Raw genomic sequence first — 72,089 nt, forward strand, 5'->3', positions numbered from 1 at the left:
CATTATCTCTATAACTTCTTTTAACTTCCAAATGAATAAGAGGATGCCATGTGTCCTGCAATTATATAAATAATAAATAATAATAAAAATTACAGATTTATGGTGCTAACATTACCCCCCGCGGCCCTTAAAAATGATGTTTACTTGAATTTTTGAAGGGCCGAACCAAGCACATGACTAATCTAAGCAATAAAATGCTTCGAATAATATCAACAAAGTGCTTCGAATGATATAATAGCACCAATGAAGTGTTTCGAATGAGTATGAAATTATGACTAGATGTCTCGAATGCTAGCTATTACGGACTAGTAACAAGCTTCGAATGTGGTACAAATGACCAAAATCATCTTTCGAAGGTTGAAAGTGCTGACAAAGGACAAATTACATCCTTAGAAATACTCGGTAAAGTTTCGAAGGTTCACAACCACCATTATTGTTTCTTCGAAGCTGTTAATGCAAGATGGAGTGCTTCGGAGCTTACAAAATTATGGCAAAAGAGCCTTCGAAGCAGCTTTTGGCCAACATTGTAGTTATTCACATTTTGTATGTTCTGGTTCATACATAATTAATGAAAATATTAATTTTGTGCTTCGAACCAGTTATTAATTCTTCGAAGACACCAAAACTGTTGTTCTTCGAACCAAGTTATCATGCCAAAAACAGACATTATTCGACAACTAATTAATTGTCATTTTACATATATTTGAAGAGATGTACACATTCGAAAGTTTTCAAAGCTTTATACAGTTTCGAAGGTGAAGTAATCAACCTTCGAAACAACTCTTGATATTTCGAATGTATCTTCAAAGCTTTATACTGCTTCGAAGGTGAAGTAATCAACCTTCGAAACAACTCTTGATGCTTCGAATGTATCTTCGATGCTTTGATTGTGTACATACAAACAACTGGCCATCAATTTGAAAAGATAAGCCATTCTCAATCATTTATTTAAATGCACAGGCTTTTTCTGGCCAAATTCATGCATTTTAAATGGTCATCCCTTGTTCTTAGTGCTTCGAACTCATAAGAACAATTTGTTAATTTTATTAGCCACATCATCAAAATTATATTTTGATGTGAACCACAAATCCAAAAAGGATTTTGAACACCAAAAGTCATGGTATAGTGTGACCATGAAAATTCATACTTTTTGACATTTTGAAAAATGTCAAAAAATTTGAATTCATGAATAGTGGTTTGTTCATTATTCTTGACCATGTTTGTTTTTAAAACATGACTTTTGCCAAATAGGTTTTCATAATTATTTGACAAAGTGGGTTGTTTTTCCATGTTAGCTATTAATGGCTTATGAAAATCACCCATAGATATGTTATTTTCATGACTTGACTCTCTAAAATTTGATTTTTGGACCCCTCGAGTCATACATGGAACATCATTCTTAGCCAAATTTGGCTCAAGAACATACTCTTTCGTTGTGTTAATTTCATTATTTGGCTCTTTTAAAACGGACTCTTGAACCCCCCGAGCCTTTGATGAAATCAACTCTTTGCTTTTGCTATTTTTAACGATGGAAAAATTCTGAAAAAATTCACTAATTCCGGCCATTAAAGCCTCAGTTAAAGACTTGGTAGTGAGAGTTGATAACTCATCATTCCATTGGCGAATTTCCATATCAAGTTGATGAATTTCTCCAATTAAATGGTGTCTTTTTTCTTCCACCAAATAATATTGTAAGGGATGGAAGTTTAATTCATCAAGAAAATGGATCTCTTCTTGAAGATCCAAAATTTCTTTTTTACGCCAATATATTTCATACTGACAAGTTCGAATGGCGAAATCCAAATAGTTTGTCATTTCTTACACTTGGTTGTCCCACCGGGCGTGCCAAAAATTGTTAGCTTATTTTTCCTACGAAAAAAAATATCATAAATGCGAGCGTGCCAGTAAGGATTGAAAAATCCTTACAGATTAAATTCAAGCCAAGTATCAAGCGATTATGTTGACGGTTCTTTTGCCTCAACGAAGAGGACTTCAAAATTGCCAAGTGTAGCGAAAAGAAAAATTAAAAGAAGAATGAGGGAGACAGAGAAAGACGATTGAGTGAACAATCAAAGTAATAATTACTTGCCTCTACTCAAAATGCTTCGAAATGGAAATGTTGAAAATAAATGCTTCGAAATATAAATCTATGTTAAACTACTCCTAAGATAAGGAAAATGACAAGAAATATTAAAATCAATTGTCTTTGATTTAAGTTCTGGATCCCTTTACAATGTAGCCATTAATGGCTATTTATAGAAGAAAAAATACAGCAATAACTACTTAGTAACTATCCATTTCTTCCATCTTTATTCTTGTCTTGCCATGTGTCCTTCCACTCATCCACTTTGTCCCCCCACTCATCCACTTTGTCCTTCATATTCTCCATTATCTCTATAACTTCTTTTAACTTCCAAATGAATAAGAGGATGCCACGTGTCCTGCAATTATATAAATAATAAATAACAATAAAAATTACAGATTTATGGTGCTAACAGAATCGTTCGAATTATTAAAATGGGACCTAAAAATAGACTCATGAAACAGACTGAAAGATAAAATCTTGATCTCTAATTGGAGACAAGCTGAATCCATTGAGAAAATGTTGCTATGCTTCGTTGTTCCATCGTAGTGTAATGTAATCATTCACCCAAAAAATAATAAAAGAAAAGGAAAATGCAATGAATAGTCTTTTTGAACCCTGATTTTCAACCATCTGATGTAGTTGAGTTTGCCACTATGTATATTTTTATATGGGAGGTTAGAGAAGGTTAATCTTATAATAAAAATAATGACTTCTTTTGCATTATTAGGATTTTTATTGTAGGGCAAATTATACTAACAGCTTTTATAGTTTATGATTTGTGTTATTTTAATTTTTAATTTTTTAATTGTAATATATTTAATTTTAAAATTTGAATCTTATTCTAAATAAGGACAATGAAAGATACCATTACTTAATTTCAAAAGTAAAATCGTGAATTTGATAAAATATAAATTAATTTGACAAAAATAAATGTCAAAACAATATTTTTAAATTTTTTAAAATTATTTCTACCCACCAAAGATAAAATTATGTAAAATTGATAAATCTTTTAGATATTTATTTTTTTTTTACCAAATTAATTTTTATTATGTGTTTAGATGATGATTATGTAATGGGTAGTTGTTAGGATTTTAATGTGTAATCGATACATTTAATATATGAAATGTTTTTAGTTTTGAATTTTTTGATTTAATGGATATTGATTTAATAAGGATATTAAAATTGTCGCTATATTTGACTTTTGGAAAAAATAGAAAACTAATTTAATGAAAATAAAAACAACTACCCATTACATGATCATCATTTAAGCACATAATAAAAATTAATTTGGTAAAATAAATAAATAAATGTCTAAAAGATTTATCAATTTTACATAATTTTATCTTTAATGGGTAGAAATAATTTTTAAAAATTCAAAAACATATTTTTAACATTTATTTTTGTCAGATTAGTTTATATTTTATCAAATTAATGATTTGCCCTTGAAATTAAATAATGGTATCTTCAATTGTTTTTATTTGAAACAAGATTTAAAATTCAGGATTAAATGTGTCACAATTAAAAAATCAAAGACTAAAGTGACACAAACTCCAAACTATAGGGACCGTTAGTGTAATTGGCCCTTTATTGTATGTCATTAATTTTTTCTTATTATGAGGGTTTTTTTTTTTTCCCCCTTGTGATGGTTGTTAAATTTCTATGTATTGTTGGATCTAATTTCCTGTGTAGCATTAGATTCTTAGAAAAAGAGAGTAAAATTACATTTGTTGGAAAAATGATGAAATTCTTGTAATAACACAATCAACAAACAAAATGGTAAGTTAATTAGGCTTTTTTAAGTAGTTTTTTGACTTTTTAGTTAAAATGTAATATAAAAAAAAATAGTATGGCGGTGTTTGGGAAGGATTTTTTTTTTTTTTTGTTTTTTTTCACTAAGAGACAAATTGGTTACAAAATAGAAAAAAATATATCCAAACAAAATATCACATTAAACCCTATAATCATTTCATTTTTTGTCTCACAAACATCACATCCAACCATAAAAAAACATAACTATCTTCCCAAACACAAAAAAAAATTTCTCCAATAATATTCTACAACTAAAAAAACCTATAAAAAAATTCACTTCCCAAACACTCACTATGTTTGAGATGACTTTTTTGTTTTTTACGAAAATATGTTCAAAAAGTGGAGATAAAATGAAATCTTTGATTTTTTGGTATAAGTTGTTGGATTTTTAGTTTTTTTTAGTGATTTTTTTGCTTTTAGGCTAAAAATTGATGTTGCTAAACGAGTTAGTGTGTTTGGTTTCAATTTTTTAAATTCAATTTTTTTAAAATTGAGTTTTTTCTTTTTTTTTCTTTTTTTTTTAGTGAATATTTTTAAAATTTTAAACAATTTTTTTTTTCATCTTTTTAGATACACGTTACTTAGATGTATCTAAAAATTAAAATATTTATAAAAAAATATTTTAAAAAATCAATAAATACACAAGAATATAAAAAATATATTGAATTCTCATATTTTTTTTTAAAAAAATATATTTTTGGTATTTAGTGAGTTTTCTAGAGATTTTTTTTTTACAATTATTATATTTTTTAAGTGTATTTATATTAGGTGTATCTAAAAAAAATTTAAAAAAAAAATTACTTAGAATATTAAAAAAATCAGTAAAAATTTTAAAAAATAAAAATAAAAAAATTTAATTTTTAAAAAAATAAATCATGAAAATCTAAACAAAAACAAGTTGATCAGTACTTTGAGTCTTCCACCCAGATACTTATAATATTTAAAAATCAATAAATACACAAGAATACAATTGAGTCTTACACCCAGATACTCCACTCGTCATAGACCAAGGGTTTTTGTCGTACTTTTGTGTTTCAATCTTGTTATGATCTTTACCTTAACATTACATGTCAACGAAAAAACATAATTCAAATGGCCAAATTTAAAATTGAGATAAAATCACTATAAAATTACACAAATTTTTGCATCAACTTTAAAAAGAACAGGTGAGGATCCTGATTCCTCTGTGCCACCTTTCCCTTTTATTATGAAATTGTTTTAAAACCATTAAAAGATTATTTAAAAATTTATTAAAAAATAAAATATACATACTAGATTAATTTTAGGTATAATTTACATAACACTAAATTTAAATTTATATCATACACTTTATTTATGAGTAAATTTTTAAATAACAAACTATGCTACTTCAGACTGAGTAATGTTACACCTATCACATTTTTTTACTTCTTTTTTTTTTTTTTTTTTTTTTTTTTGTGAGTGCCAAGATTGTAAAATGTTAGTTTGTTAGCAAAATTATATTATAAGTAAATTTTTTGTCAAGATTATAGATATTAATTTGTTAATAAAGTTATATTACAATTAAAGGCGTCGCCGCTGCTCCATCAACTCGAATTCTTGACATTCTTCTCACCACACACTATGATATGAATACAAGACCACTGGGTTAAACCCCAAGGTCTTTTTCCTACTATATCTAGTTTACCATGTAATATGTTATTTTTGCATTAGAGCATCTCCAATCCAATATCTGATATTTCATCAAATTTGAATTTGATGAAAAACGCCTTATTTTGGCACTTCAACCATTTCACCATATTCATATCAAATAGAGAAAAAACTAAAAGTTTCATCAAATAAAGGGAGTCTTTCATCTTTCATCAAATTTAAATTGTTACTGTTAGGTTGGACATCTTCTCGGATGTCCACTCAAGAGCAACTTTGACAACTTTTTTATTCATTTCCATACGATTTTTAGGACATCCGCCTGGACATTCTCCCGGACAACCGGGGATGTCAAAAAATTTGATGAAAATTTTGTTTTAGCATTAAAGTAAACAGTATTAAATCAAATTTTTCATCAAATTTTAACTCAAATTTGATCAAATTTTTTATTCAACATTGAAGATAGTCTTAGCAGACATAATAAATCAAATTTAGCATTATTCCCTTCAAAGTCCCTTACTTTTTCTAAATTCTAATTAGAATAACAATACTATAAATTTAGAAAATTATTTACAAAAATAATCAGAAGTCTACCTTCATTGTTATTATAACTCATATCTCATTGATTTTAAATTTATCCCACACACTCACATTTGAAAGTTGATAACATTTTTGTTAGAATAATTCTAAATACATTAAATCCGATCACAAAATCTCACACAATGAATATTCGAAGATTGTATTAAATTTTGTGATTCTTTCTCGTAACAACGGTAACATTGTACCCTACAATGGCATCCCCAGAGATCGGGTCGAACCACTGGGTCTTCGCAACGGCGTACCCGCGAGCCAGCCCAGTACCTCCGACAACCGCCATTTCTCGGACCAAATGAAGAACACAGTTCAAGCCGACAATGCTAATAGAGCTTCCATTGTAAATCCCATCTACGAACCCATAATTCAAAGCCATTATTAACCCAAAGTCCGACTCTGTTTTCCCAGCCGACCCGTACAGTCCCTGGGCTCGGCCCACCAGTTTCAAAGACGGGTCGGGCGACTCGGTTAACGGGTCGTCGGCCATCGTCACGGCTCCGAAACGGGTCGGCGAGTTTTCAGTGTAGAAAGATTGAGCCACGCGCACTGCGCTTGGGGTCTTCCCACTGACTGTGTCGTGGAAATAGAAGTGGAGGTTGGTTACGATTTGCTTTTTGGATTTGAGTGTCTTGGCCCAACTAAGTTGGTTATTGGTTTGCTCGACTTGAAGGGTTTGAACCCATGGCATGGTTACAATGAGAGAGATCATGAGCATTACAACCACACCCATCTCTCTCTCTCTCTCTCTCTCTCTCGCGCGCGCGTTTTTTTAAAGGCAAGAAGGTGAGTGAATGAGATGTATTTTTATAGGAGAGCACGTCAAAAGTTCAAAAAAAAAACAATAATATTTTGTAGTTCGAAAAATATGGTTCGAAAGTGACTCGAATACTTAAAACGACGTCGTTTTGGATATTTTTTTTCTTTTTTCCTTCTTTTTCTTTCTTTCAAACACAGACAGAGGAAAGAGAAGAGGAGATAGACTGAGAGAAGAGAGAGAGAGAAGATAAGAGGAAGAGAGAAGAGGCGAGAGAGAAAAAGGAGAAAAGATGATCGACTATGATGGTGGCGGCGCCGGTGAGTATCGGCAATCTCCTTTTTCAGACTATGCTTTCTCTTTTTTTTTTTTCCTAGTAGATCTGGATCTGAAGATGAAGGAGGAAAAAAAAAATTTGTTGATGTTGATAATGTGTTGATGATGATGATGATGCTGTTAATGAAGATGTTATTGATGATGATGATGATGATGATGATGATGATGATGTTGCTGAAGATGTTGTCGATGAAGATGTTGATGAAGTTGTTGTTGATGACGATGATGTGTTGATGAAGATGTTGATGAAGTTGTTGTTGATGACGATGATGTGTTGATGAAGATGTTGTTGATGATGATGTGTATCTCTCTCTCTCTCTCTCTCTCTCTCTCTCTCTCTCTCTCTATGTGTTCTCCAACTCCCTCTTCTCTGTTTCTTGTCTCTTATTCTTCTTCTTCTTTTTTCTTCTTCACCTTTATGTTCTCTATCTTCAGAAAAACAAGAAAGAAAAAGAAAAAAAAATTCAAAATGTCGTCATTTTGGACTGGGCCATTCGAGCTTCATAATTTTTGAGCTACCAATCAGAACTAGAAGAAAAAAAAAAAAAAAAGAGTTGTTTTACTACAATATAAAAAGAGCGATGTTAGGAATTTTAAATAATCTATCAAATTTTTTGTGTGGGTTCCACACCCATGTAAAAGATTTGGTAAAAAATTTGATAGATTATTTGGAGTCCATAGCATTTTCCATATAAAAATGAGAAGATAATTCCATATAACTATGAGATTGTTTCAAGTGGTTAGTGGTTGTGCTTCCCATACAATTGTTCAGAGTTTGATTTTTAGAGTTAGGCGACGAAAAATAATTTCTTGTGAATTTTTTAATTTTGATGTGGATAATTTGTTTTTAATCGGATTAAAAAAAAAAATTAGTGAAAATGTGCATAAATTACTTCGGACATCCTTATTACTAAAAGAAATAGAAGAGAGAAGGTATTCGATGTGTGTGACATGTCCCAAACATTAATTGGTACTGCATTCATGACGTAGATGCAATGTCTACCAATAGGAGGAGGGGTCCCTGCTGTGGGCAACTCATAGCTGTGACTGCTGTGAGTTAAAACGGTGGCGTTTTAACTTATTTATTTATTTATTTATTTAATTAATGTGAGGGTTCATTAATTCTTCTTTCACTATAACAAACAAAACAATAAACCTAACAGGGACTCTGCCATCTTCTGGGTCCCGCAATCGTGTAAAGTTGAAAGGGTGTGTTTGTGTTAAAAAAAAATTATTTTATAAATAGAAAATATAATAAAATAAAAATAATTCATGGAACAAATCAATTTATGAAACTAAATTGTATTTTTTAAAATTAAAATTAAACAAACCATACATGTTTTGACTTTTTCAAAACTGGTTTAAATGCATCAAAAGTGAAATTGAAAGGGGGGAAAAATTGTATTTGAACAAATCAATTTATCAAACCATAAGCAAAAAAAATGTAGCTGCAAAAATAAAAAATAAAAAATAGTTGTATAAAAAAACAAAAAATAAAAAAATCCAACTTAAGGCCAAAATATATTCAATTCACATCCAACATCTATATAAAAAAATAAAACAAAATTCTGAGACATTTAAACTTCAAAATCTCCTACCAAATATCCGAAAATCTATCTCAACCATTCTAAATTATCCAAACAAAATTCTAAAAACCTTCAATTTCAATTCTCAAAATAAAAACTACAAAGTGGATCCCCATGTCAATTTTGTGGAGGCAGTTGGGAATAAATAGAAAAATCAAAAGAACTCTCATTTCTAAATTCGGTCTCCATTGAATTGTGCCCCACCAAATTAAGTGATATTCCCTAAAACAAAAAAAAAGAAAAGAAAAGAAAAGAAAATTCATTAGAACAAATTTTATGGATTAAATTACATTACAAACATATATATATATATATATATATATATTACTTACTTGAGAACTTTGTGGCCTATGTGATGCTTAGAAAGACAAAGGTTGTGATTGTGGATACCTTGGTGAGTATGAATTAGTATCACGTGTGAGAAGATTATACCCATAATTTATCAATTGTGGCCAATAGAGACTCCCAACATCCTATTCCATAAAACACCGTGAAAAGTAAATATACTAATACAATGTAGTCTAAAAAATAAACAAATAACATAAAATAAAAGCTAACCTGTGGTTGACTTGAAGATGAATTTTGAACATTTGTGATATTGCTTGATTGACCAATAGTCTAAATAAGTTGTTAAATTTATCAATACATTACACAATTTATTAAAAAAAATAATAATAATAAATAAATAACATAAAACAATAGCTAACCTGCGGTTGGCTTGATGATGAATTTTGAACATTTGTAATGTTGCTTGATTGACCAATAGTCTAAAGAAATTCAAAAAGTTATCAATACTTTACACAATTTATAAAAATAAATGCATGTCATTTGAAATTTCAAAAGTACGTAGGTAATACCTTACTAAGGCGGGTAGGTTGTGAAATAACTTTTGTCTTCTTATTCATCATCTCATGCCAAGGTTCTAATCTACCCCTCCCTTTGTGTCCAACATCTTTCTTCTTTATGCCCTTAACTTGTGCAAAGTTGGGGTCATCCACATCTAATTCATTGGTACCAAAATTTCCAACTCCCTTCATCATATTATTTACTTTTACACACAATTCCTTAATTCCCTCATCAACCAATTGATAGGTAGGTTTGTGCATAGATGCTTGAGTTGCTAGTTTCACCATTCTTGGACAAAGATCTCTATAACATACTAATATCAACAACTTCGGATCATCCTCATCCACTACAACATTTTTCTCTTCAACTTCACAATCTTTTGCATCCAATCTCCATCGGCCTAATAGATACCTTTTGGAAATTTTCATAACATTCATTCTATCAAGTGCTTTGATTGCATGACTACATAAAATTCCAAAGTTCTCAAATTTCTTACAAGTACAATGTATTTCTTGACAGCTTTTTTCACCTCTTAGCCCAGTAACTTCCACCCTACCCTCCACAATATACTCTTCACCATTACCATACAAGCCAATCACGCAATTAACTTCTCCTTCTAACTCATGGAATTACTTCACTTGACAACAAAGGGACGTATCCAACTCACAATGAAATAAATCAAAGATAGGAGGGGTGTACAAACTCACAACCTGGATTAAAATGGGAGACTTTTTCAATTTCATTCTTGGCAACTTTTGTCTAGAATCATATATTGCAGAAATTTCCTCATACCGCTTATCTACAACAATCCGATTGAAGTGAGTAAAGAATTGAACAATGTTATGATCACCTTTCAAATATCCCCTTAATGTTCCATTTAGACTTTCACTAAGTTGTGTGCTTCGCATTCCTCCAGTAAATACCCACTTCATATACACATGCGCCCACTGCTCTCTTTTTCTCCATGTTCTTTTCATCCACTCATTCTCTTGCAAGTTGTATTTATCAATCAAAGAATTCCAAGCTTCAATTAATTCATGCTCATTCTTGTAGTCATAAACGCAAGCTTTTAAATCGCTACTAAATTTTGAACCACTCTTGAACAAGTAACCTAAATGCTTCAAAGCACTTTGCATTAGGTGAAAAGTACACAACCCATGAAAAACCTTAGGCATGATTTGTGAAATTGCCTTAGCCATTGCTTGATCTTGATCTGTGAAAAAACTAACAGGCTTTTTTCCTAACATTGCATCCAAAAATGTTTCAAATAACCATTCAAATGGCTCTGCAGTTTCATCATACAATAATGCTGCACCAAAAATCACTGTCATTCTAAAGTGGTTAAAGCCAGAAATAAAGCAAGCGGACGGTACTCCTTATTTGTTCTAAAAGTTGTATCGAATGACACCGCATCACCGAAAAGCCCATAATCTGTTATCATCTGATGATCAGCCCCAAAAATATTAGTAATCATCTCATCTATATCCAACTGAATGGCATAGTAAAAATATGGATTTTCTGCCACTTGCTGCTGGAAATATCTTAACAAACTCCCTGCTTCACCATACTGCAAGTTTCACTGTCTTTTTGCATGTAAGTAGGTTTTCTAATCCTCCCACGTGAACCCTACAAATTCTTTCCCTCCTGCTATAGCACTAATAAGATCATGTGAAGCCTTAAGAGATATTCTAGTCTCATCAGCTATGTCAATAGTTATACCCTGAGCATCACATACCTTTCTCTGAGATGGCATCAAATGAGTACATTGAGGAAGATGCAAAGGGTGGTTGTGGTTGTTATCAAACTTCGACACAATCCACTTCGACAAGTCCCACTTAAAAGATATATGCATGAATGCTTTACAATTTGTTCTTGTCTCACTTCGAGGATTTTTTATCATCGTGTACCGTTTATCTTTTTCCCTCTCTCCCTCCTTACAACAAACAAACTTTCTACTAGTCATAACACCATCTTTCTTACTTTTGTTACAATAATCTTTTCTAATACTAAACCCCACAATTCTTCCGTATTCATTATAAAACTCATGTGCAACTTCTTCTGATGGAAACTCCATACCAAGATATGGTGATTTATCCTTGGCCAACTCTCTAATTTCTTCGATGCATCCCTCAAGTCCACTATCGTCCATTATACTATCCTCCATTTCAACACTAACAAATATGGGAAACAAAATATATATATATATATATATATATTAAACGAAACAAGAATCTGAGCAAAAAAGTTATTAATTAATTTTAAATGCTGAGTAATTAAACAATTCAATGAAATCTAATAAATTAATTAATAATGTAAATTAATTAAAAGGATAGGGGAGAGGGAAAAAAAGATGTGTAATTTGTACAGTAACATTGGAAATTTATTGTATCTTAGTAGATTATAATATACAATTGCAAAATTATATTAGAATTAGTATATTATATAATATAGGGAATCTTTTGGCAGACACTCTTAAAGATGTGAATCAGATGCCCTCTTATTATATAAATTTTTGATATATGTTTTGTATTTTTGTCACAAATGTTGTCATTTTTTATTGAGTTATAACAATTTATGATTAAAAAATTAAATTCGCATTTTATAGTAAGGTTATAGATTTTTTTATTGAAACTTTTTTTAGACCATAAAATGCATAACATTATTACAAAAATACATAAAATTGTTATAAAAATATGTAATATTTCCACAAAAGAGCAATGGTAGAGGGCCCAAATTCTGTGGCTCAAATGTGGCTCAAATGGCCAAAACGACGTCGTTTTGAGTACAAAACAACATCAAAATGGCCAAAACGACGTCGTTTTGGCCATTTGAGCCACATTTGAGCCACAGAATTAGGGCCCCCAAACATTTTTCTTCCACAAAAATACATAACATTGCTATAAAAAAAATTATGAATTACATATTATCGTAACTCCTTAAAAAAATTATATAATATTTATACAAAAATACATAATATATACAAAACAAATTACATAATAAAAAAAATTTCTTATAATATGCAATTATGTTTCTTAATCCATTCACAAAAAACAAACCAAACTATTATACTTGTTGAACCCACTAACATACTGTACAAAATAAAATACAAAACAAATATACATATATAATATATATATATATATATATAGATACACATACCAGTTTGTTGAACAATAATGGTTTGTAAATTCAGCAGAAGAACAGTGAAGCAAAGATAGAGAACACTGTTCAATCTGTTTGAGAGAAGACAAAAATGTTAAAAAATAAAAATAAAAAAAATGAAAGCTAACTTTTCACTCCATGTAAATAGAGACCTTTTGCTTACAGTGAAGATGGCGGCGTCCCTATTAGGTTTATTGTTTTGTTTGTTATAGTGAAAGAAGAATTAATGAACCCTCACATTAATTAAATAAATAAATAAAAAGTTAAAACGCCACCGTTTTAACTCACAGCAGTCACAACTGTGAGTTGTCTACAGCAGGGGCCCCTCCTCCCTAGCAATATCACATTGTAATAAATAATTTTTTCAAAAGGACAAAGGGTGCTATTTTTTTTTTAACCTACTTACATTGGTTGTACATTTATGATGTAGATGCATTTTGTTGTGTTTTGGAGATTGTACTCGCTTTTTCTTTTGAATAACGAGAAGTTTGAGGAATCAGTACAAAAGAGACTTAGACGGATCAGAAAACACAAGAGTATTATACACAAGGTGATGCTATATGGAAGCGCCTCCTTAAAACTTGAATTATAACTTAGATTTAGTCCCATCAAGGGCATAACGAAAAAGAGCTAATGAAGACTTAAGTTGCGGTTTGATTATTATTTTGGGTTAAAAAAACACAAAATGATAAAATAAATTAATAAGATAAAATATTACATTTAATTCATAATCATTAAATTTTTTTTTTCCACAAAAGTCAAAAAAGTTAAAAAAATCCAAATCAAACGAGATTAAAAAAGTCAGGTTAAAAAAGTCTTAATACAAAATAAATAAATAAATAAATAAATTAACTATATTTGCCAATGTCAAACGAAGGTGAAGCCTAATTGTCATCTTAGAGACATCTCCTCTAAATCAAGTCATAGGAGAGTAAGCCCCCAACCACTTGAAGCATCTTCAACAAGAAATATACTTAGAAATTTGTATGCCTTGGTCTTGTGTAAAATGAAGCTCCATCATAATAGCTAACACAGTAAATATGTTGCCCCATCTTGTCCTAATTAGCTACATGTAAAAATTTTTAAAAGTACAACAAATTAATTTTGACAATATGTTGAAAATGAATAAATAAAATATAATACACTAATGCTACAAATTCAGAAAAAAAAAATATCTAGGAAATTAAGCAAAAAAAGAGAATCAATGATTTACATCTATTATAAGTGTGATCTATATTTCACTAATTTTAAATATACAGTATACCCTCATTTTCGAAATAAGATTTAGAATAAATTTTTATGATATTGTTGGCTCTATAATTTATAAAAGCCAATCGCAGAGTGACACGTGGCACCTAAACAGAACTAAGGGGAATTAATGCAAGTCTCTAATCAAAGATGGACACGTGGTAGTTCGTATTAGTAGTATCGGATCTACATGGCATCGGAATAGTCAAGAGGCGCCAGATGACTTAGCCCGATGGTTACCTACAATTTCAAATTCAAATTCAAATTCAAAAGGGAAACTTAACTGCAAAAGAGGCGTAGTGGGAGTTAGTTGAGCAAAGCCATGACTAGAGATCGTGGAAGTGTATTTCGACGGTTAGAAGGCCACTTCAACGGTTACCACTAACGAGTATAAATAGCAGAGAAGGCTAAATAGAAAGACCTCTAGACTTAGTGTTAGAAATGGTTTTGGAAATTCTAAAAAAACAAATTTTTTCCTAAACTTTGGTCTAAATTTTAGGTGGGACCCATACGCTGAATTTCGCGGGTTAAAGTGGTAACGCGTTCTACGCCACGTTGTGATTCACTTGGTATATTTGGTTACTCAAAACTATTATCGGGTGAATGGGAAATTGAAGCCAAAGTGAGCTCCATGAAAATGGGGCTTTTGGTGAAAATTCCTTAAATGTTTGAATATTGGCTTGTCCCACATTGATTTGGTGGGAAAATTTGAGTTGGTTTATAAGGCATGGGATTGAAACTTGGGGTAGATCCAAGGGGAACCCAAGTTTTGTAGAGATGGAGGTTATGGACAAAATGGACTAGACCCATTGGACCCAAAAATTATCACAGGCTGGTTGGATTGACCTGGGCTTGGGTGCGGATGCGTGGTGTGAGGTTGGGTTGGGCTTGTTCGGCCCAATACTTTTTTTTTTTTTGGCCAAAAACATTTGAATTTAATTTTATTTTTGGTAAAATAAAATCTGTTTGAATTCAAATTAGTTTGCACCTCTTTAAATTATGTATAGTTTAATTCGAATATGTCCAGTTATTTTTTGTACAAATTTTATCTGTTCGAAACAAATTTAAATCTGTGCAACAGATTCAGTTATTTGTTCAAAATTCAAACCGAACAGGTTGAATCTGTTCAAACAGTGCCGAACAGGCACTGTATCTGTTCAAAACAGAGTTGTTACTTGTTGGATTCAAATTGAAAAGCCACCAAGTTATCTATAAATAGACTAGCCCTCATTTGGATTATCCATTCACAATTTTCGTACTTCTCCTCTGTAAATAATCTCTGCATTTTGTTGCATTAAATTTCTATGAGAAAGAGTGTATACACTTAGTGTGTTCATTGTACGAATAAATTGTAGTGCTGCATTTATTCGTTTTTGATCATTTTATCATGGGAGATAGACGTCCATATTCTAATAGCATCGTAGAGAGGACGAATTTGTCTTAAGGACACAGTGTCAAACACACGTTAACATTAAGCCCTTGTATATCAAGGCTTATTTCGATGTGATATAAATGAACAAGGTGTTAGTGGACAATGGGGCAGCAGTGAACTTGCTTCCAAAGTCCTCTTTAAAAAAATTGGAAAAAAGAAATCCCAGATTAATCTCAACCAGCACAACCATTACTGGTTTTACTGGTGATAAGCAGATGGCTCAGGGTATTCTGCTCATCAACCTGAGTGTGGGAACCATAAATAGCATGGCAACATTCTTTGTTATAGACAGTAATGCCAAGTATAATGCTTTGCTTGGCAGGGATTGGATCAACACCAACAAATGTGTGTCTTCCTTTCCACATCAGAAAATAATGATAACGGTATGTCATGAAGAGACAGAGGAGATCAACGTAGACCCTTAATCCTTTATCGTTTGTACTGATTTTGCAGAGGCCAAGTTATATACTAAAGGAGTTACACCACTCAGTATATTGAGAAAACTTGATGGAACAACCGAAGTGACGGTTGATGAGGAAGTAACACACCTAAAGCACTTAGTGCAAAAGAGTGCTGATGAAGAGTTCATCACCAAGGATAACAATGATGCCTAGTTATAGGCAAGAAGATGAGACCCAATAAGCCAGACCCTTGGCCTTAGTCAAGTTTTTAGCATTCGACATAAAGTCAATAGTCCAGAAGGTTCAGGCACAAGAGAGGGAAGCCATGATAGTTGGCTGTAATCAGAAGCAACAAAAGGTCAGGCCTTTGGCCCTTGATAAGTACTATGCATTGGACATCGAGACAAAAGTTCAGGAAATACAAGAAGAAGAAGCCTTATGGACAGATTTTGTCTATGAGGAAGAAGGTAAAGATGTTAAACTAGAGAAGATGGGAGCAGGACAAAATGAAGAAGTTGTTTCGAAGGCAGAAGAAGTCAAAGGAGAAGCATTAGTAAGTGCTCAAGTACAAGACCCCTTGGAAAAAGTAAATTTAGCGGAAGGTTCTGCATAACAACCCACTTATACCAGTGCTTGGTTAAGTCCTATTGACAGGAACCAATTGTCGGTAGTCCTAAAGCAATATAAGGATTGTTTTGCGTGGTCTTACAATGAACTGCTAGGATTGGATAAGTCATTAGTGGAATATAAGCTCCCTATGAAGCCTAACTTCAAACCACACAAGCAAAAACCAAGACGGATGAGCCCTGAAGTGGTTCAGAAAGTGAAGGAGGATTTGAATTTGGCAGACTTCATTAGAACAACCAGGTATATTGAATAGTTGTCTAACATTGTGCCTGTGGTTAAAAGGAATGGCAAGATAAGGGTATGCATCGATTTTAGAAATCTGAATTTGGCAACTCCAAAAATTGAATACCTCATGCCTATAGTAGATCTATTGGTAGACAGTTCAGCAGGGTACATGATTTTGTCTATGATGGATGGGCATTCTGGTTACAATAAGATCTGCATTGCAGAGGAGGATGTCCACAAGATAGTATTTAGGTGTCCTGGGAATATTGGCACCTTCGAATGGGTAAAAATGTCATTTGGTCTAAAGAATATTGGGACAATATATCAGAAGGCAATGAATACTATCTTTCATGATCTTATTGGAGGATACCTAGAGTGTTACATTGATGATATTATTGTAAAGTCTCAGTCTATTGAGGAACACTTGGTTCACTTAGTAGCAGCTTTCGAAAGAATGAGAAAGTTCAAGTTAAAACTTAATCCTCTCAAATGTGCTTTTGGTGTATCAGCTGGAAACTTTGTGGGGTATGTAGTGCACAAGAAGGGAATACAAATTGATTAGAATAAAGCCAAAGCCATTATTGAGGCCAAACCTCCATCAAGTAAGAAAGAAGTACTAAAGTTCCTTGGTCAGGTTAATTTTCTTCGAAGATTTATTTCTAATATTGCAGGGAAAACTAAAGTATTTTCTTTTTTGTTAAAATTAAAAGATAAAGAGGAGTTTGTGTGGACAGCAGAGCATCAAGCTACTTTCGAAAGAATTAAAGCCTACTTGGCCAAGCCTCCAATGTTGATGCCACCAAGAAGCGACAAGCCCTTGAAGTTATACATTGCTGCAGCAGAAGATTCATTGAGAGTTTTTTTAGCCCAGGACAATGAAGAAGGCATGGAGCAAACAGTTTATTACCTTAGTAGGTTTTTAAATTCTTGTGAATGTAAATACTCAGCTGTAGAAAAGTTGTGCCTTGCATTGTCCTTTGTAGCAATGAAATTAAGATATTATCTTTTGCCTATTGTTGTCTTAGTAATTGCAACCACGAACTTAATTAAGTACATGTTATCTAGACCTATGTTGAGAGAAAGAATTTACAAATGGATATTAGCTTTATCAGAATTTCATCTAGAATATGTCCCCCAAAAGGCAGTAAAAGAACAAGTTTTGGCTAACTTCTTGGCAGATCATCCATGTCAAACAGAAAGCTAGGAGATAATAGACCTTGGTGTGGTCAATGTTGAGCCATGGCAAATGTGGTTCGATGGATCAAAAGACAGTGGTTTGGTTGGAATTTGTGTTATAATTAAATCACCATAGAGGGTAGAAACCACACAAGGTTTCAAAGTGGATGAAACTACTTGTTCCAATAATCAAGCTGAATATGAAGCTTTAATAATTGGACTTGAGATACTTATTGGATTACAAGCTCATGCAGTTGATATATTTAGGGATTCCCAATTGGTAATCAACCAAGTAAAAAGAATCTTCAAGTGTCAAAGTACAAGCATGTTACCATATTATGTTGCTACACTGCATTTGCTTTCTCAGTTTCAGATAGCCAATGTGACTTATATCCCAAGATTCATAAACCATAAGGTCAATGATGTGGCCCAAAAGGCTTCGAATTTCAGAAGAAAGTGGAATACCTAAGTGGACATAAGTCAAGAAACATACCAGAAGTTAATACCACCTTTGGCTAAAAGGGATATCATGATAGAAGTTAACTAGAATAACTTAGAAGAGCATGATCGGAGACATCCGATCATTCAATATTTAACTGGCCCATCTTCGAAGGTCAGCAGGAAAATTAAACTACAGTCTATGTAATATATAGTGTATAACAATGCTCTTTACAAAATGAGAGCAGATGGGTTGCTGTTGGAATGCTTTGGGCCACAGAAAGCATTCACTTCTATGGCTGAGGTACATGAAGGTATTTGTGGTCCCATCAACCTGGTGTGAAGATGAGATGGTTACTTCGAAGGCATTCCTACTATTGGCCAACCATCCTAAATGATTGCATAGAGTATGCAAAAGGATGTCAGGCATACCAGAAGCATGGCATGATAAGGCATGTTCCGATAGCTGATTTGCATGTAGTAGTGAAGCCATGGCCATTTAGAGGATGGGCAATGGATATGATAGGAAAAATATATCTACCTTCTTCGAAGCAACATTGTTTTATTCTAGTGGCCACAAATTACTTCACTAAATGGGCCGAAGCTAAGCCTTATAAGGCTGTGGATCAGACTAAAGTTACTGGATTTATCAAGGAATTGATCCATTGGTTTGGCATCCCACAGACCATAACTGTAGATAATAGGACTATATTTGATAGAAAGATGGTAAAATCTTTCGCAGCAGAGTTTGGAATTAGCCTTGTTAATTCCACTCCTTATTATGCACAAGCAAATGGTCAGGTTGAATCATCTAATAAATCCTTGAAAAAAGGAATACAAAGAGTTGTGGAAGACAATCCTAGGGATTGGCATAACTTGTTGTTATATGTGTTATGGGCCCATAGAACTTCTCCAAGGTCAAGTACAGGAATCACTCCTTATGCCTTAGTATATGGACATGATGCAGTGTTGCCTGCGGAAATTAATATTAAATCCTTGAGGGTAAAATACTAGGACCAGTTAACTTCTGAGCAGTACCATCAAAGAATGTTCTTGGAATTAGAAAATGTGGATGAAGCTAGAATTTTGGCATTAAATAGTATTATTTTCCAAAAGAAGAAGGCAACCAAAAACTTTAATAAGAAAGTCAAACACATTAGCTTTGATAAAGGTGTTTTGGTATGGAAGACAATACTTCCAATAGGAATTAAAAGCCATAAGTTTGAAAAATGGTCACCTAATTGGGAAGGACCATATCAAATTCATAGAGTCTTGCCTAAGGGAGCATACCATTTGAGAAATCTAAATGGATATGTGCATCCTAAGAAAATTAATGACAGGTACTTGAAGCCTTATTATCTAACTGTGTGAGAGACACAAAGAGTGTAAAAAGTGCTAAATAATAAAATGATAGAGCATGATACACCCACATAGATAATAAAGGTTTTTCATTTTATAAAGAATTAAGTACATATAGCAGCAAATTGGCCCAGAAATCAGTACAGTGTTTCAATTGGTCCCTTACAATTGATTCTCTACTTCTAAGGGATGGGAACAACTAAATGGCTATAGCCATGTCTTGTTTTTTGTCAGCTAACCCTTGGTTAATAATTTGTAGCTTCTTGGCATTTTGATCCAAGGCTAGGTTGACTGCTGCTAGCTCCTCTTCCAGTTGAGCTTTCTTTTCCAACAGTTAGGATCGAAACTAGGATGCATAAGAGTATTGTCCTTTCAATTCAAACACTTCAGCATGTGTAACGCCCTCAAAATAATAACATTAAACCCATCAGATAAGACACGCATTTACATATAAACTAACCTCATTCCTTTCATTCATTAGAATTCCAAGACATAAGTATTACATGTTAACCTCATAACAAAATGCCCTACGGGCTTACAGCTTTCCAAGTTAACACTTGGTTACAACAAAGAGTTCTAACTCGTTACACATTAAGCCCTTGGCTTGAAATTACATATAATACATCAAAAGTAAAACGACAAAACTATGCCCGCTACTAGCCTCCCAGCTATGTCCTTGGAGGTGGCATGCTTCCTGTACCTGAAAATGATATTCCCATATAGGGTGAGCCACAGCCCAGTAGAAATACACTAAACCAACCATGGACAATGACTAAAACATTAGCAATTGATAGTTGGTCAACACTGATACAATCACATAAATTACATATTTATGTCAACGACTTACAAGTCCCAATTACTTTTCATTTTCCATTTTTCAACAGATAAGCATGCTAGCTCTATCATCATTTCCACAGATATGTATAAAAACTATATCTCACATTCAGATAAGCATAAAAGCTATATCCACAATCTCAACAGATATGTATATCAACAATATCCACAGATAAGCATACAAGCTGTATCTACACTCTACAACAGATATGTATATCAACAATATCCACAGATAAGCATACAAGCTGTATCCACACTTCACAAAGATAAGCATATGAGCTCTATCTTCACTTCTCTAGACAAGCATATGAGCTCTGTCTACGGAGTTCATCCCCTATCTCCTCCCAATACCTATCCGGTTTAGAGGTACATCCCCTATCTTCCCCTAAACCGCGGAGTACATCCCCTATCTCCTCCTCTACACATAACGTATATAAACACATTGGTTCTATATACAATCACACAATACACACAATTAATGTATTCTATCAACCGTCAAGTTCCATGACACATTCCATTGATTAGTTTCCGTTTACCTAATCATCATGCATTGTCTACAACAATCTCGACTATCCTCCACCGATAGCCCAAAGCAGTTATTTCTAAAACAGAAAATAAATGCACAAATGGATATTCAATCAACATTTCATTTCCTCATTTCTCACCAATTAATTATCCCAATTAATTAAACAATGTAATTAGGCCATTTTCCATAATTACCATTTCAACCCTTAGGTCCCATTTTCATCAATGATTCAACAATCATTCCATTTTTTCATGCCAAACATGCATCTAGGTTTATTATGAATAAAACCCCAACCTTTGTAAAATTACACAAAAGCCCCAAACTTTCACAAATTTACCAAACCAAGCCCAACATCTCAAAATACCAAAATTTAAAGACAAAACCCATAGAGAGGAGTAGGTTATCCCTACCTCAAATTCGGAGTCCCAAAGGAGAAGACGACAAAACCCAACGTGCTCCAAAACCCGAGATTTTCAGATTAAAATGAAGCCCTCGACGATCAACAACTTTTTTGTAAAGGCCAAAGGTGAGTAAATCACTCCTACTAGATCAAAACCTAGAGAGAAGGTAGTATCTAGAGAGAAAGACTCAACAATGGTGTTTTTGGAAAAGTAAGAGAGAGAAGAGAAAGTGAAAAAGTGATTTGAAAAGTCACAATTTCGGGACTTTAACCCAGGTCTCCGCTCGAGCGTAAAACACCCCGCTCGAGCGGCCACTCACAGACTCCCGCTCGAGCGGCCAACCTCCCGCTCGAGCGCAGAATGCACTCGCTCAGCACTTTTGCAGAACCAGGCCTCTGCTCGAGCTCCCAATCCCTACGCTCGAGCTCACAACACTGCACAACAAGATACTGGATGAATGTATTCCCCGCTCGAGCGCCAACACCTCCGCTCGAGCGGACAGGCCAAAAATCTAGGCAACTAGTTTTGGTTTCTAAACTCAACCAACCTGAAACAAACCTGCCCAACACATCCCATAACTCAAATACTAAGTAAAAAGGATGCAAACAAGATGATAGACAACTACCAACATCCACGGACACATGTCCGGATCACGGTATAACAAGGGTAAACCCGGGATCGCTATAACCTCCCCCCCTTAAAGAATTTCGCCCCCGAAATTAAACACAAGTTTTTCAAAAACAAGTTTTCCTCCATTTTAAACAATGTTACATTTTAACATTCAACAATTCGACCCATTACCGGTCATCCCATCCCTTTAACAAGAGACATATCACAATATGTAAACAACATATGTATTTTCAACATGCATCAACATTATGCACTATCCTTCCAATTTCAACAATATATTTAACACATATAATGTCACTTTCAACTTCCATATGAGGCAAGTTCCAAAACATACTTCCAATAACCAAAACATTTTCAATGTTTCACAACTTAAGACATATATCCAAGCTCTTAAGTTCAACAAAATGTAAAATTTAAACATAAGATTACATATCAACAAACAAGTCCGGATATTTCTCTCGGACTTCTAACTCACGTTCCCAAGTGGCTTCCTCCACTCCGTGATGTTTCCACAAGACTTTCACCAAAGGAATGGTCTTGCCACGCAGGACCTGATCCCGCCTATCCAAGACCCGAACCGGTCTCTCCTCATACGAGGCATCCTCATCTACCTCTAAATCGGTCCAATCTAGCACATGTGATGGATCTGGCTCATACTTCCGAAGCATACTCACATGAAACACGTCATGCACTCCGGACAACTGCGGCGGTAAGGCTAACCGATAAGCAACCTCACCTATCCTCTCAAGGATCTCAAAAGGACCTATAAACCGAGGGGATAACTTCCCACTCTTCCCAAACCTCATCAGGCCTCGTCTAGGTGATATCTTCAGAAAGACATGATCACCTACCTCAAACGCCAAAGGCCTCCTCCTACGGTCGGCATAACTCTTTTGTCGACTCTGGGCTGTAACAAGCCTCCTACGGATAAGCTCAACTTTCTCCGTCGTCTCCCTAACCAACTCCGGACCCAACAAAGGTGCATCACCCACCTCGGCCCAACAAACTGGAGACCTACACGGTCGGCCATACAAGGCCTCAAACGGTGCCATACCGATGCTAGACTGAAAACTGTTGTTGTAGGCAAACTCTACCAATGGCAAGTGCCTCTCCCACGTCCCGCTGAAGTCCAGGACACAACCCCGAAGCATATCCTCGAGGATCTGAATAGTACGCTCGGACTGCCCGTCAGTCTGAGGATGATAAGCCGTACTAAAGGTCAGCTCAGTGCCCAGTGCACTCTGCAAACTCTGCCACAACCTAGCAGTAAAACGAGGATCTCTATCTGAGACGATCGTCACTGGGACCCCGTGCAATCTCACTACATCCCGAATATACAAATCGGCAAGATGATCTACCGAATCTCTCACGCGCATAGAAATAAAGTGCGCCGACTTAGTCAACCGGTCTACAACCACCCAAATAGCATCACTACCCCGCTGAGTCCTCGGAAGACCTACAACGAAGTCCATAGTGACATGCTCCCACTTCCACTCGGCAATAGGCAAGGGTTGCAACAAACCCGCTGGCCTCTGATGCTCGGCCTTCACTTGCTAGCAAGTAAGGCACTTCGATACGAAAACAGCCACATCTCTTTTCATACCCCGCCACCAAAACTGGCGACCCAAATCCTGATACATCTTAGTACTTCCAGGATGCACCGCAAGGCGCGAATGGTGAAATTCTCGGAGTACTTCCTCTCGGCAAGACTCCGGTACAAACAAACGGTCTCGGTATCTCACACTCAGGTCGGGATACACCGTCAAACCCTTCTCAACTTTCCCACTGGAGATCTTCTCTCGGAGGGATTCTACCTCAAGGTCACCTCTCTGTGCCTCTAACACTCTAGTCACAAGTGTAGGCTGCGCAACAACAGAAAACAAGGCCGCAGCCTCAACAGATTCGCCCAGTAGCAAATCAAACTCGCCAAGTGCTCCCAACATCACCCATTCCCGGATGGCTATACAAGCTACATCACTAATGGTTTTCCTACTAAGGGCATCGGCCACAACATTGGCCTTTCCCGGATGATAATGTAACTCAAAATCATAGTCTTCGATGAACTCCATCCATCTCCTCTGCCTCAGATTCAAGTCTCTCTGTGTAAACAGATACTTCAAACTTTTTTGATCCGAGAATACCTCGAACCTCTCACCATAAAGGTAGTGCCTCCAGATTTTCAAGGCAAAAATCACTGCTGCTAACTCTAGGTCGTGTGTGGGGTAATTCTTCTCGTGTATTTTCAACTGACGTGAGCCATAAGCTACCACTTTCCCCTCTTGCATCAACACACAACCCAAACCCTCTCGTGAGGCATCACAATAAACCGCATAACCCAACCCTCTCTCCGGAATAATCAATACCGGAGCGGTGGTCAATCTAACTTTCAACTCTTGGAACGACTTTTCACAAGTCTCACTCCACACAAACTTGACTCCCTTCCGAGTCAGTCTAGTCAACGGTGACGCTAACCTGGAGAAATCTTTCACAAACCGACGGTAATACCCAGCTAATCCCAGAAAACTGCGGATCTCAAACACACTCTTAGGCTGTGCCCAATCTTGCACTGCCTCAACCTTGGATGTATCAACAGACACCCCTTCCCCGGATACCACGTGGCCTAAGAATTTGACTTCCCTCAGCCAGAACTCACACTTCCCAAACTTGGCATACAGCCTATGGGCTCTAAGTAACTCAAGCACCACTCTCAAGTGTGCCTCGTGCTCCTCCTCAGAAGACGAATAGATAAGGATGTCGTCCACGAAGACAACCACAAATCGGTCTAAGAACTCCCGGAAAATCCGGTTCATCAAGTCCATAAAGACTGCCGGTGCATTGGTAAGCCCGAATGGCATCACCAGAAACTCGTAATGGCCATACCGCGTACGGAATGCCGTCTTAGGAATATCTTCCTCCCTGACCCTCAACTGATGGTAACCCGATCTCAAGTCTATCTTAGAGAAACAACGGGAACCCTTCAACTGGTCAAACAAATCATCTATACGGGGCATAGGATACTTATTCTTAACCGTAGCCCGATTCAACTTCCGGTAGTCTATACACAATCTCAAGGCACCATCTTTCTTTTTAACAAAGAGGGCCGGTGCTCCCCACGGTGAAACACTAGGGCGAACAAAGCCCTTATTTAGCAATTCCTGGAGCTGAACTTTCAACTCAACCAACTCTGCTGGAGCAAAACGGTAAGGTGCCATAGAAATCGGCGCCGTACCAGGCACTAAATCAATAGAGAACTCTATCTCTCGGTGAGGTGGCAAACTAACAAGATCTTCGGGAAAAACATCCGAATACTCACAAACCACCCTCGGCAATACATGCTGGGTCTCACCACTCTCACCACTCTCAAAGCTAGCAAGTAGACTACTAAGCTCACTTCGCCCTCGCGAATCATACCCCGGTGGCAAAACACTACCAACCCGGTCTCCCAAGAAATGGAACCACTCCCCGCTCAAGGTACACAATGTAACCCTCTGGCGGTAGCAATCAATAACAGCCCGGTATGACGATAACCAGTCCATACCCAAAATAACATCAAAACCCTTCATAGGCATGACAACAAACGGAAAAGGAAGCCTATAGTCGGCGACCTCTATATCACATCCTCTAACACCCTGTTTCAGAATCAACTCACCACCCAAAGGCGATACCACACAAATAGGAGATGCTAACTGTGCTAACTCCAATTCCAAAACAGATGCAAATGCAGCAGATACAAAAGAATGAGATGCACCCGTGTCTATCAACACATTAGCAACTGAGTTGCAAAACAGAAAAGTACCTCTCACTACTGATGGAGCCGGTACTAAATCTTGCGCGGTAACAGCATACACGCGCCCCGTAGGCCCCTGGTCTACCTGCTCACCTCTCGGAGCAAAAGACTGCTGCACAGACTAGGATGACGAAGCTCCCGGATTGGCCCTCGAGGCCTGCACAGACTGAGCTGGCTGAAAACCCTGCGTCTGCCTAGAACCAGACGCTCCCGAAGTGGCACTCAACTGTGGGCAAAACCTTTTCATGTGCCCAGGTTGTCCACACTGATAACAAGTCAAGAGCTGCCCCCTGCCCAAACTCTGACTCTGCGGCCTAGCTGAAGAAGAAGCAGCTTTCTGACCCCCACCCTTCTGCGGGCAAACCGAAACCTTGTGACCCAACTGGCCACACTTGTAACAAGTGAATTCCCCCTGACTGCCTCTCCCCGAGCCTACACTCGGCACTGGAAAGGTCGATCTAGAGACTGCACCCTGAGACTGCTGAGGGTTATAACCCTTCTGTCTCCTGCCATCACTCTGACTATCCTGGCTCCTCTTGGAGCCTCTCTGGCCCTCATCCTCCTCCTGCATCATAAGGTCCATATGAGCTGCAGCGTCCACTAGGTGTCTATACTCTCGAATATAAGACCCACCAATTCTCAACTTGAGGCCCCGCCTCAACTTCCGCTCAAACTCATAGCAACGGCGTTCCTCAGACGCCACCAGTTCAGGTGCAAACCTGGACAGACTGGTAAAAGTAGCCTCAAACTCGGCCACTGACAAGCCCTGCTGATTAAGCCGGCTAAACTGATCCCTCAGCTTCTCCCTAGCTGCTGCAGATAAAAACCTCTCCTGAAAAGCATTCACAAACGCCTCCCAAGTACCACCAACACGAGCTTTCTCGTACTTCCACCATTGACCCGCATCTCCCTTCAGTTGAAAGGATGCCAAGGTCACTTTCAGTGCTCCGTCCTCGATGCCAAGCATCTCAAACGTCTTCGTTGTCTGTTCGAGCCATTCATCTGCCTTAAGCGGCTCTTTAGGATCCCCGATAAACTCGTCCGGATTACACCGGAAGAACTCCCTCTTCAAGAAGGAAGGTCCTGTCTCAGCTGCCTGATTCCCAGCTCTAAGAATACCCAAAGCTCCTGCTATCTCTCTGGCCAAGGCACCCATAGCCTGCTGACCCACTGGCTCGGCCACATTGGCCTGCCCAACTCCCTCCTGCACTGCCGGAATCTCACCCTGTAACGGTACTTCCTGCCTCGCAGGTCTACCACGCCTAGCACCTCTTCCTCGTCCTGACATCCTAATAAAGGTAACAGAGAACGTTAGCACATTCATAGGTGTGCCGAAACTGAACACTCACGTCCTAATGCATGGACAACTGTAATTCACTCCACATAAGCACATAAACACATAAGCACTTACGAATTTCATTTCCGGATAATGATAGTCCCGAGACGTTACTAGAGTTCCGGTTAGAAACAGCATTGATCAAGTGCTTTTCCAACAAGACTCCCAGAAACTCAAGGATCCAATCAACATCCTAGAAATTAAATCCCATACCCACATAGTCACATAAGCATGTTATCAAATAAACACATAGCATATGGTACTACATCTACGTCTCTATCAAGCGAGACAAACCCATTGTGATCCTAATCACTTCCCACGTACCCAAAGTATTCGAACCCGGTACGCTCTGATACCAAGTTGTAACGCCCTCAAAATAATAACATTAAACCCATCAGATAAGACACGCATTTACATATAAACTAACCTCATTCCTTTCATTCATTAGAATTCCAAGACATAAGTATTACATGTTAACCTCATAACAAAATGCCCTACGGGCTTACAGCTTTCCAAGTTAACACTTGGTTACAACAAAGAGTTCTAACTCGTTACACATTAAGCCCTTGGCTTGAAATTACATATAATACATCAAAAGTAAAACGACAAAACTATGCCCGCCACTAGCCTCCCAGCTATGTCCTTGGAGGTGGCATGCTTCCTGTACCTGAAAATGATATTCCCATATAGGGTGAGCCACAGCCCAGTAGAAATACACTAAACCAACCATGGACAATGACTAAAACATTAGCAATTGATAGTTGGTCAACACTGATACAATCACATAAATTACATATTTATGTCAACGACTTACAAGTCCCAATTACTTTTCATTTTCCCTTTTTCAACAGATAAGCATGCTAGCTCTATCATCATTTCCACAGATATGTATAAAAACTATATCTCACATTCAGATAAGCATAAAAGCTATATCCACAATCTCAACAGATATGTATATCAACAATATCCACAGATAAACATACAAGCTGTATCTACACTCTACAACAGATATGTATATCAACAATATCCACAGATAAGCATACAAGCTGTATCCACACTTCACAAAGATAAGCATATGAGCTCTATCTTCACTTCTCTAGACAAGCATATGAGCTCTGTCTACGGAGTTCATCCCCTATCTCCTCCCAATACCTATCCGGTTTAGAGGTACATCCCCTATCTTCCCCTAAACCGCGGAGTACATCCCCTATCTCCTCCTCTACACATAACGTATATAAACACATTGGTTCTATATACAATCACACAATACACACAATTAATGTATTCTATCAACCGTCAAGTTCCATGACACATTCCATTGATTAGTTTCCGTTTACCTAATCATCATGCATTGTCTACAACAATCTCGACTATCCTCCACCGATAGCCCAAAGCAGTTATTTCTAAAACAGAAAATAAATGCACAAATGGATATTCAATCAACATTTCATTTCCTCATTTCTCACCAATTAATTATCCCAATTAATTAAACAATGTAATTAGGCCATTTTCCATAATTACCATTTCAACCCTTAGGTCCCATTTTCATCAATGATTCAACAATCATTCCATTTTTTCATGCCAAACATGCATCTAGGTTTAATATGAATAAAACCCCAACCTTTGTAAAATTACACAAAAGCCCCAAACTTTCACAAATTTACCAAACCAAGCCCAACATCTCAAAATACCAAAATTTAAAGACAAAACCCATAGAGAGGAGTAGGTTATCCCTACCTCAAATTCGGAGTCCCAAAGGAGAAGACGACAAAACCCAACGTGCTCCAAAACCCGAGATTTTCAGATTAAAATGAAGCCCTCGACGATCAACAACTTTTTTGTAAAGGCCAAAGGTGAGTAAATCACTCCTACTAGATCAAAACCTAGAGAGAAGGTAGTATCTAGAGAGAAAGACTCAACAATGGTGTTTTTGGAAAAGTAAGAGAGAGAAGAGAAAGTGAAAAAGTGATTTGAAAAGTCACAATTTCGGGACTTTAACCCAGGTCTCCGCTCGAGCGTAAAACACCCCGCTCGAGCGGCCACTCACAGACTCCCGCTCGAGCGGCCAACCTCCCGCTCGAGCGCAGAATGCACTCGCTCAGCACTTTTGCAGAACCAGGCCTCCGCTCGAGCTCCCAATCCCTACGCTCGAGCTCACAACACTGCACAACAAGATACTGGATGAATGTATTCCCCGCTCGAGCGCCAACACCTCCGCTCGAGCGGACAGGCCAAAAATCTAGGCAACTAGTTTTGGTTTCTAAACTCAACCAACCTGAAACAAACCTGCCCAACACATCCCATAACTCAAATACTAAGTAAAAAGGATGCAAACAAGATGATAGACAACTACCAACATCCACGGACACATGTCCGGATCACGGTATAACAAGGGTAAACCCGGGATCGCTATAGCATGGATGTGGGATACAAACTCCTTATTCTTTAACAGTTTTTCTTCTGCAGCCTTAGCCATTTGGCATATATTGATGTAAAAGTCTATGGTAACTGTTACCTGAGATAGATGGCTTGAAAAGGCCAGATCTTGATTGCTCAAAGGCCTGGAAACATTTAAGGAAATCATCCTTGATGATAGGTCTCTGCAAAGCTTCAAATGGAATCCTCGAAAATGTTTGCAGTAAATCCAAGCAAGTGCCCAAGCCCGCTCGAGGTAAAGAGGCTTCAGCAGCAGTAGAGGAGCTCTTAAAAATCTCTAGCAAGGAATCGGCAAGGGCTAATGGCTCAGTCTCACTACTTGGTACCCGAACTGGTGAAGAGATGCCAAACAAGCTGGCTAGCTAAGCCTCGAAGATGTCTATCTCCTCCTCTGACATTATCAGTACAGAGAGATTAATGGTTGAAAGAAGAGATGGAAGCATGGGAATAGGTGAAGGGGTAAAAGTTCCCCTCGTAGAGTCAATAGTCTTGGCTACTAGCAAGTCTAAAGAAGAGAGACTGGAGCTGGATGGTTGAAAGGAAATTGGTGAGCCCCCAGTATTTTCCTTGCGAGTACCAGTTATCACTCATTACTTGGTACCCGAACTGGTGAAGAGATGCCAAACAAGCTGGCTAGCTAAGCCTCGAAGATGTCTATCTCCTCCTCTAACATTATCAGTACAGAGAGATTGCTAGTTGAAGGAAGAGATGGAAGCATGGGAATAGGTGAAGGGGTAAAAGTTCCCCTCGCAGAGTCAATAGTCTTGGCTACCAGCAAGTCTAAAGAAGAGAGACTGGAGCTGGATGGTTGGAAGGAAATTGGTGAGCTACTAGTATCTTCCTTGCGAGTACCAGTTATCACTAAAGATGAAGTGACCACTGAAATTCTCCCAAGTGATATAAGAACAGCCATGATTATAGGAGAAGCAAAATGAAAGGAGAGGAAAGATAGATGTGGCAAGTATGGTATTAAGTCTGGGCATAAAGAAAGTGGAATGCTTTACTTTAAAAAGGAAGGCGTGGAGGATATAGAGCTAGAAAATGGAAGTACCATCTGAATAGGCTCTATAATCATTGGCACTTCAGTATAAGCCTTCCTTGTTCCTTTTGAGACCAAAGAGACCAATGTCAGAGAAGGAATGACTGCTGTTGCATAAACAGAAAATAGAAAGAAAATGTTAATTCTTTTTGTTAAGTCTTGAAAGGGAATCAAAAGGGGTTAAGGGAGATATTACTAGCCTCAGAGGTTCTAGTGGTAATGATTGAAGAGCTGCGAATGGCATAGAGCTCAGCAGTCTGTTTTTTCCTTATAGTTTCCCTTTGCAGCGCATCAGCAGTAGCAGTTTCATCCTTTAGTATTTGTTGTTGCCTCCTTTTTTCAAACCTCTAAAATACTATAATTTCTTTGGAATGTTCTTCTTCCACGACCTTAGCAGCTGCCTCGTGAATAGGAACACCAACAAGGTCAAAAGGAGAAACTGTTATTTTCTTCCTCTTCTTCAATGGTGTTTCTTTCTCTTTCTCTGCTTTTTCCTCTTCTATAAGAGTCTCGGGTGTCTCCTCTTTAGGATCAATCAGAAGTTTTCTCTTCCTTTGTTGTTGCTGATTGTCTTTGAGGATATTCAAAGCTTGAACTCTCTAAGGAAAGTTCTCTTGTGTGGTTCCTGCACCAAAAAGAGGCTATAAATAACTAAGCAAGGCATCATGAAGAGAAAACAAAAAACAAAAGGAAAGTAGCAATATGAACCTTTCTTCGAGGCAGCTCTAGTAACGCTAGGAGGAGGAGATGGGGCAGCAAGAATGGTCCTTGCGGCAGCAAGAGTAGGAGTTGGGACAGCAGGGGCAGTAAAGGAAGTGATGATCCAGTCCCTTTGGACTTGGCCTGAGGCACGTCTAGTCCCACTAACAAATCTTGACGAGGAATGGCCAAGTGCACCTCCATATTGGTCGTCCACCAATTCTGGTATCTTTTCAATGTATTGCCTTGGGGAATGAGGGGTAAGTATACAAAATCAATTAAGTCTTTGATCAATTTGGAGGTTGCTTCTTCTAGTCTAGACCTTGGAATCTTCAGTTCTTTGCTTACTAGATTTGAGTTGGATTGGTTACAGAAAGGGATAGGGATCCCCTAAGTGAATTCAAATTGCCTAGCAAATTGGGTAGGACAGTAGGACTCAGAAATACACTTATAAGCTCTAAGATTCAGAGTGCCAATAAAAAGCTCCCTCCGAACTAGAATGGAAACTGACATATCTTTGTATTGAGGCCTAGAGCAGAACTTGTCATCCAAAAAGGCCCTCAGCCAGGCTAGTCCAATGTTGGCTTCGAAGGGATAGAAAAAGAGGCTAGAAAGAGAAGTTGGAAGTCGATGGAAAAAAGAAAAGTAAAAGGAAAAATTGGAAGCGTAAAGAGAGACCCCAACAAACTTCATGCCATAAGAGGTAGGGTCTGGTGATAAAAATCTTAGACATTTAGAGTGCAAGTCAGTGAAGTATGCAAAAAGCCAAAGTTGGAGTACCCAAAATGGGCCTCTTTGATTGGCATCTATGGGTTTTTCACAAAATTGGGAGCAAGTTCTATAGATATGACCCAAAACATATGAAGCTAAAGCTACCTTTCTATGCAAAACAAAAGCTTTGGCAAAAGGGGCAAACTCAGGCATAATCTTCTGAGAAGAGATACAGAAGAGGAATTTACAAAGCTAATACAATAAAAAAGAAAAGAGTTCCTTATCAGTTACAGGACCTTCCCTTTTGTTCTCAGATTTGACAAAGTCACTATAGGATGAGTTCATAGAGGGAATAGAAAAAGAGATGTTAAGGTTAGGATAGTCTGAACCAAAGGGAGTGCTAATAGGGGATAACCCTAAAAGATGGCAGATGTCAAGGACAGTAGGAGCCATCATACCACATCTAAATTGGAAGAAATTAAAAGCAGAGTTCTAAAAACAAAGAGTAACAAGTATTAAAAATGGATCCTCCGAAATAGTAAACCTGGATAGTTGAAGGGCGTTGAAGAGACAAAGTTCCTGGAGATCCAATGTCCTGGCGGGAATAACCCAATTGTACCATTCCTTCCATTTTGGCCTTAATATGGGCTAGCAGCGATGGGGTCGGTTCATCCTCCAGCTTCCCCAATCAAGACTACCTTCATAGAGGAGACAATGATCCTTCAAATGCGGGTATAAAGCAGGAAACTGAGCAGGGGCCTCCTTAAAAATGGGCCCAAGTACATATTCTCATTGTTCGCGTCGACGGAGAATGAAAATGCGCCCATCGATAACGCTTTGTTCGCCAGCTTTGTACTTCTCACATTCTTCAGTGATAACCCTCTTCAAAGCTATGGATGGACTCACACGCTCCACAATTGGTACTTTCAAGGAGGAAGAAGCCATTAGTAGAAGTTTTCGGAGGAAGAAGCTGAGAAAAAGAGTAAAGAGGAGGAGAGAGTAATAGAAATGAAAGGTTTGTGTTTTGGGCGAGCAAGTAAGTTAAAAGCACGAAGAGAAAGGGTTTTTAAACCTTTCTGTCCAAAAAATGCCCAATCAATCTAAATGGGTAAAAAGACCTGAGATAATTATTTGACTGATTTTGGGACCCATATGAGTTTAAGCCTTTGTCTTAAAATTCAAAGGAGTCCTAAAAGTACAACATGGAAAGTTTCTCTCAAAGGTGATTGTTTGGAAGGGAAACGTATCTCAAACACTCAGATTGGCTTTGAAAACAGATATTTGGCTTCGAAGTTAGGATTTAACTCCAAAGCTAGATGTCAGACATCCAGCTAGGGCTTTAAGAACAAATAGTTGACTTCAAAGCACATTTTATGCCTAAGAATTCAAGAATGTTTGGGTTTGATCTGCTTCGAAAGGATTGGGGGCTTACTCTTAGGTTTTTTTATAAAAGATAAAATCCTTCGAGGTGAACTTTGAAGTATTCTGCAACTGGAATTTGATTCTTATTTAATGTTTTAGACTTCAAAATAGCAAAGCCAGTACCAAGTCAAGTAAAGGATCAAAATCCAAAAAGACTTACCTGAATATGAAAAATTCCTTTTTGGATTTTTTGTCAAAATAAACCCTTTTTTGGGAAGAAGCATTGTTACTTTTAAAAGTAACTTTGATGCAAAGGTTGGTTAATCCAAAGCTGTTAGATTATGTTGGCCATGCAATTGGAATGAAAAGACCTAAGGCAAAATTGTCATTTGCATTCCATACTTTAGAGATATTCAAACCAGGCTTCAAGTATTCCATACTTTGGAGATGTTCAAAACAGCCTTCGAAGCAAAAATTGGTTAATTCGAAGCTGTAAATTTATTTGACTTGTGTGAATAAAGTGGTCACGAGTATGCAATCGGAACATAAAATCAAATCATGCCAAATAAGGGAAGAAAACCCCTAGTTTTATTGATATGTAAGTAATTACATTAGAAAGGCCTACTTGGCTATGAATTTGATTTCATAATAATAGGGAATAGAAAATGTAACAAGTCCATTAAATTTAACCCAGTAGTGTTCAATGAACTTAAGTTCTTTCTTTATTCTATTTTCTATCCTATCAAAGCTAGGTTGTTGCAGCTGGTATGCTCTTATTTGGTGAAAAAGTTGTTCAGCTTTCATCTCGAACTCTGTCTCTTTCAAGCCTTGCTCCATTTCGTCCATATCTAAATCATCGCAGTACGCTAAATCCTTATTCTTGAAGTCATCATATTCTTCAATAAGGTTCTCTGCTTCATACTGAGTCTGAATTTGATTGGCTGTGATTTCGTCCAAAGAGTCACTGGTAACCAAAGAAATTTTGTACCAACGAAGGAGTAGAAGTTGATCCGGAAAAGCTTGAAGCTCTGTCTGGGCAATGGGGTTGAGAACATGACCTCGTGTCATAGCATCACGGGCCTATTGGAAGTTCTTGAGAGGAATCTTGTCTCCAAGAACATTGAAAGGCAAGTAAGAGAAGGCAGAAAGTAGAAGCCGAGCCTTGTATCATTCAAATGCAGTTAGAAGAGCTGAAGGTTGGTAGGAAAGAAAAAACTGATTCTTGAAGAGAGTGAGTTTCAATTCCTCCATCCAATGAGGATTCTGAGTGAGAGGAGGTGCAAAGGGATCCATCCCAAAGGAAGAGGAGAATTGGAGGTCATTTACGCATTCGAGCTAGTCAGAAGAGCAAAGTTTTTCATTCTTAACCAAGTATGATAGATTATATCCCTGTGCTTCGTCTGGATGAGGAGTTTCTCGCACTATCTCCGCTGGCATGGAAGACGTGTACCACGCCACAAGCAAGTTATCCTCCAGACTGCATTTGTGATCAATGGGTATATAAGGATAAACCACTGAGCTCTGAGCATAAGGAGGAAAAGAAAGAGGATCATCGAATTCAACAAATCGATGATGAATCCGCTTCCTTAATTGGGGTTTAGCAGGTTTTGACCAACTTTCCCAACCAGTAGACTTAGAGGAAGAAAAAATGGTTTTGTCCCATGCGAAGAGTGGTGGGGCAAAAGAGGGGCTTCCAAGATCCATTTCTGCAAATGCTTGGTTCAAAGGTTTGTAGTTGGCAGATTCTTGGTCTAAAGGTTAGTAATTTGTAAAAGCTTCTACGACTTGTATAAATGGAGGCGAATAGGTGTAGCCAATAAATGCATTAAGGTTCTTTTGAGACCTGTAATCATCTTCCAAAGACTCCTCGTATGCTCGATCAATGTAAGAGAAGTTGTGATTGGCCATTGGGGATGTACCAGTCTTTTCGTCTACTTAGAGAATGGAAGTGCAAAGCAAGGATTTAATGAAGTTCACTGCTTCATTGTTCGAAAAGTGATTGCACTTCCAAAATATACAGAGTCCATGCACGTTCTAGAACGTGGGTAGAATGCACTAGTCCACTAATATCACCAAGCATTTGGTATATTAGTACGGGGGATAATGTTGGCTGTAAAATTTGTAAAATCCAATCGCAGAGTGACACGTGGCACCTAAAGGGCATTGGGGGGAATTAATGTAAGTCTCTAATCAAAGAAGGACACGTGACAGTTTGTATTTGTAGTATCGGATCTACATGGCATCAGAATAGTCAAGAAGTGCGAGATGACGTAGCCCAATGGTTACCTACAATTCAAATTCAAATTCAAAAGGGAAACTTAACTGCAAAAGGGGCATAGTGGGAGCTAGTTGAGCAAAGCCATGACCAGAGATCGTAGAAGTGTATTTCGACGGTTACCACTAATGAGTATAAATAGCAGAGAAGGCTAAACAGAAAGACCCCTAGATTCAGATCCAGAAACCAGTTTATTTACTTCATTTTCTTTCCAATTTTACATTTCTAGCACTTCAATTCCTGTACTGCACTTCATTTCCTAGGAGTAGTTTTTTAGTGGTTTGTTGCTGTGAACCTCGTCGAGGCTGGGTCATTGTAACTTAATTGTAAGTTTTCATTTTCTTAATGAAATTCGATTTCTGAATTATATTTACTTGTTACTATTCATAATTTTCTCCTAAACAAGCCGCCATTAAAAGTCCTATTCATTGAGGCTGAAAGAATTTCAACACAATTACTTGATAATTGGTTGGCAATTATAAATTCTGTAAAGACTAATTAATCCTTACTGGCGCGCTTAAATTTATACTATTAACCCTCAAAAATAAAATAAAAAAACCAACAAATATATAATACTTTTAAATATAATATATATTTTTATGTGTATTTTTACTAGACAAAACACTTAGTTGTGTTGGAGTACCTCTAAGCTACCACATGGAGTGGTGTGTGCCCACTTGTTATGAATGCCAACTTTTCCTAACAAAGGTTTTGGTATTTGGTATACCTCTTTGCCAGAATGTGATCCAACATAAAAACCCACAATCTCAAGCTTTGGTTTGAGTCTAAGCACTCAACTACTTTAAACTTGGCGATATTAAATTGTTTCAAATGCTTCCAACTTTCGTGAACCAATACAATACTTCCAACTTTACGTTAACCCTTTCCATTAACTCTGCTCGGAGCATAGGATCAAAAGGCCTTCAAGGCAAGTAAAATAAGCGAAGGAATGTCTTCTATGGGACAATATCAATTGGTCAAACTCACTCTGCTGTAAACAGAGTCGAGTTAAGTCAAATTTTGTAAAATTTGAGTTTAGCTCGTTTGTTCATCGAGCTTGAAAATCAAACTCTAGTTTGGCCTTGAAAATTAACCTAGTTTGAGTTCGATTCGGTTCATTTATCTAATCATGCTTTAGCTCACTATGAAAAAAATTAACTTGCTAATCAAGTTCAATCAACTCATTATTATTCTATATTAAATATGCATATATAAAATATTTTATACTATTTGATAATAAGACAATTAATAATATATGAGTCGAGCTTTATAAGTCAAGTTTATAAGCTTGACACGTTTATTAGACGAGTCTAAAAATTTAAATCGAATTTATTTACATATATAACGACTAAACCAAGCTCATGAACAACTAATATGAGTTAAAAGGCTCACGGGTCACTTATGCCAAAATCTTGGAATAAAGGTTATGTTTGATTGGTAAGATTATAACGTAGAATTAAGATTGTTAGTCCATGGACACAATCCCATATTTAATTACAAATTTTATTAACCGGATTACATGTATGACGGATATTTAATCTAACAAAATTGATGAATTTTTAATATTGAAAGGGGTTAGGGATCATAATTTCAAGTATGAAAGAAAAAAAACAAAATAAATGCATAATAAATAGTTATCTCACTAATTAAATTAGATAACTAATTATATACTAATTTATGAAATTATTAATCATTTTACTATTAATTTTATTAATTAAACAAGGCCAAAAGAGTACACTAATCATGTGATTATTATACTCACCTAATTTCTTTTATGGCTGGTAGTGGTTGTTTCTTTCTAGGATGGGAAAAAATTTCATAACTCAATTGGCAGGGAAAAAATACTCCACTATCTACCAGTCGCAAGATTTATATCTTTAATAATTATGTTAAATTTATCATGTTTTTATATATATTTTTTTCATTTAACATTTGATCTAATACATCTATTACCATTAAACATTAATGACACTCATATGAGATTCACTATCAATGAACATGAATGTGCCAGATTAATTTACATAAACTTTGGTTATTTTTTATCAATAATTTATTAATTTATGATTAAAAAAATATAATATTATATATTTCTTATCAAAATATATATTTATTTTTATTTATTTCAATATCTATCTACCATTAATATTAGTTTCAGTTATTTTAACTATACATAAAAGAAGATTAGTGTAATTATTTTATAAGTGTAAGACTAATTGTATTTTTTTTTTTTTTTTAAATGAATGTAGTTTACCTTAAATAAAATGTGGAATGTCATAAAATGTGGTATGTCAATGGGGTGGTTCATATTCACGTAGATGTATGTCATAAAAGAGTCTTGTGAGGTGCGCGCAGGCATGTAACTAATGCTGTGTTTGGTTGGGGGATTTGGAGAGCGATTTGGAATTGAAATGGAAAAGGTACGTGAAATGTGAATAAATCATGCCTATATTTCATATAGTTTCACACTCCTTTTTCCTTTCTCTTTCCAAATCCCTCCCTAAAACCCCCAACCAAACACAACATTCTTTTGAGATGTTCATGTATGTAAATGAATGGTCCTGACTCATGAGTATCTCGGCATGTGCATGACTTATTCATGTTGTTAGATCTTACAAATACGTTTAGATTCCAAAAATGAAGTGAGGAGGTGAAAAGACCGTGGAAAGGAAGTTGGATGAAGTGTTATGTAGTAAATTTTGATTAAATTGTGTGTGAAGGGTGGATTTGAGTAAGAATTAAAAAAGAAGAAAAATATATATAGATAAAATGTAAATGAAATATAAATATATTTTATTTATATTTTAAACTTTTTTTTATTTTTTTCTTTTGAAATTCTTACCTAAATCTGTACTCCAAACACAACTTAAATCAAATTAAAATTACTAGCGCTCTGTTTGGTTGAGGGATTTGGAAATAGAAAAAAAAAAAAAGATATGTAAAACTAGATGAAACATATTCTCTCCTTTTTCTTTTATTTCTTATGTACTCTGTTTGTTGTTAAGTACATAAACAGAATTTATTTTTCAAATACAGTGAAGATTGTCTAACAATCTTAAGACATATTCATTTTTCGGTGTCTTCATTGTATTTAATTTTTTGTGTTTTCACAAAGTAATGTTCTGGTTGGAAAACAAATAGTAGTAATATACTGTTTGACAGATAATAGTAATATGTTGTCTATTTTCTTTGACAACTAGCAGTAATATACTGGTGTCATTAACAATTGCAAAATATTAATTTGTGTTATAGAAAATTATTGTGGTATTTATTTTTCTAGTTTTAGTAACAAGAAAAATAAAATTATTTTGTGTTATAATTTATTTTCTGGTTTTAGTAACTAGAAAATTAATTTGTATTTTAGTTTTTTCTGATTTTTGTAATCAGATATAATGGCTATGACCATCGAAACTGCAACTGGAAGTGGTACTCCAATAGTTACACTAACTCTGGTCTCTATCCATAACAGTGTTCAAGTTTCAATAAATTATGGAGAAAAATGGAAAAAATTTAACGGTACTGAGTTTAAGAGATGGCAACAGAAAATGTTGTTTTATCTAACAACTCTAAACTTGGTCCGGTTTCTTCGTGAAGAGGCTCCAGTGCCGAGAGAGGATGAAAGTGATCGGCAAGTTGTTACCGCTGTAGACGCTTGGAAACATTCAGATTTCCTGTGCAGAAACTACATCCTCAATGACCTTCACAACATGCTGTATAATGTTTACAGCCCTCTGAAGTCAGCAAAAGAATTGTGGGATTCTTTGGAGAAAAAATACAAGACAAAGGATGTCGGTACAAAGAAATTTGTTGTCGGTAAATTTCTAGACTTCGTTAGGGCAGACTCCCAAACTGTAATTTCTCAAGTTCAAAATTTTCAAATAATTTTGCATAATATTCATTTTGAAGGTATGTCTCTTAGCGAGTCTTTCCAAGTCGCTGCTTTAGTGGAAAAGTTACCATCGGCTTGAAAAGATTTCAAAAATTATTTAAAACATAACAGCAAGGAGATGACCATGGATGAATTGATTGTAAGATTGAGAATTGAGGAAGATAACTGAAAGGCTGAAAAGAGGAATGATAAAAATATCATTGAGTCTAAGGCTAATGTGGTTAAACAAGTGCACAAACCACATAACAAAAAGAGGAAGTTTGCTGGAGATGGTCCTAAACAAGGTGACAGAATTACAAGTAAGAAGACCACCAATCAAGCCAATGTGACAGAATTATATTACATCTCTGACGGGGTAAATGACATCAATCTCTCTGCTGTGGTTTGGTTAGAAATCCCAAGGAATTATATTACATCACTGACAGGGTAAATGACATCAATCTCTCTGTTGTGGTTTGGTTAGAAATCCTAAGGAATAGTGGGTTGACACTGGGGCAACTCGTCATATCTGTGCGGACAAGAAGATATTCACTACCAACAATGAGGCTACAAATGGTGAATAACTTTTCATGGAAAATTCTTCTACTTCTACTGTGGCTAGACAAGGAAAGGTGATCTTGAAGATAATATCAGGGAAAGAACTTACCCTTAATAACGTACTGCATGTACCAGACATCCGAAAGAATTTAGTTTCTAGTTCTTTGTTAAGTAAAAATGGTTTTAGGATTGTATTTGAGTCTGATAAATTTGTATTAACAAAGAGTGGTATATATGTTGGTTAGGGATACATGAGTGATGGTCTCTTCAAGTTAAATGTAATGATGGTTGTACCAAAAGTTGCTATTAATAAAAATAACACATCTTTTGCTTATATTATTGAGTCGAATTTATGGCATGGTAGATTAGAACATGTAAATTTTGATGCATTGCGTAGATTAATTGGTTTGGATTTTATACCAAAGTTTGAAATTGATCCTAATCACAAATGTGAGATTTGTATAGAAGCGAAACTAACTAAGGCTCTATTTAAATCGGTTGTAAGAAAAACCGAACCTCTAGAATTAATTCATACAGATATATGTGATCTTAAATTTGTTCAAACTAGAGGAGGCAAAAATTATTTCATGACATTTATCGATGATTGCACAAGATATTGTTATGTATACTTACTTAGAAGTAAAGATGAAGCCTTAAAAATATTTAAACTCTACAAATTTGAAGCTGAAAATCAACTTGGTAAAACCATTAAAATGGTTAGAAGTAATAGGGGTGGTGAATATGATGCACTTTTAAATAAATTTTGTGCACAACATGGCATTATTCACCAAACTACAGCACCCTATTCTCCACAGCAAAATAGAATTGTTGAAAGAAATAATAGAACCCTTAAAGAAATGATGAATGCCATGTTATTAAGTTCAGGTTTACCGCAGAACTTGTGGGGGGAAACAATATTATTTGCTAATTATGTTCTTAACAGAATACCCCATAAGAAAACCAACAGCACTTCATATGAATTATGGAAAGGTCAACCACCTTCTTACAAATACTTAAAAGTATGGGGGTGTTTGGCAAAAGTTGAAATTCATGTTCCTAAAAAGACTAAGATTGGACCAAAAACAGTGGATTGTGTATTTATTGGTTATGCTTAGAAAAGTAGTGCATATCGGTTTCTAACATATAAATTAGAAATACCTGATATAAATATGAACACTATTATAGAGTCAAGGAATGTTGTGTTTTTTGAGCATGTCTTTCCTTACAAGAAAGGATAGGAATTAAGTTCACAGAAAAGAACTTATGATTATACACAAAGTTAGGAGAATAATGATAATCAAACACAAGAGACTAGTAATGGTCTCGACCAACAGGATTCAACTGGTGATGAACTAAGACGAATTAAAAGAGCAAGAACATCAAAATCTTTTGGTCCAGATTTTCTGACATACCTGTTAGAAAATGAACCTCAAAGCTTTAAAGAAACAATAACAGGTCCTGAAGCACCTTTGTGGAAAGAGGTTGCTAATAATGAAATTGAATCCATTATGAAAAATCATACTTAGGAATTGGTGGATCTTCTACCTGGTTCTAAACCTCTTAGATATAAATGGATATTCAAGAGAAAAATAAAAGCAGATAGTTCAATAGATAAGTATAAAGCAAGACTTGTAGTAAAATGTTACAGACAAAAGGAAGGTCTGTACTATTTTGACACATATTCCCCTGTGACAAGAATAACACCCATTCACATGCTTATTATTATAGCAGCGTCGTTTAATTTAGAAATACATCAAATGGATGTTAAGACAGCTTTCTTAAACGGTGATCGGAATGAAGAGATCTATATGGAGCAACCCGAAGGGGTTGCAGTGCCAGGGCAAGAAAAGAAAGTTTGTCGGCTTGTAAAATCTCTTTGTGGATTAAAACAAGCACTTAAGCAATGGCATGAAAAATTTGATCATACTATGCTTACTAATGGGTTTAAGATAAATGAATGTGACAAGTGCGTCTATGTTAAAAACACTGACCAAGGATTTGTCATAGTTTGTCTTTATGTGGATGACATGCTTATCATTGGAAGCAGTCAAAACATGATTAAATCAACTAACCAAATGCTGAATAAAAGATTTGATATGAAAGATATGGGGGTCGCAGATATTATATTAGGAATGAAAATTACTAAAACATCTAACAGATATGCATTATCTCAATCACATTATATTGAGAAAATTCTTAATAAATTTATCAAGGATGATATGAATGTAGCTAGAACACCTGTAGACATCAATATTTATTTATCAAAAAATAAAGGTGATGCGGTGTCTCAGTTAAAATACTCCTAAATCATTGGAAGCCTAATATACCTAATGAATTGTACTCGTCTTGACATAGCTTATGCAGTCAGTAAATTGAGTAGGTACACTAGTAACCTCTGAGAAGACCATTGGAAAGCTGTCATTCGGATTCTTAGATATCTAAGATTTACCCATGATCATGGTTTGAACTTTACTCGATATCCAGCAGTACTCGAAGGTTATTGTGATGCCAATTGGATATCGGATACTAAAGATTCAAAATCCACTAGTGGATATGTCTTTACTCTAGGAAGCGCTGCTGTTTCTTGGAAATCCACGAAACAAACATGCATCGCACGATCCACAATGGAATCTGAGTTCATTGCATTAGACAAAGCAGGATAAGAAACAAAATGGCTTCGTTACTTCTTAGAACACATTCCAATGTGGCCAAAACCTGTGCCAGCTATTTGCATTTATTGTGATAGTCAATCTGTAATAGGCAAGCCACAGAATCATTTGTATAATGGTAAGTCACAACATATTTGTCGTCGACATAATAACGTAAGGCAATTGCTCTCAAATGGAATAATCTCAATAGATTATATAAAATCTAAAGAGAATATTGCGAATCCATTAACAAAAGGTTTGACAAAAGAGTAAGTGTATAGTTCATCGAAGGGGATGGGATTAAAACCTATTACATAAGAGTCATCATAATGGTAACCCTACTTATATGACTGGAGATCCCAAGAACTAAGTTTAAAGGGACAACTAAGTTATGTGTGGCTCGCCAGAAATCACCAAGGGATTAAAATTCCCTACCCATTCCTATGGTGAGAATGATGTCTGCAACATGTGTTGTATGTAGCGGACTAAGGATAAGCTTAGCTTTTAATGATTACTTATATCTTGATTTAAGCATAAAAATCAAAACGAGTATAAGGAGATACTCACAATAAGAATCACCTATATGAGTGTCGAACTGGGGCCGGTTCTCTGAGAATAAAGAGGCTAAATTCTCTCGAAGCACTCATGAAAACCAGGAGAGTTCAAAGCCAAAATGAACACAACCGTGAGAAACACGATGTGTTAGAAGATATTTTGTGTTAAATCTATTGTCTTGGCTTACACAAATGGCTGAACAATTCAAGGCATCGGTTAGCTAGTAAGTCCGATAGATTATCACTAGGGAAGGTTCAAGGCTGAAAGCTACCTATCCTGATGCAAAATATTTTTGATTTATACTCTTTCGACAAATTGTGCATCTTGTTGCATTTTCGTTGTCATCAAATTCCATTCATGTGGGGGAATTGTTAGAAATGGTTTTGGAAATTCTGGAAAAACAGAATTTTTCCTAAACTTTGGTCTAATTTTTAGGTAGGACCCATATGTCGAATTTCGCGGGTCAAAGTGGTAACGCGTTCTATGCCGCGTTGTGATTCACATGGTATATTTGGTTGCTCAAAACCATTATCGAGTGAATGAGAAATTGAAGCGAAAGTGAGCTCCATAAAAATGGAGTTTTTGGTGAAAATTCCTTAAATGTTTGAATATTGGCTTGTCCCACATTGATTTGGTAGGAAACTTTGAGTGGATTTATAAGGCATGAGATTGGAACTTGGGGTAGGCCCCAAGGGGCACCCATGTTTTGTAGAGAGGGTGGTTATGGACAAAATGAACTAGACCCATTGGACTCAAAAATCACCACGCGCGCGCCGCCGTCCGGTCGGGCGAGCAGGCTGGGCTGGGCCTGGGCTTAGGCACGGATGCGTAGTGTGAGGTTGGGTTGGGCTTGCTCGACCCAATACTATTTTTTTTTCGGCCAAAAATATTTGAATTTAATTTTATTTTTGGTAAAATAAAATCTATTTGAATTCAAATTAGTTTGTACCTCTTCAAATTCTGTATAGTTTAATTCGAATATGTCCAGTACTTTTTCTGTACAAATTTTATCTGTCCAAAACAAATTTAAATTTGTGCAACAGATTCAGTTATTTGTTCAAAATTCAAACCGAACAGGTTGAATCTGTTCAAACAGTGCCGAACAGGTACTATATCTGTTCAAAACAAAGTTACTACCTATTGGATTCAAATTGAAAAGCCACCAAGTTATCTATAAATAAACTAGCCCTCATTTGGATTATTTATTCACAATTTTTACTTCTCCTTTGCAAATAATCTCTGCATTTTGCTGCATTAAATTTCTGTGAGAAAGAGTGTATACACTTAGTGTGTTTGTTGTGCGAATAAATTGTAGTGCTGCATTTATTTGTTGTTGATCATTTATCTTGGGAGATAGACGTCCATATTCTAATAGCACCGTGGAGAGGACGAATCTGTCTTAAGGACACAGTGTCAAACACTGGACTTGATCAGAATATTGTTCAAGAAATTAATTAAGTTGTTAATTTATTTTCTGGTTTATTATTTATTTAAATTAGATTTTAATTTTGTTTTTGTAACAAAAATAAAAATATGTTTTTTGTTTATTTTATTTTATTCTTGTGGTTTGATTTTTGTAATCAAACATATTCTCTCATTTTCTTTTATTTTTTCTATACTCTATTTGTTATTAAGTACACAAACAGAATTTATTTTTCAAATGCAGTGAAGATTGTCCAACACTCAGATCTAGAAATCAGTTTATTTACTTTATTTTCTTTCTATTGTTACATTTCTAGTTTTTTGCATTTCCAGCACTTCAATTCCAATACTGCACTTCATTTCCTAGGACTAATTTTTCAATAGTTTGTTGCCGTGAACCTCGTCGAGGCTGGGTTATTGTAACTTCGTTGTAAGTTTTCATTTGCTTAATGAAATTCGATTTCTGAATTATATTTACTTATTATTATTCATAATTTTCTCTTAAACAAGCCACTAGTAAAAGTCTTCTTCATTGAGGCTAAAAGAACTTTAACACAATCACTTGATAATTGGTTGACAATTATAAATTTTGTAAGGACTGGCATGCTTAAATTTACACTATTAACCCTCGAAAGCCAAAAAAGCCAACATATATTTTGGCACGCCCGGTGGGACTATTAAAAATGGCTAGACATAGAGCAAGAGGAGAAAATGAATGCCTGGAAGAGGGTGTGGAGCAGAGGTAGAAATAGCTAACCTAGAAGACAATGTAACAGATGCACCTATCCCATCAGATCCTCCATAAATGGTCCAACATACCAACACTTTAGAATATACAACACATGTCCAACACACTAGACAAGGCCATGAGATTGGACCTTCGAATGTTCTTTCTACCCAACCACTGAATCCGTGGGGAGGTTTAATAGATGCTATAGGACAACAACTAATGTATACAATGGAAATATGGGCAACATCCTTTTTGGATCGAATGAATTCTCATCAACCAACTATTGTAAAACAAACTGAAGAAAATGTAAATAGTCCTCAGCAATGATTGGCTTGAGATAAACATCTTATACAAAATAATGGACAAGTCAATGGTCAGACTAGTAGTCACAACCATGAGAGGCCAGCACATGTACCTCAGTCATGGTATGAAACTCCCTTGAGGCCAATGGCCGTTCAGAATGTACCATTCGCTACTAACGAAACCATACAATTTGGTGGATCTAGGCCAGCCTAAGGTAATGGCACGAAGGCATTTCTAAATCCTATGTTTGAAAACTTGCCTAGCACAAGGGGTTTCACCAACCCTGTGTTTGAGTTTGCACCCGGGGGGTTGGAAGGATTTCTTACAATTGGAAGAGAAGAAACACCTGCTTCTCCTCCTGTGGTACCTTTTGCAGGGCAAGCCCCGAGAGGCTAACCATACCTTCAACAGCAGTCAATATAGCAGGGACAACCAATCTTGAATATACCCATATATGAACCAAGAGGCCCACAAGCACATGGTCGTCTTCCAAACCCTGTGTTTGTCCCTCCAATAATGGTTTAACCAGTACAAAATATGGTTCCAAGGGACCAAATTGCTGATATAGTTAGAGAAATGTGTCAACCTATGGCTTGGGAGATCCAGACACCAGTATACAGAAAACCTTACCTTGAATGGGTGGATAGAGTACACGAGTATCCTAGGGGGTTTAGAATAACAAACTTTGCCTTCTTTTATGGTAATGGAAATCAGTCAACAATAGAATGCATTGCTAGATTTATAAGCCAGTGTGGTGAGTTTGCTAATAATGATTACATTAAACTGAGACTTTTTCTAAGTTCTTTAACTGGAGCTACCTTCATATGGTATATAAACCTTAAACCTGGCTCTATCTAAACTTGGCAGCAAATGGGGGAAGTTTTTCATGCCCAATTTTTCCAAACAAAACCTGAAGTTTCTATTGCAGACTTGGCAAGATTGAGCCAAAGGCCTGATAAGAAGGCTGCTTAGTTTATTGCCAGATTTAAAAGGGCATGAAATAGAGGCAGGGTCATGCTACCAGAGCCTGAATTTGTAAGATTGGCTCAGAATGGCTTAGAATTTAGGTTTCGAAAGAAGTTTGATTCAACTGAGATTCAAAACTTAGTAGAGTTAACCTATAAGGTGTCCAGATATGAAACTTTACTTGAGGAAGAACAAGATCAAAGTAATGCATCATATAAGACCTACTATAGGGACCCTAATTATGAAATTGATACAGCAGAGATAGTAGGAAAAGAACCTATGAATTGTGAGGCATTAATTCAGAAAAATAATACAATAGACCAGCAGTTTAAAAAGAAAGACCTGCATAGGAAGTATTCTTTTGACTTAACAAAAGCAGATGACATTTTTTATCATTTACTTCCAGCAAATTTCCTAAAGTTTCCAAAGAGAGTCAAGACTCCTACCCTCGAAGAATTTAAAGAAAAACTATACTGTAAATGGCACAATTCTTGGTCTCATTCAACTAAAAACTATATTGTTTTGCAAGATAGGGTCCAAGAATAGATTCGGAAGGGAAGGCTAAAGTTTCCAGCCAAATCTGAGAAAGCTATGGGAATTGACACCAACCCATTTCCAGAATTGGAGAGGCTGCAGCTAATGTTGGCATGCTAGATTTCCAAAACCTATCCTTGAAAAAAATTGGAGGAAGTCACTGTGCAGATACATGTGGCTAGCTAGGCTACTCTCAAGAAGAACATAAGAAGCTCACCAGCTGATGGACAAAGCTTTGCAGGCATAAAAGAAAGATCTAGTGAAGAGATGTTGGATGATGACTCTCTCGAAACTGCTATAGTGTAGAGGATGTGCCCCAGGTGCAGGATGTATTACAAGTGGTTGAAAAGGCTCCCAGTTGATGGAAAGCATCATTACAAAGAAGTGCAGAGGGACTGAATAACCAACACCCATAACAAGAGGTCATACCCAGCTGGCCCCAAACAGCATTTGTCCTCACCAGACACCAGGATGCAGTCAAAGGGAAAGAGGCTTCTGTATGGAACTAAGTCACCCAATTATTACAGAGTACACAAGCAGCTTGAAAGGAGGCATGGATTCAGTACAAGGCATGGGACTAGGACTGATAATTGGCCCCCGAAGACTGCTTCAAAAAGTGGGGCAGCAGATCCAGCGGCCAGACCTGTGGGCTCATGGGTCCCAAGAGTTCCATATTGGTTTTTCATGCTGAATAAACCTAAGGAAATGTCAACTCAAAAAAAGTTTTTTGGAGACTAGGGAAGAATGATCAAACCTCCCTTGGTGGCTTCAAACAACTGGGTGTTATTAAAGAATCCAAAAACAAGGGAGCTAGATGTGGTTCCTATAATTTCTAGGTCTCAAAGAAGGAGGTCTCAAAGAAGGAAGATCCAATGAAGATACACCCAGTATCAGAAGGATCTGAAAGAAAGTTGAGAGAACACTTTCATGGCACAAGCAAAGGATCAGACAGATGGAGGGATAAGTTCAAAGCCTGTTCCCAAGATCAAGAGGAGTGCCAGCATGGAGTTGTTGGCTAAAGTTCATGTTGAACTAAGGGCCAAAGAAAAATCCAGTTTAGCAGGCCTCGAGAAGGCTTTAATGGAAAGCGACGATGAAAATGATGAAGGGACTGAGCTAGGCCAAAAGAGAACATTGGCTGAAAATGGAGTATTTGAGGCTTTCATGGTTGAACAAACCTTTTTGGTTGATAAACCAACAGAGGCAGATCACCAATAGGTTATTTCAAGGGAACCTGCTAGCACAGAGGTACCAGAGTGCAGTATGGAAGATGCTTCTGAAATAACAGAACAAACTAGTTTAGAAGGGAAACAAGTACAACCAGCAGTTCAGTTTGGCTCATTTCCTCCAGTGTCAGTAAACATGGTATATATACTACCACAGGAATTCCAGGCTGAAGAAAGAAACCAAGAATGTCAGGAAGATGATCGTATTCCAATTTCTAGTGAAGATTCACAAGTTAGCATGATTCAAGATAAGTTTAAAGTGGCCACACCAATGGAAACTGAAGAAAAAAGTGACGAGATGAGTATTAACCTCTCGTATCGTTTCAAGTACCCTACAACATCTATGACTCAGCACGTTAAGCCCTTGTATATCAAGGCTTATTTCGATGTGATATAAATGAACAAGGTGTTAGTGGACAATGGGGCAGCAGTGAACCTGCTTCCAAAGTCCTCTTTAAAAAAATTGAAAAAAAGAAACCCCAGATTAATCCCAACCAGCACAACCATTGTTGGTTTTACTGGTGATAAGTAGATGGCTCAGGGTATTCTGCCCATCAACCTGAGCGTGGGAACCAGAAATAGCATGGAAGCATTCTTTGTTATAAACAGTAATGCCAAGTATAATGCTTTGCTTGGAAGGGATTGGATCTACACTAACAAATGTGTGCCTTCCTCTCTACATCAGAAAATAATGATAGCAGTATGTCATGGAGAGACAGAGGAGATCAACGTAGACCCTCAATCCTTTATCGCTTGTATTGATTTTGCAGAGGCCAAGTTATATACTAAAGGAGTTACACCACTCAGTATATTGAGAAAACTTGATGGAACAGCCGAAGTGACGGCTGATGAGGAAGTAGCACACCTAAAGCACTTAGTGCAGAAGAGTGCTGATGAAGAGTTCGTCACCAAGGATGACAACGATACCTAGTTATATGCAAGAAGATGAGACCCAAGAAGCCAAACCCTTGGCCTTAGTCAAGTTTTCAGCATTCGACGTAAAGTCAATAGTCCGGAAGGTTCAGGCACAAGAGAGGGAAGCCATGATAGTTGGCTGTAATCAAGAGGAACAAAAGGTCAGGCCTTTGGCCCTTGATAAGTACTATGCATTGGACATCGAGACAAAAGTTCAGGAAATACAAGAAGAAGAAGCCTTATGGACAGATTTTGTCTATGAGAAAGAAGGTAAAGATGTTAAACTAGAGAAGATGGGAGCATGACAAAATGAAGAAGTTGTTTCGAAGTCAAAAGAAGTCAAAGGAGAAGCATTAGTAAGTGCTCAAGTACAAGACCCCTTGGAAGAAGTCAATTTAGGGGAAGGTTCTGCACAACAACCCACTTATACCAGTGCTTGGTTAAGTCCTATTGACAAGAACCAGTTGTTGGTAGTCCTAAAGCAATATAAGGATTGTTTTGTGTGGTCTTATAATGAACTGCTAGGATTGGATAAGTCATTAGTGGAACATAAGCTCCCTATGAAGCCTAACTTCAAACCACACAAGCAAAAACCAAGACGGATGAGCCCTGAGGTGGTTCAGAAAGTGAAGGAGGAAATTCTCAGGCTCCTTAAAGCAGACTTCATTAGAACAACCAGGTATGTTGAATAGTTGTATAACATTGTGCCTATGGTTAAAAAGAATGACAAGATAAGGGTATGCATCGATTTTAGAAATCTGAATTTGGCAACTCCAAAAAATGAATACCTCATGCCTATAGTGGATCTATTGATAGACAGTTCAGCAGGGTACATGATTTTGTCTATGATGGATGGGCATTCTGGTTACAATAAGATCTGCATTGCAGAGGAGGATGTCCACAAGATAGTATTTAGGTGTCTTGGGAATATTGGCACCTTCGAATGAGTAAAAATGCCATTTCGTCTAAAGAATATTGGGACAACATATCAGAGGGCAATGAATACTATCTTTCATGATCTTATTAGAGGATACCTAGAGTGTTACATTGATAATTTTGTTGTAAAGTCTCAGTCTATGGAAGAACACTTGGTTCACTTGGTAGCAGCTTTCGAAAGAATGAGAAAGTTCAAATTAAAGCTCAATCCTCTCAAATGTGCTTTTGGTGTATCAGCTGGAAACTTTGTGGGGTATGTAGTGCACAAGAAGGGAATACAGATTGATCAGAATAAAACCAAAGCCATTATTGAGGCCAAACCTCCATCAAGTAAGAAAGAAGTACTAAAGTTCCTTGGTCAGGTTAATTTTCTTCGAAGATTTATTTCTAATATTGCAGGGAAAACTAAAGTATTTTCTTTTTTGTTAAAGTTAAAAGATGAAAAGGAGTTTGTGTGGACAGCAGAGCATCAAGCTACTTTCGAAAGAATTAAAGCCTACTTGGCCAAGCCTCTAATGTTGATGCCGCCAAGAAGCGACAAGCCCTTGAAGTTATACATTGCTGCAGCAGAAGATTCATTGGGAGTTTTTTAACCCAGGACAATGATGAAGGCAAGGAGCAAGCAGTTTATTACCGTAGTAGGTTTTTAAATTCTTGTGAATGTAAATACTTAGCTGTAGAAAAGCTATGCCTTGCATTGTCCTTTGCAGCAATGTAATTAAGATATTATCTTTTGCCTACTGTTGTCTTAGTAATTGCAACCACGAACTTAATTAAGTACATGTTATCTAGACCTATGTTGAGAGAAAGAATTTACAAATGGATATTAGCTTTATTAGAATTTCATGTAGAATATGTCCCCCAAAAGGCAGTAAAAGAACAAGTTTTGGCTAACTTCTTGGCAGATCATCCATGTCAAACAGAAAGCCAGGAGATAATAGACCTTGGTGTGGTCAATGTTGAGCCATGGCAAATGTGGTTCGATGGATCAAAAAACAGTGGTTTGGTTGGAATTGGTGTTATAATTAAATCACCATAGGGGGTAGAAACCACACATGGTTTCAAAGTGGATGAAACTACTTGTTCCAATAATCAAGCTGAATATGAAGCTTTAATAATTGGACTTGAGATACCTATTGGATTACAAGCTCATGCAGTTGATATATTTAGGGATTCCCAATTGGTAATCAACCAAGTAAAAAGAATCTTCAAGTGTCAAAGTACAAGCATATTACCATATTATGTTGCTACACTGCATTTGTTTTCTCGGTTTCAGATAGCCAATGTGACTTATATCCCAAGATTCATGAACCATAAGGTCAATGATGTGGTCCAAAATGCTTTGAATTTCAGAAGAAAGTGGAATACCTAAATGGACATAAGTCAAGCAACATACCAGAAGTTAATACCACCTTTGGCTAAAAGGGATATCATGGTAGAAGTTAACTAGAATAACTTAGAAGAGCATGATCGGAGACATCCGATCATTCAATATTTAACTGGCCCATCTTCGAAGGCTAGCAGGAAAATTAAACTACAGTCTATGTAATATATAGTGTATAACAATGCTCTTTACAAAATGAGAGCATATGGGTTGCTGTTGGAATGCTTAGGGCCACAGGAAGCATTGACTGCTATGGCTGAGGTACATGAAGGTATTTATGGTGCCCATCAACCTGGTGTGAAGATGAGATGGTTACTTCGAAGGCATTCCTGCTATTGGCCAACCATCCTAAAGGATTGCATAGAGTATACAAAAGGATGTCAGGCATACCAGAAGCATGGCATGATAAGGCATGTTCCGATAGCTGATTTGCATGTAGTAGTGAAGCCATGGCCATTTAGAGAATGGGTAATAGATATGATAGGAAAAATATATCTACCTTCTTCGAAGTAACATTGTTTCCTTCTAGTGGCCACAAATTACTTCACTGAATGGGTCGAAGCTAAGCCTTATAAGGCTATGGATCAGACTAAAGTTACTGGATTTATCAAGGAATTGATCCATTGGTTTGGCATCCTACAGACCATAACTGTAGATAATGGGACCGTATTTGATAGAAAGATGGTAAAATCTTTTGCAGTAGAGTTTGGAATTAGCCTTGTTAATTCCACTCCTTATTATGCACAAGCAAATGGTTAGGCTGAATCATTTAATAAATCCTTGAAAAAAGGAATACAAAGAGTTGTGGAAGACAATCCTAGGGATTGGCATAACTTGTTGTTAGATGTGTTATGGGCCCATAGAACTTCTCCAAGGTCAAGTACAGGAATCACTCCTTATGCCTTAGTATATGGACATGATGCAGTGTTGCCTGCGGAAATTAATATTAAATCCTTGAGGGTAAAATGCTAAGACCAATTAACTTCTGAGCAGTACCATCAAAGAATGTTCTTGGAATTAGAAAATGTGGATGAAGCTAGAATTTTGGCATTAAATAGTATTATTTTCCAAAAGAATAAGGCAACCAAAAAATTTCATAAAAAAGTCAAGCACATTAGCTTTGATGAAGGTGATTTGGTATGGAAGACAATACTTCCAATAGGAATTAAAAGCCATAAGTTTGGAAAATGGTCACCTAGGACCATATCAAATTCATAGAGTCTTGCCTAGGGGAGCATACCATCTGAGAAATCTAAATGGATATGTGCATCCTAAGAAAATTAATGGCAAGTACTTGAAGCCTTATTATCTAACTGTGTGAGAGACACAAAGAGTGTAAAAAGTGCTAAATAATAAATGATAGAGCATGATACACCCACATAGACAATAAAACGTTTTTTATTTTATAAAGAATTAAGTACATATAGCAACAAATTGGCCCAGAAATCAGTATAGTGTTTCAATTGTTCCCTTACAATTGATTCTCTACTTCTAAGGGATGGGAACAACTAAATGGCTATAGCCATGTCTTGTTTTTTGTCAGCTAACCCTTGGTTAGTAATTTGTAGCTTCTTGGCATTTCGATCCAAGGCTAGGTTGACTGCTGCTAGCTCCTCTTCCAGTTGAGCTTTCTTCTCCAACAGTTAGGATCGAAACTAGGATGCATAGGAGTATTGTCCTTTCAATTCAAACACTTCAGCATGGATGTGGGATACAAACTCCTTATTCTTCCGCAGTTTTTCTTCTACAGCCTTAGCCATTTGGCATATATTGATGTAAAAGTCTATGGTAACTGTTACCTGAGATAAGTGGCTTGAAAAGGCCAAATCTGATTGCTCAAAGGCCTGGAAACATTTAAGGAAACCATCTTTGATGATAGGTCTCTGCAAAGCTTCAAATGGAATCCTCGAAAATGTTTGCAGTAAATCCAAGCAAGTGCCCAAGTCCGCTTAAGGTAAAGAGGCTTCAGCAACAGTAGAAGAGCTCTTAGAAATCTCTAGCAAGGAATCGACAAGGATCAATGGCTCAGGCCCTGTTTGGTAGGGCTTATTTCCAGCTTATTTCAACTTTTAGCTTAATTTAAGCTATTTTGATGTGTTTGATTCAGCTTAACAATACAGTTTATAGCTTTTTGTAAGTCAAAAATCAACTTATTCTTTGAGTGGGGGAAGACAAGCTTAATTTATAAGTCAAAAATCAGCTTATGTTCGCATCTATAAGCTATAAGCTGTTAGGCTATAAGTTATAATCACTTTTCCACAGCTCTACCAAACAGGGCCTCAGTCTCACTGCTTGGTACCCGAACCGGTGAAGAGATGCCAATCAAGCTGGCTAGCTAAGCCTTGAAGATGTCTATCTCCTCCTCTGACATTATCAGTACAGAGAGATTGCTGGTTGAAGGAAGAGATGGAAGCATGGGAATAGGTGAAGGGGTAAAAGTTCCCCTTACAGAGTCAATTGTCTTGGCTACCAGCAAGTCTAAAGAAGAGAGAGTGGAGCTGGATGGTTGAAAGGAAATTGGTGAGCCACCAGTATCTTCCTTGCGAGTACCAGTTATCACTAAAGATGAAGTGACCACTGAAATTCTTCCAGGTGATACAGGAGCAGCCATGATTATAGGAGAAGCAAAATGAGAGAAGAGGAAAGATAGATGTGGCAAGTATGGTATTAAGTTTGGGTATAAAGAAGGTGGAATGCTTTGCTTTAAAAAGGAAGGCATGGAGGATATAGAGCTAGAAAGTGGAAGTACCATCTGAATAGGCTCTATAATCATTGGCACTTCAGTATAAGCCTTCCTTGTTCGTTTTGAGACCAAAGAGACCAATGTCAGAGGAGGAATGACTGCTATTGCATAAACAGAAAATAGAAAGAAAATGTTAATTCTTTTTATTAAGTCTTGAAAGGGAATCAAAAGGGGTTAAGGGAGAAATTACTAGCCTCAGAGGCTCTAGTGGTAATGATTGAAGAGCTACGAATGGCATAGAGCTCAACAATCTATTTTTTCCTTGCAGTTTCCCTTTGTAACGCATCAGCAGTAGCAGTTTCATCCTTTAGTATTTGTTGCTGCCTCCGCTTTTCAAACCTCTAAAATACTATAATTTCTTTGGAATATTCTTATTCCACGGCCTTAACAACTGCCTGGTGAATAGGAACACTAACAAGGTCAGAAGGAGAAACTGTTATTTTTTTCCTCTTCTTCAATGGTGTTTTTTTTCTCTTTCTCTGCTTTTTCCTTTTCTATAGGAGTCTTAGGTGTCTTCTCTTCAGGATCAATCAGAAGTTTTCTCTTCCTCTGTTGTTGCTGATTGTCTTTGAGGATATTCAAAGCTTGAACTCTCTAAAGAAAGTTCTCCTGTGAGGTTCCCGCACCAAAGAGAGGCTATAAATAACTAAGCAAGGCATCATGAAGAGAAAACAAAAAACAAAAGGGAAGCAACAATGTACACCTTTCTTCGAGGCAGCTCTAGTAACGCTAGGAGGAGGAGATGGGGCAACAAGAATGGTCCTTGCGGCAGCAAGAGTAGGAGTTGGGACAGCAGGGGCAGTAGAGGAAGTGATGATCCAGTCTCCTTGGACTTGGCCTGAGGCACGTCTAGTCCCACTAACAAATCTTAACGAGGAATGGCCAAGTGCACCTCCATATTGGTCGTCCACCAATTCTGGTATCTTTTCAATGTATTTCCTTGGGGAATGAAGGGTAAGTATGCAAAATCAATTAAGTCTTGGATCAATTTGGAGGTTGCTTCTTCTAGTCTAGACCTTGGAATCTTCAGTTCTTTGCTTACTAGATTTGAGTTGGATTGGTTACAGAAAGGGATAGGGATCCTCTGAGTGAATCTAGATTTCCTAGCAAATTGGGTAGGACAGTAGGGCTCAGAAATACACTTATAAGCTTTAAGATTCAGAGTGCCAATGAAAAGCCCCCTCGGAACCAGAATGGAAGCTGACATATCTTTGTATTGAGGCCTAGAGCAAAACTTGTCATCCAAAAAGGCCCTCAGCCAGGCTAGTCCAATGTTGGCTTTGAAGGGATAGAAAAAGAGGCTAGAAGGAGAAGTTGGAAGTCGATGGAAAAAAGAAAAGTAAAAGGAAAAATTGGAAGCGTAAAGAGAGACCCCGGCAAACTTCATGCCATAAGAGGTAGGGTCTGGTGATAGAAATCTTAGACATTTAGAGTGCAAGTCAGTGAGGTATACAAAAAACCAAAGTTGGAGTACCCAAAATGGGCCTCTTTGATTGGCATCTATGGGTTTCTCACAAAATTATGAGCAAGTTCTATAGATATGACCCAAAACATATGAAGCTAAAGCTACCTTTTTATGCAAAACAAAAGCTTTGGCAAGAGGGGAAAACTCAGGCATAATCTTCTGAGAAGAGGTACAGAAGAGGAATTTACAAAGCTAATACAATAAAAAAGAAAAGAGTTCCTCATCAGTTACAGGACTTTCCCATTTGTTTTCAGATTTGACAAAGTCACTATAGGATGAGTTCAGAGAGGAAATAGAAAAAGAGATGTTAAGGTTAGGATAGTCTGGACCAAAGGGAGTGCTAATAGGGGATAACCCTAACAGATGGTAGATGTCAAGGACAGCAGGAGCCATCATACCACATCTAAATTGGAAGAAATTAAAAGCAGAGTTCCAAAAACAAAGAGCAACAAGTATTAAAAATGGATCCTCCGAAATACTAAACCTAGATAGTTGAAGGGCGTTGAAGAGACAAAGTTCCTGGAGATCCAATGTCCTGGCGGGAATAACTCAATCGTACCATTCCTCCCATTTTGGCCTTACTGTGGGCTAGCAGCGATGGGGTCGGTTCATCCTCTAGCTTCCCCAATCAAGACTACCTTCATAGAGGAGACAATGATCCTTCAAATGCGGGTATAAAGCAGGTAGCTGAGTAGGGGCCTCCTTAAAAGTGGGCCCAAGTACATATTCTCGTTGCTCGTGTCGACGGGGAATGAAAATGCGCCCATTGATAGCACTTTGTTTGCCAGCTTTGTACTTCTCACATTCTTCAGTGATAACCCTCTTCAAAGCTACGTATGGACTCACACGCTCCACAATTGGTACTTTCAAGGAGGAAGAAGCCATTAGTAGAAGTTTTCGGAGGAAAAAGCTGGGGAAATGAGTAAAGAGGAGGAGAGAGTAATAGAAATGAAAGGTTTGTGTTTTGGGCGAGCGAGTAAGTTAAAAGCACGAAGAGAAAGGGTTTTTAAACCTTTCTGTACAAAAAATGCCCAATCAATCTAAATGGGTAAAAAGACCTGAGATAATTATTTGACTGATTTTGGGACCCATATGAGTTTAAGCCTTTGTCTTAAAATTCAAAGGAGTCCTAAAATAACAACATGGAAAGTTTCTCTCAAAGGTGATTGTTTGGAAGGGAAACATATCTCACACACTCAGATTGGCTTTGAAAACAGATATTTGGCTTTGAAGTTAGGATTTAACTCCAAAGCCAGATATCAGACATCCAACTAGGGCTTCAAGAACAAATAGTTGACTTCGAAGCACATTTTATGCCTAAGAATTCAAGAATGTTTGGGTTTGATCTGCTTCGAAAGGATTGGGGGCTTACTCTTAGGTTTTTTTATAAAATATAAAATCCTTCGAGGTGAACTTTAAAGTATTTTGCAACTGGAATTTGATTCTTATTTAATGTTTTAGACTTCAAAATAGCAAAGCCAGTACCAAGTCAAGTAAAAGATCAAATCCAAAAAGACTTACCTGAATATGAAAAATTCCTTTTTGGATTTTCTGTCAAAATAAACCCTTTTTTGGGAAGAAGCATTGTTACTTTTAAAAGTAACTTTGATGCAAAGATTGGTTAATTCAAAGCTGTTAGATTATGTTGACCATGCAATTGGAATGAAAAAACCTAAGGCAAAATTGTCATTTGCATTCCATACTTTAGAGATATTCAAACCAGGCTTCGAAGCAAAAATTGGTTAATTCGAAGCTGTAAATTTATTTGACTTGTGTGAATAAAGTGGTCATAAGTATGCAATCGGAACATAAAATCAGATCATGTCAAATAGGGGAAGAAAACCCCTAGTTTTATTGATATGTAAGTAATTACATTAGAAAGGCCTACTTGGCTACGAATTCGATTTCATAATAATAGAGAATAGAAAAAGTAACAAGTCCATTAAATTTAACCCAGTAGTGTTCAATGAACTTAAGTTCTTTTTTTATTCTATTTTCTTTCCTATCAAAGCTAGGTTGTTGCAGCTGGTATTCTCTTATTTGGTGAAAAAGTTGTTCAGCTTTCATCTCGAACTCTGTCTCTTTCAAGCCTTGCTCCATTTCGTTCATATCTAAATCATCGCAGTACGCTAAATCCTTATTCTTGAAGTCATCATATTCTTCAATAAGGTTCTCTGCTTCGTACAGAGTCTGAATTTGATTGGCCGTGATTTCGTCCAAAGAGTCACTGGTAGCCAAAGAAATTTTGTACCAACGAAGAAGGAGTGGAAGTTGATCCGAAAAAGCTTAAAGCTTGAAGCTCTGTCTGGGCAATGGGGTTGAGAACATGACCTCGTGTCAGAGCATCACGGGCCTATTGGAAGTTCTTGAGAGGAATCTCGTCTCCAAGAACATTGAAAGGCAAGTGAGAGAAGACAGAAAGTAGAAACTGAGCCTTGTATCGCTCAAATGCAGTTAGTAGAGCTGAAGGTTGGTAGGAAAGAAAAAACTGATTCTCGAAGAGAGTGAGTTTCAATTCCTCCATCCAATGAGGATTTTGAGGGAGAGGAGGTGAAGAGGGATCCATCCCGAAGGAAGAGGGGAACTGGAGGTCATTCACGCATTTGAGCTAGTCAGAAGAGCAAAGTTTTTCCTTCTTAACCAAGAATAACGGATTATATCCCTATGCTTCATCTGGGTGAGGAGTTTCTCACACTATCTCTGCTAGCATGGAAGACGTGTACCACACCACAAGCAAGTTATCCTCCAGACTGAGTTGGTGATCAATGGGTATATGAGGATAAATCACTGAGAGCAGAAGAAGGAAAAGAAAGAGGATCATGGAATTCAACAAATCGATGATGAATCCGCTTCCTTAATTGGGGTTTAGCAGGTTTTGACCACCTTTCCCAGCCAGTAGACTTAGAGGGAAAAAAAATGGTTTTGTCCCATGCGAAGACTGGTGGGGCAGAAGAGGGGCTTCCAAGATCCATTTCTGCAAATGCTTGGTCCAAAGGTTTGTAGTTGGTAGATTCTTGGTCTAAAGGTTAGTAATTTGCAAAAGTTTCCATGACTTGTATAAATGGAGGCGAATAGGTGTAGCCAATAAATGCATTAAGGTTCTTTCGAGACCTGTAATCATCTTCCAAAGACTCCTCGTATGCTCGATCAATGTAAGAGAAGTTGTGATTGGCCATTGGGGATGTACCAGTCTTTTCGTCTACTTAGAGAATGGAAGTGCAAAGCAAGGATTTAATGAAGTTCACTGCTTCATTGTTCGAAAAGTGATTACACTTCCAAAATATACAGAGTCCATGCACGTCCTAGAACGTGGGTAGAATGCACTAGTCCACTAATATCACCAAGCATTTGGTATATTAGTACGAGGGATAATGTTGGCTGTAAAATTTGTAAAAGCCAATCGCAGAGTGACACGTGGCACCTAAAGGGCAATGGGGGGAATTAATGTAAGTCTCCAATCAAAGACGGACACGTGACAGTTCGTATTGGTAGTATTGAATCTGCATGGCGTCAGAATAGTCAAGAAGTGCGAGATAACGTAGCCCAATGGTTACCTACAATTCAAATTCAAATTCAAAAAGGAAACTTAACTGCAAAAGGGCCATAATGGGAGCTAGTTGAGCAAAGCCATGACCAGAGATCGTAGAAGTGTATTTCGACGGTTACCACTAATGAGTATAAATAGCAGAGAAGGCTAAACAGAAAGACCCCCAAACTCAGATCCAGAAACCAATTTATTTACTTCATTTTCTTTCCAGTTTTACATTTCTAGCACTTCAATTCCTGTACTGCACTTCATTTCCTAGGAGTAGTTTTTTAGTAGTTTGTTGCTGTGAACCTCGTCGAGGCTAGGTCATTGTAACTTAATTGTAAGTTTTCATTTGCTTAATGAAATTCGATTTCTGAATTATATTTACTTGTTACTATTCATAATTTTCTCCTAAACAAGCCACCATTAAAAGTCATCTTCATTGAGGCTGAAAGAATTCCAACACAATCGCTTGATAATTGGTTGGTAATTATAAATTCTGTAAAGACTAATTAATCCTTACTAGCGCACTTAAATTTACACTATTAACCCTCGAAAATAAAAAAAACCAACAAATATATAATACTTTTAAATATAATATATATTTTTATGTGTATTTTTACTAGGCAAAACACTTAGTTGTGTTGGAGTACCTCTAAGCTACCACATGGAGTGGTGTGTGCCCACTTGTTATGAATGCCAACTTTTCCTAACAAAGGTCTTGGTATTTGGTATACCTCTTTGCCAGAATGTGATCCAACATAAAAACCCACAATCTCAAGCTTTGGTTTGAGTCTAAGCACTCAACTACTTTAAACTTGGCGATATTAAATTGTTTCAAATGCTTCCAACTTTCGTGAACCAATACAATACTTCCAACTTTACGTTAACCCTTTCCATTAACTCTGCTTCGGAGCATAGGATCAAGAGGCCTTCAAGGCAAGTAAAATAAGCGAAGGAATGTCTTCTATGGGACAATATCAATTGGTCAAACTCACTCTGCTGTAAAAAGAGTCAAGTTAAGTCAAATTTTGTAAAATTTGAGTTTAGCTCGTTTGTTCATCGAGCTTGAAAATCAAACTCTAGTTTGGCCTTGAAAATTAACTTAGTTTGAGTTCGATTCGGTTCATTTATCTAATCATACTTTAGCTCACTATGAAAAAAATTAACTTGCTAATCAAGCTCAATCAACTCATTATTATTCTATATTAAATATGCATATATAAAATATTTTATACTGTTTGATAATAAGATAATAAATAATATATGAGTCGAGCTTTATAAGTCAAGTTTATAAACTTGACACGTTTATTAGACGAGTCTAAAAATTTAAATCGAATTTATTTACATATATAACGAGCTAAACCAAGCTCATGAACAACTAATATGAGTTAAAAGGCTCACGGGTCACTTATGCCAAAATCTTGGAATAAAGGTTATGTTTGATTGGTAAGATTATAACATAGAATTAAGATTGTTAGTCCATGGACACAATCCCATATTTAATTACAAATTTTATTAACCGGATTACATGTATGACGGATATTTAATCTAACAAAATTGATGAATTTTTAATATTGAAAGGGGTTAGGGATCATAATTTCAAGTATGAAAGAAAAAAAACAAAATAAATGCATAATAAATAGTTATCTCACTAATTAAATTAGATAACTAATTATATACTAATTTATGAAATTATTAATCCTTTTACTATTAATTTTATTAATTAAACAAGGCCAAAAGAGTACACTAATCATGTGATTATTATACTCACCTAATTTCTTTTATGGCTGGTAGTGGTTGTTTCTTTCTAGGATGGGAAAAAATTTCATAACTCAATTGGCAGGGGAAAAAATACTCCACTATCTACCAGTCGCAAGATTTATATCTTTAATAATTATGTTAAATTTATCATGTTTTTATATATGTTTTTTTCATTTAACATTTGATCTAATACATCTATTACCATTAAACATTAATGACACTCATATGAGATTCACTATCAATGAACATGAATGTGCCAGATTAATTTACATAAACTTTGGTTATTTTTTATCAATAATTTATTAATTTATGATTAAAAAAATATAATATTATATATTTCTTATTAAAATATATATTTATTTTTATTTATTTCAATATCTATCTACCATTAATATTAGTTTCAGTTATTTTAACTATACATAAAAGAAGATTAGTGTAATTATTTTATAAGTGTAAGACTAATTGTATTTTATTTTTTTTTTAAATGAATGTAGTTTACCTAAATAAAATGTGGAATGTCATAAAATGTGGTATGTCAATGGGGTGGTTCATATTCACGTAGATGTATGTCATAAAAGAGTCTTATGAGGTGCGCGCAGGCATGTAACTAATGCTGTGTTTGGTTGGGGGATTTGGAGAGCGATTTGGAAACGGAAATGGAAAAGATAGGTGAAATGTGAATAAATCATGCCTATATTTCACATAGTTTCACACACATTTTTCCTTTCTCTTTCCAAATCCCTCCCTAAAACCCCCAACCAAACACAGCATTCTTTTGAGATGTTCATGTATGTAAATGAATGGTCCTGACTCATGAGTATCTCGGCATGTGCAATGTGCATGACTTATTCATGTTGTTAGATCTTACAAATACGTTTAGATTCCAAAAATGAAGTGAGGAGGTGAAAAGGCAGTGGAAAGGAAGTTGGATGAAGTGTTATGTAGTAAATTTTGATTAAATTGTGTTTGAAGGGTGGATTTGAGTAAGAATTAAAAAAAGAAGAAAAATATATATAGATAAAATGTAAATGAAATATTTTATTTATATTTTAAATTGTGCTCTGTTTGGTCGAGAGATTTGAAAATAAAAAGAAAAAAGATATGTAAAACTAGATGAAATATATATATATTTTATTTATATTTCAACTATATTTTTCTTTTTCCTTTTCAAATTCCTCTTCAAACCTCCGAACTAAATATAGCGCAAGTGTCCTCTTACTAGCCACTTCTGTGTCTCTCATTGTGATTTGAGTAGTATTAAGCCAGTATATTCAATAAAGAGTACAATCATGAGACAAAAAATATCCAAAAATTCAACATCAGTACCTGACCCCTAAAACAATTTCCGTCCTCCCAAAGGTAACTGAACCTGAAGCAAACCCTGTTTCCCCACTCACACTCGGTGCCTCCTGTATTTTTCCATCTTCCCTATATCTATACCAACCCTAGCAAATCATAGAATAGTCTCACACAATTAATAAAGTCCTATATAGAATGAATTCTAATGGATTTCAGACTCTAAACCCAACCCAAATACATGTAAGAAAACAGTAATTTTATAGGTCCGCAGAATACGAGACACATCCAATAAAAACATATCGCGGAAAATTAAGCTCTGGCCACACTTGAATTGGTAAGAAACTTTTTTTTGGCAGTTTATATTGAAGGGTAGAAACTGCAGATCTTATATTATTCAATTCTTGTTTGTAGGCAAAGCACTTTATAATATTGTGCGGCATTCACTTGTACATGTCCTGCAAGTATAACAATGGGTGTTCACCAGAACCATTTCTGGTACCAATAATGTATCAGCTAATTAGCACACACTAAAGTTCAAGGTCCAAATGAAGGTGGCTTCCTAATCTTTGTAGCCTGCTCGAAACTATACGCAATTTCAATGAGTTTAGGCTCAAAACCCTTTAATCCTCCAAAACAAATACCAAACGGCCTCCCATCGTGATCGTACCCAGCTGGAACGCTAATTCCTGGGAAGCCCCCAATTGCAAGCACTCTAGAAACATGTCGGAAATCATATGTCAAGGGTGTCACCAGTGCATCCAACATATTATCTTTCATCAACTTCTGGAGTCCATTTTCTGACGCATTCGTTAAATTTCCCAGCGCTTTCTTTTCCAATTCACCAATCCCATTTGTTTTCTGTGCTTTCAAAAACAAGTCTTGCCCGTATTCGTCAATTTTTTCCTATAGAGCCACCAAACCATGTATTATTAATCTTGTACTGACGGTGATTCTCAATTGTGTACATAATTCATGCTAACAAAGGAGTTTATATTTCTATCAGTCATAATTTTTTTCGTGCAGAGCCACCAAATTGTGTATGATTAATCTTATTGAAACAACATTTGGATTGTTTATAGCAAATTGTAAGTGGTAAATTAATCTACCAACCTAATCACTTGTAAAAGAAATAAGTGAATATAAATCAAATACACTAAAACCCAAAACATGTCAAGTGAATTAGTATCTTATGCCAATTTCTCCATATGTGAAAATAAATCAAATACACAAAATCCCAAAACATGTCAAGTCAATTAGTATCTTATGCCAATTTCTCCTCAACAATATTTAGTTAAAGAGTGAGTTCACATAAGTTAGACACTTAGGCTTGAAAAGAGGTTGTAAAAAGAGAAAATGGAATATGTATCTGGTTAATTTGACTAATATCTTATACCAGTATCTCTTTCTTATTCGATCACAGTTTAGCATAAATTAACCTAATTAACAGTGTTCATAGTACAAAGGATCAATTCATTTGCTAAAAATTGCTAATGTTGGAAAGAAATGGTAGTACTTACCAAAACCGAGAATTTCTTGTTGAAGGCTATTGCATCTGCCAATGATCTTACCGGAGAAGTAAGTAGCTCTTTCAGATATGCATTTAGAGACAACTTGAACTCAGCCCGCAACATTATGTGTTGATCATTGAACACGGAGTTGATGATGGCATCGAAGTTGGGTATGTCCAGACCTTGTAACAAAGTTGCACCTCTTTGCCTAACGTTTCACAAGATTTTGGGGTGTTGTTTCAGGATTAAAATTGTCCTTAACCAAAGCTAGAAAATGGCAGCAAATAAAAACTCTTGGTGTAATGATTACCTTAATGTGTTGAAATGCAGCTCAAAAGCATGGGAATTTTCCAAGTCGTTGGGGAAACTGAAAAAGGAATAGCTTGTCATCCCTAACCTCTTTCACCTGAGCCCATCAGCCTTGAGAAATTGCACGTAGCCGCCATGTGGGATGTACTTTGAAGCTTTTCTAGTTGCCACAGCATCATAAGGATCAAAACCCACGATGGCATCAAGCACATAAACAGCATCTGATACTGTCCTGCAGATTGGCCTGTTAGTTTTATTTTTCTAGTGTGGCCCAATAGCCTACATATTTTTTACATGTTTTAATTTATTTGGACTCCACAAATAGATAAAGCCAATATTTGAGATCAAGTTCAGTAAATAGAATTTTAATATAATCACTCTTCTAAGATAAGAAGGAAACCTTGATGGATTAGGAATTCTTCTGATAGAGTTTATCTGGCCCTCTTCTCTCCTCTATATAAGAAGGAAACCTTGATGGATTAGGAATTCTTCTGATAGAGTTTATCTGGCCCTCTTCTCTTCTCTATATAAGGATGGGTGACTCCCCTTTCATATCATGAGTATTTTTCCATCACTTTAAGTTTTATAGTCATCCTAATTAAGAGAAACAGAGAGAAGAAGGTGAGCCAAAATCTAAAGGTTCAACTCTAAGGGGTATTTTCTCAACTTCTCTAATTCAATGGCTGACAAATGTATATTCGTTTTATTCTTGAGTTGTATTGAATTCAAGATCCTGTAAAGTTTAATTCCGCATTATTATTATGGTTACATGTATTATTAAATCTTACATGTGGTATCAGAGCTTTAGTTTGTGAATCAATACACCTTGGAATAATAATATATTTATGAATATTATTATTATATTATAATTATAATTATTCATAACAACATTTTTTTGTTCATAAGGTTTGAACTCTCGGCATGTGTTGGTTATCTTGAATATACGCTGTATGTTCAACCTTGTAAGTTGCATGCCATATTTATTAGGCAATATCTGAATGGTACATCTAATCTCTTTCATATTCATTATGCATCAAAGAAACTCTTTTTGTGTTGTTAAAAGTCAAAGGTTGTGTAAAAGAAGATTTCATTCCTAATTTCTAAATCGTAACTAAGTATGCACATCATGGACTCCCTCACTCACTTTGTTTTGTGATATGTTAGGTGCAAACTTTTATGTAATTCTATATGCTGTTCATATGCATGTTTTGATTTATTATCAATTTTAGTGATAATAGTTTTTATAATCATCATAATATGTTATTGAATTGAGTGTATTGCTTGCCGTTATAATAAAGTGCATAGATTAAAAGCAATTTTAGAATTTTGCTGAATCGTTCGGACTATTAAATAAATATATTTATTTGATTGTATCACATTAGAGGATTATGTTTTTGCTTTGTTTAATTATGCACACTTATTGTCTATTATTGTTAAATATTTTCATGATTTAAAATTGATATCATGATATAATTTTATGACATTGAATATTAAATATTAAAGTGGTTAATTCATAGTAGGTGTAATTCTTATTAACCATTATTTTAGATATTCATGATTGTTATAATACATATATAAATATTCATGTTCATCTAGAGTTATTATTTTTATATTGGTAATAGCAATCACATAAAAGAAATTTTAGAAATCATAAAAATAGTGATCTCATTAAAATTGTGATTGAATTAATGATAATTAAATAACTCAAAATTAATGAATAGAGAATATTGTTGGTTAGTTCCGTATTCATAGGATTTACTAATTTAGTAGCTTCCAAAGTGGCCTAGATTTGTAAAACTTATGAATATAGAACTACATAAAAGAATTGTTAAAAAGGATAACATTAAGGTCGATAATATTCTCAATTGCAGTTATAATTAGGAGATTGAGACTAGCCCAAAGGAGAGTCACTTTCAAATAATTATGAACTGGGTAGGATAATGTAACTTATGTAATTTGAAATATTAGAATTGAATACCCAAAGGTAACATGACTAGCTGAAAAATTGCATAAATTACTTTAGACCTACATAAGTGATTCTTGACGAATGGATAATAGATATACCTAAGTTTTGCCCAAGGAAAAACTTATGTGATATCAATAGTTCATCATAATTCTTAAAGCTTTAATATGTATATTGTTCTATCTTATTTCAGTAAAAGTTCCCACCTCATTGTACTCTCTTGCATCGGGAATCCCTCTACTTACTGGCTCGAATTTTTCGGAATGGTATGAACATGTTCAGTTTACACTGGGTGTGTTGGACCTCGATATGGCATTGCTTGAAGATAAACCTGCAGACATTAATGAATATAGTACTGCAGAACAAGTTGCCCTTTCTAAATCCTGGAAAAAGTCCAATAGACTTAGTTTGATGTTCATGAAGATGACCATTGCAAATAACATCAAGACCTCCTTACCTTAAACTGTTAATGCATTGGAATACTTAAAGGTTGTTGAAGATTGATTTAGATCTGCTGACAAGTCACTTGCTGGTACTATTATGGCTGAATTGAAAACAATGAAATATGATGGCAACCGAGGAGTTCAGGATCACATCCTCAATATGGCTGACAAAGCTGCAAAGCTTAAAACTTTAGGAATGCAAGTTGATGAAACTTTCCTCGTGCAGTTTATTCTCAACTCACTTCCATCACAATACAGCGCATTCAAAATTCACTATAACACCAATAAAGATAAGTGGAATTTGAATGAGCTGACTAATATGTGTGTTCAAGAGGAAGTGAGGTTGAGGGAGGAAGGACGTCAAACTGCATTGGCTGTAACTCATGGAGCTATAAAGAAAAAGAAGGGTAAGTTTGTAAAATCAAAGAAAAATCCACCAAAGAAAAAGAATGAACCTGGGGAAGAAAATCAGGCTAAGAATGGTTTCACTATCAAGTGCTACTTTTGTGGCAAGAAGGGACATGTGAAGAAAGACTGCAGCAAGCGAAAGGCTTGGTTCGAAAAGAAAGGTAAGAAATTTTCTTTTGTTTGTTATGAATCAAATCTTGCTGAAGTACCTTCTAATACGTGGTGGATTGACTCTGGGGCCACGAACCACATTACAAATGACATGCAGGGATACCTCTCAACCAGGAAACCGAAGGAAAGTGAAAGATTTGTCTATATGGGGAACCGTCTCAAAGCTGAAGTCGTAGCTGTAGGAACCTATCGACTGATCTTAGAGACGGGTCATCAGATGGATCTAGAAGACACTTTTTATGTTCCTTCAATTTCTAGGAATTTAGTTTCGTTATCCAAATTGGATCGTGTTGGATATTCAATTTTATTTAATTGTGGAAAACTCAATTTAATGTTTAATTCAAAAGTGATTGGTTCTGGTAATTTATGTGATGGTTTATATAAAATTACCTTAAATCATGAGTTTGCACAATCATTAGTAACTCTGCATTCGAATATTGGTTTAAAACGTGGTCTAATTAATGAAAAATCATCGATCTTGTGGCATAGACGGTTGGGGCATATCTCCAAAAATAGAATTGAAAAATTGGTGAAGAATAGGATTTTGGAAAACCTAGACTTCACTGATTTTCAGATATGTGTGGATTGCATTAAAGGAAAGCAAACCAAACACACCAAGAAAGGTGCCACAAGAAGTAATGAGCTTCTTGAGATAATTCATACAGATATTTGCGGGCCACTCAACATCCCATGTCTTAGTGGTGAAAAATATTTTATCACATTTATAGATGACTTCTCACGTTATGGATATGTGTATCTAATTCATGAAAAGTCTCAGGCTGTTGACATCCTTGAGGTGTACATAACTGAAGTCGAGAGACAATTAGATAGAAAGGTTAAAATAGTGAGATCAGACAGGGGTGGTGAATATTATGGTAAATATGATGAGTCAAGCCAAAATCCTGGCCCATTTGCCAAATTCTTAGAAAAGAAAGGCATTTGTGCTCAATATACAATGCCTGGTACGCCACAGCAGAATGGAGTTGCTGAAAGGCGTAATTGTACACTTAAAGATATGGTTAGGAGTATGTTAAGTTACTCAATTGTACCTATTTCAATGTGGGGTGAAGCTTTAAAAACTGCAATGTATATCTTAAATAGGGTTCCTAGTAAGGCGGTCCCAACAACTCCTTTTGAGTTGTGGACTGGTAGGAAACCTAGTTTGAGACACTTACATATTTGGGGTTGTCCAGCAGAGGCAAGAATCTTCAACCCACAAGAGAAAAAGTTGGACTCAAGAACAATATCTGGATATTTCATTGGTTATCCAGACAAGTCTAAAGGGTACAAATTTTATTGTCCTAATCACAGTACGAGGATAGTGGAGACTGGTAATGCTAGATTCCTAGAGAATGGTGAAATCAGTGGGAGTGAGAAAACACAAGTGGTGAATTTCGAGGAAATTAGGGTATATGTGCCAACATTTGACCCTTATCGAAAAGTTGTTGTTCCTCAGACTATTCCACAGGCTGAGGAAAACGAACAACATGATGAAAATCCTTCACTACCTCATGTTTCACCACTTCATGAAGATACCACCATTGAAAATATTGTAGAACCACCACAACCGGCAGTTCGGAGAAGATCTCAGAGGGAAAGAAAGCCTGCCATTCCAGATGATTACATGGTGTATCTACAGGAATCTGATTTTGATATTAGGATTAACAAAGATCCAGTCTCATTTTCACAAGCCATGAATAGTGATGATTCTTCTAAATGGGTCAATGCTATAAATGAAGAGTTAAAATCCATGGAACAGAATAGTGTTTGGAATCTCGTCGAATTGCCTAATAACTGCAAAAAGGTTGGGTGTAAATGGGTCTTCAAGACCAAATGTGACGCAAAAGGCAATATCGAATGATTTAAAGCCAGACTTGTTGCCAAAGGTTTTACTCAAAAAGAAGGCATAGACTATACAGAGACCTTCTCTCCAGTATCTAAGAAGGACTTGCTTAGAATCATCCTAGCATTGGTAGCTCATTATGACTTAGAGTTGCATCAAATGGATGTGAAAACTGCTTTTTTAAATGGGAATTTGGATGAAGAAATTTATATGGAGCAGCCCGAAGGATTTGCAAAGAAAGGTAAAGAACATTTAGCTTGCAAATTAAAAAAATCCATATATGGCCTTAAATAAGCTTCTAGGCAATGGTATTTAAGGTTTAATGATACCATTACCTCTTTCGGATTTAAGGAAAATGCAGTTGATCAGTGCATATATCTGAAGGTTAGTGGGAGCAAGTTCATTATGTTGGTGCTATATGTGGATGACATTTTGTTAGCTAGTAATGACCTTGGCTCATTGCATAAAACCAAGGAATATCTCTCCAAGAACTTTAAAATGGTCGATATGGGTGAGGCAAACTATGTTATTGGCATAGAGATCTTTAGGGATCGATCTCGAGGATTGCTAGGACTATCTCAAAAAGGATATATTGATCGTGTTTTGGAGAGATTCAATATGCAGTTTTGTTCAGCCGGTGATGCACCCATCATGAAGGGTGATAAATTAAGTGAAAAACAGTGTCCAAGGAATGACTTGGAAAGAAAACAAATGAAGGACATTCCATATGCATCAGCTGTAGGGAGCTTGATGTATGCCCATACATGTACCAGGCCAGATATTAGTTTTGCAGTTGGAATGTTGGGAAGATTCCAAAGTAATCCTGGAATGGAACATTGGAAAGCAGTAAAGAAAGTTATGAGATATCTTCAGGGAACAAAGGATTATATGCTCACTTATAGGAGATCAGAACAGTTGGAAGTTATCGGATACTCAGACTCAGATTTTGCTGGTTGCCTTGATAGTAGAAAATCTACATCGGGTTTTGTTTTTCTACTAGCTAGTGGAGCAATTTCATGGAAGAGTGTGAAGCAGTCCACTATTGCTTCGTCTACTATGGAGGCTGAGTTTGTGGCATGCTTTGAGGCTACAAATCATGCTTTATGGCTGTGAAATTTCATCTCAAGACTTGGTGTTGTTGACTCAATTGCCAGGCCGCTGAAGATATATTGTGACAATACCGCAGCAGTTTTCTTCTCTAAGAATGGAAAGTACTCCAGTGGTTCCAAACACATGGAAGTAAAGTACTTGGTTGTTAGAGAGAGAGTCCAGAAACAACAAGTGTTAATTGAAAACTTAAGCACCTCTCTTATGATTGCTGATCCATTCACAAAGGGATTGCCACCAAAGACATACAAAGAGCATGTTATCAGGATGGGTGTTTTAAGCAACCCTTGATGTGTATGGTTAATTATGAGTGCTTATTTTTTTGACACTATTTGCGCAATAATAATTTTGTTTCTGTTTTTCCTGTTTCTAAAAGTGTGTGTACACATTATTTTGAATATTGATAAACAGGAAATGTCTTAACAAAACAAATTACAGGGGCCATGTCCAACATAGTAGAAGTTACAATTTGGGTTTCAATCTACGAACACACAAAAATTCTCAAAAAGTACACACAATGAAATACTAGCAACACTGCATATTGCGAAGCATCACATACCCGATTGTGTCTTGCCTAGGTGAGATTGGGACGACCCCGCCTCGGCTGGTGAGGCCTACTGTGGGTTTGATCCCAACAACCGAGTTAAAACTGGATGGACATAAGATGGACCCAAACGTCTCTGTACCAAGTGATAGTATAACCATATTTGTTGCTACTGACACTGCTGATCCTGTGCTTGATCCACCTGGGTCTGCAGATTTCACATATGGATTCTACATCAATCCACAATCATCATATCACAATTCAATAGTTTGCCCTTCCATCTCAATGATCTTCAATACATCTTATATTTGGTAAGTGTTGGCAGAACTACTCTCAAGATATCAATACACAAAAATGGGCCTTAGAAAGCATAGATCATGAGTTTGAATCTCATGAAGCGTTTGACCTCCTTGGTGCCCCCTATCCGACCTATGCTATACCCATTAATTATAAGATAGGACTGTAAAACAAATCAAATTCCTCAAACTCAACTTGTACTTGGCTTATTAAAAACTCATTTCAAATTGACTCGCTAACTAAACATATCAAATTTGAACACATTTTAAAACTCTATAAGTTTTCAAGCCAAATGTGAACAATTTACTATTCAACTTGATCCTATTATGGGGGTGTTTGGGAAGAGGTTGGGCTAAAATAGTCCACTGCAAAACAAAATAGGTTAAAATAGTCAATAAAACAAAATATCATATCCAATTCATATTCATTTTACTTTTTCTCTCACAACTATCAAATCAACTTTAAAAAAAAAATAGAGCCAACTAACTTTCCAAACACAACTATTTTAACCAGACTAAAATAACTAAAAAGACAAATAGTCAACTTTCCAAACAAGGCTTACATATGCATTATAAAAAATCAAGCAACTCTAACTCACCTAATGATCAGCTCATTAAAACTTACTTGAAATCATTTTAAAAGAAACAAACTAACACATTTTAAAACTTACCAATTTGTCTACCGTAAAGGGGATTACATGTAGCTGGAGACTAATTGGGACTTAGAGAGAGAACACAAATTGGCAAAATTACTAACTACAACTTGGCCAGCTCTAGTGCACCACCCATTAGGCTGCTGCTTCGACCTGAAGGCAGCCCACTCAGTCATGCTCGCCTTCCCCAATACGATCGCACCCGCTTTCCTCAGCTTCGCCACCACTCCTGCGTCCCGAGCCACCACCGAACCCAGCAGC

The 72,089-nt window shown here is 36.4% G+C and overlaps 3 protein-coding genes and 2 pseudogenes across 4 annotated transcripts in view; 1 reads left to right on the plus strand and 4 right to left on the minus strand.

Annotated features, from left to right (window-relative positions):
• Positions 1-6,263: 6,263 nt before the first annotated feature.
• Positions 6,264-6,864, minus strand: LOC114318098 (dirigent protein 23 pseudogene; annotated as a pseudogene).
• A 725-nt stretch (positions 6,865-7,589) lies between these two features.
• On the minus strand, positions 7,590-10,968 carry LOC145791232 (protein FAR1-RELATED SEQUENCE 7-like). Its single transcript, XM_082871558.1, has 5 exons — positions 10,430-10,968; positions 9,649-10,099; positions 9,499-9,558; positions 9,350-9,409; positions 7,590-7,634 (listed from the first exon to the last, which is right to left on the minus strand). Exons 1-5 carry the CDS (start codon positions 10,966-10,968, stop codon positions 7,590-7,592), a joined length of 1,155 nt encoding a protein of 384 aa, XP_082727684.1.
• A 275-nt stretch (positions 10,969-11,243) lies between these two features.
• LOC145791233 (protein FAR1-RELATED SEQUENCE 5-like) lies at positions 11,244-11,801 on the minus strand. The gene has a single exon (XM_082871559.1). It carries the CDS (start codon positions 11,799-11,801, stop codon positions 11,244-11,246), a length of 558 nt encoding a protein of 185 aa, XP_082727685.1.
• Positions 11,802-62,915: 51,114 nt separating this feature from the next.
• Positions 62,916-72,089, minus strand: part of LOC114318072 (putative amidase At4g34880) — a 9,560-nt pseudogene continuing 386 nt past the window's right edge. The window contains exons 1-5 of the transcript XR_014329143.1: positions 71,933-72,089; positions 70,895-71,109; positions 64,402-64,644; positions 64,101-64,299; positions 62,916-63,486 (exon numbers count right to left, since the gene is read on the minus strand). The exon at positions 71,933-72,089 is cut by the window's right edge and continues 386 nt beyond it. The product of XR_014329143.1 is annotated as a putative amidase At4g34880 (transcript). The remainder of the gene's footprint in view (positions 63,487-64,100; positions 64,300-64,401; positions 64,645-70,894; positions 71,110-71,932) is intronic.
• On the plus strand, positions 66,924-68,759 carry LOC145790437 (uncharacterized). Its single transcript, XM_082868267.1, has 2 exons — positions 66,924-67,375; positions 67,483-68,759. Exons 1-2 carry the CDS (start codon positions 66,967-66,969, stop codon positions 67,515-67,517), a joined length of 444 nt encoding a protein of 147 aa, XP_082724393.1. The 5' UTR covers positions 66,924-66,966; the 3' UTR covers positions 67,518-68,759.

The sequence above is a fragment of the Camellia sinensis genome, chromosome 5, assembly GCF_055761805.1.
Source record: "Camellia sinensis isolate YWXY chromosome 5, ASM5576180v1, whole genome shotgun sequence".
Lineage (NCBI taxonomy): Eukaryota > Viridiplantae > Streptophyta > Magnoliopsida > Ericales > Theaceae > Camellia > Camellia sinensis.

What these genes read in the sequence shown, in the direction of transcription:
- LOC145791232 (XM_082871558.1), bottom strand. Translation starts at nt 10,968, where the DNA reads ATGACAGTGATTTTTGGTGCAGCATTATTGTATGATGAAACTGCAGAG. An exon ending in CGGATTGTTGTAGATAAGCG is followed by an intron (nt 10,100 to 10,429) that starts GTATGAGGAAAT and finishes AATTTTATGTAG; the next exon opens with TCATGCAATCAAAGCACTTG. An exon ending in AACCTACCCGCCTTAGTAAG is followed by an intron (nt 9,559 to 9,648) that starts GTATTACCTACG and finishes GAATTTCTTTAG; the next exon opens with ACTATTGGTCAATCAAGCAA.
- LOC145791233 (XM_082871559.1), bottom strand. Translation starts at nt 11,801, where the DNA reads ATGGAGGATAGTATAATGGACGATAGTGGACTTGAGGGATGCATCGAA.
- LOC145790437 (XM_082868267.1), top strand. Translation starts at nt 66,967, where the DNA reads ATGGCTGACAAAGCTGCAAAGCTTAAAACTTTAGGAATGCAAGTTGAT. An exon ending in GGCTTGGTTCGAAAAGAAAG is followed by an intron (nt 67,376 to 67,482) that starts GTAAGAAATTTT and finishes AATGACATGCAG; the next exon opens with GGATACCTCTCAACCAGGAA.